At 49.4% G+C, this 70,356-nt stretch overlaps 3 protein-coding genes and 1 long non-coding RNA gene across 4 annotated transcripts; 3 read left to right on the top strand and 1 right to left on the bottom strand.

Annotated features, from left to right (window-relative positions):
• Positions 1-1,345: 1,345 nt before the first annotated feature.
• Positions 1,346-3,917, bottom strand: LOC311204595 (A-kinase anchor protein 1, mitochondrial-like). Its single transcript, XM_084281001.1, has 5 exons — positions 3,887-3,917; positions 2,745-2,895; positions 2,500-2,567; positions 1,709-1,782; positions 1,346-1,403 (listed from the first exon to the last, which is right to left on the bottom strand). Exons 1-5 carry the CDS (start codon positions 3,906-3,908, stop codon positions 1,356-1,358), a joined length of 363 nt encoding a protein of 120 aa, XP_084137127.1. The 5' UTR covers positions 3,909-3,917; the 3' UTR covers positions 1,346-1,355.
• An 11,310-nt stretch (positions 3,918-15,227) lies between these two features.
• LOC311204592 (class I histocompatibility antigen, F10 alpha chain-like) lies at positions 15,228-18,923 on the top strand (the record flags this gene model as incomplete). Its single annotated transcript, XM_084280999.1, has 7 exons — positions 15,228-15,288; positions 15,795-16,058; positions 16,925-17,065; positions 17,142-17,414; positions 17,496-17,603; positions 17,804-17,836; positions 18,739-18,923. The coding sequence occupies 7 exons, from the start codon at positions 15,228-15,230 to the stop codon at positions 18,921-18,923; spliced, it is 1,065 nt and encodes a 354-aa protein (XP_084137125.1).
• A 10,563-nt stretch (positions 18,924-29,486) lies between these two features.
• On the top strand, positions 29,487-33,710 carry LOC311204593 (uncharacterized protein; the record flags this gene model as incomplete). The annotated part of the gene is made up of 6 exons (XM_084281000.1): positions 29,487-29,509; positions 30,765-30,837; positions 31,610-31,878; positions 32,417-32,501; positions 33,121-33,216; positions 33,475-33,710. The coding sequence occupies 6 exons, from the start codon at positions 29,487-29,489 to the stop codon at positions 33,535-33,537; spliced, it is 609 nt and encodes a 202-aa protein (XP_084137126.1). The 3' UTR covers positions 33,538-33,710.
• Positions 33,711-36,238: 2,528 nt separating this feature from the next.
• Positions 36,239-36,893, top strand: LOC311204597. The gene is made up of 3 exons (XR_014618078.1): positions 36,239-36,308; positions 36,614-36,678; positions 36,816-36,893. It is a non-coding gene; the product is annotated as an uncharacterized lncRNA (long non-coding RNA).
• The last annotated feature ends 33,463 nt before the right edge of the window (positions 36,894-70,356 follow it).

Here is a 70,356-nt window from a genome sequence, read left to right on the forward strand (position 1 = left end):
GGAGCCTGTGCACACGGACAAAAGCCCTACAGAGACGGTCCCGAAGCCGCCTGGCCAGAATCTGCCTTGTCAGCCATCGGATCAGGGACCCACTTGGTCTCTACACCCACCGCTCCCATCCACACCTCCCACCCAACCCACCCAGAAATCACTGTCTCCTGATGAATCGGTTTGCAGCATTTGCTCGTATGTGCCACAGGCTCAGGGATGCGTTTATCCACTGAGAGCAAGGCTGGGCACAGAGCAAAAGGAGTTTTGATGGTGACCATAGAAAGTGGGCAGCTTACTTGAAAATTAACCTGGAAAATACAACCCCCCGTTTGGGTCGAGCGATGGCCGCTTACTAAAGAAAAACTTGCCCACTTCCAAGATTGAATAGAGGAGCAACTGACCAAGGGACACATCCAGCCCTCCACAAGTCCGTGGAACTCGCCTATTTTTTACTGGGTCTAACCCCCAGCCAAAGCAGTTTCCCTTGGACAGGTCACACAGGTCGGCGTACAGATGGGGCTGGAATAGCTCCAGAGAAGGAGACTCCAAACTCCCCTGGGCAGCCTGTCCCAGGGCTCCCTCACTCTCACTGAAAAAGTTCTTCCACATGTTGGTGTGGAAATTCCTACGCTCCTACAAGATGCCATTGCCCCTTGTCCTGTCTCCACAGACAAGTGAACCTGGTAGTGGCATTTCTTTACTTGGTGGTTCCCTGAGCAGTGAACCCCCTCATCTACAGCGTGAGGATCCAGGAGCTCAAGGATGCTGTGTGGAAACTGATGACTGGATGTTTCTAAGCAGCAACAAACTGCTGGTCTTCTGTGCATCGCTGGCCACGAATCTCACGTTAGCACCAGGCTGTATTTAGTAGGTTTTTGAGTAGCTGGTTTGGGTTTTTTTACTCCTAGTGTGTCTAAGCCATAATAACATGGTGCACGTTCATCCTCCCATGAAGTATCTCCCGGTCTTGTGTGACCCAGACACCGCGTAAGGACGAGCTGTGCTCCCTACGAAATGTGTTTGAACAGACCAGAAAAACTCCACACACTGGTAAGAGAACGTTTTCTTTTAAGAACTTGCCAAACCAAATTGTAACAGTGCAAAAGAAGATTTCTCTGCAGAAATAAGCGTCAGAGCATCTGGGGCATCTCTAGTGGTCAAGCCGCTGAGCCAGCCCTCTTTCCACTAGAGCTCTGTTCACTGACAGCATCTAAAGGGGGGGGAAAGAAGTAGAAAGGTGAACAAGCCACTGGGAAGAACCATCAGCCAGTTGCTGATCAACACTCTGCATCATCATCATCGTCAACTCTAAGAGTGTTGACAAAACAGGCATGTGGCCAGACACACCTCATCTCCCATCGAGTTCAGAGCTCTACCAGTGGCAGACCTGTTGCACTGTCATAATTTGTGACCTGGAAAAGACAGACCGACATCAGTGTGCAGACAGACACCAGTCCTGGTCGCGAGCGTGAGCGATTCTCAGCAGTGCCCTGCCCTGAGCCACAGAGTTGGCACGGCCAGCGTCAGCCACTGCACTGCCGATGCTGCACCAGGAAGGTCTCAGCACCAAGGTTTCTCCACGAGAGCCCTGCCCAGCAGCCGGGCGTCCAAGCTGGGCCTTTGTTCTGGCCTGGAGCACACACAGGATGCTGGAGGAGAGGGGCCGACAGCAGCACTCAAAGCAGCAGCAAGGCTTTCCCAGACAGCTCCCACTGACCTGCGCCACCAGCACTGCGCCTCTGGTCATCTCCACAACGGCTGCGTCCGCTTGGGATGAGAAGTGATCCTCGTCTGTGGAGAGAGCAGAGCGGGAGACAGCAGATGAGATGGTGCCAGGCTTCACAGGCCAGGAGGGACTAAGCAACCAGCCCTGCCTGACCTCTGACAGCAGCCCGAACAGAGAACCCTCCCCTGCCACCGCTGGAGGCATTTGCTGGACCCAGCCTATCCAGCTGGAGGTCACACAAGTATTATCCCTGCTGTGCTGCCGAAGGGAAAGGACCGAGCGCTTTCTAAAGCCACCTGCATGTGAACTCCAGCAGCTGATGAATTGGGAGGCTTGAAAGGCAGAAGAGCAGACTTTTCATCTGCCATTGCTGTTTTGACTCTGACTAGTAGGAAAATCTCAGGCGTTTGTCTAGCAAATTAAAAGCTAAATTTGCCTTGGTAACTCCTTCGGGACAGTAGGTGGCAGAGTAGCTCCAGCTACTTCACCTATACCCTGAAGGTCCTGCCAACCTGCTCTTCAGTAAAGTCATTCCTTCTCTCCTCCCTCCACACAGGAGAAAGCCTGGCCCTTCCCCATCTCTCCCCTGGAGCCTGACAGGTTGTGCCACACTCACACATTTAGAAGAAAATACGTTTTCTCCAGCCCTCACTCCAGTCCCTTCAGAGGCTGCGCTCGCAAGGGGAGGGAGAAGGCTGAGACAGAATCAAGGCTGGTACACAGCTGGCACCCAGGGAAACCTGCCAGAGCACCACCAGGGTACGTCTCGAGAGCTCCGTTACCTGCCAGCGGGACCACGTTGTCCAGCAAAACTTCTGCTGCTTGGAAAGGCAGCGATAAGAAGTCAGACCTGAAGGAAAAGGGAACAAACCCAAAGAAGATGGATTTAAGTTTCTCCTGTGTCCTTGAAGGTTACGGCAATTAATCAACTGCTTTAGCAGGAATTCAGTTTAAAAGTAAAGACCCTCCAAAGACCCCAGACCACGCTCCCAGCAATCCAAGCAGCAGCAGCAGAGGAGCTACAGACCTGATCTTCCTGAGCTGGTCGATCTTCACTCTGTTGTAGCCTCCATAGTCCACGTAGCGGAGCTCCACTTCACCGGTCTCTTCAAAGTACCTATTGACTTGAGCCCGTAACCACGCCCCATCCAGAGCCGGAGCCGCGCAGATCCTGCCAACTGCAAAGCAGAAGAGCTCAGGGTGAGTGGATGCCCAGAAACGAGCCCTTCGGGCGGATCAGCCGCGCTGCGCAGCGACCTCCTGAGAACCAACAGCATTCCTTCTGCTGCTCCCATCTCCCTTCCACACCCCTGCCCCTCCATCAGACCCGCCTGCAGCTGCGACTCAGCAGAGCTGCCTTGGACTCTCAAGTCTGTCTGCCACTACCGTGCTCAGGGGCATTGGGCTTTTGCATGACCCTACAAGTTTCTCAAGCAAACAGCTTGTGAGCAGTTGAGTTACTTGCCTTCTACTGGAGTTGGCAGAGTGGGAATATCCAGTTGGGAATAGCAGGCATTCATCTGCTGGCCAAGTCTATGCAGGACACAGAAAGTAGGGTGTGTATGCTGCTGTAAAAACATGTGGCCAGCATTGACTTGGAGTTCAGCACGTGGGGGGCCATGCAACTCTTCACACAGAACTGACAGGGTTCAAGGGCACTTGATCTGAAACCAACTGACTCAACCACAGCTCCTCAGAGCACGTCTCTGCCTCGCCCAGCAGCACCTCAGAAACCTGCTGCCATCCATCCATTCAGCAGCAGCCCATAAAGAGAGAAGGACCCCGTGCTTACTGGAGGCTGCCTCAACGGGAGCAGAAACCATTCGTGTGAGCAGGTCTCAAAGCAGCGGGGTGTTCAGCACCCAGACATGGCCCATTTCACTGGGCAGCTCAAGCACACCCTCAGCTTTAGACAGTAAACTCCATGCTGAAAGGGGACCAGCCCATTCACCCCTTTGCAGCAGACCCTGAAATTCACCCAGAGCCAACAGCGATGGGAATTCTGAGAGCAAATGCATACCCACCTGTACAAGGGCCAAATATTCCTCTGCTGAGAGGAATAGATTTAGAGGGAGAGGATAGATTTAGACATGTTCTGAAGCAGAAGGGGTACAGCACATAAAACACTTGGTCCCCATGTGTTTGTAGGAGGATTTGGAAATCCCTTACCTCCTGAGTGACCTTCACCCATTCCTGCTGCCCTGCTACCATCACGATGCATGGCCAGTTCATCCTCTTTATGCACCCCTTTACTGTGGGGCACGATGCTGCCTTCAGGTAGAGCCAGAGTGGGAGGCTTTTCTCTTGGTGCTGAGCTCTGCTCAGCAGGCACATCTTGGCTTGCAGATACCCTCTGTGAATCCAACTGCTGGCCTGATGCACCAGACCACGTTGTCTTCTGCGGCGGGGCCTTCGCACTCGTCCCACCTTCAGATGCACGTGCACAGCCAGAGGACGCAACGCTCGCCATCTCCAGAGGCAGGGAGGCTGAGGCTTCATCCCCTGGGCACTGCTCTTCCTTGGAGGCTGCCTCTCTCGCCCCAACACTCGCTGCTGGTGTTTCCTGCTGCTCTTCAGCGGCTCTTTCTTCTTGATTAAAGGTGGCAGACTTTCTCCTTTGGCAGTACAGCCACCAGCAGCCAACAAGTGCCAGCACTCCAGGTATGGCACACAGGAGGACTCTGTGGAAGCGCCCAGCCATTTTACACAGCCTCAGGGATTACAGCTGGGAAGAGAAACAAGAAAGCACCTTACAATCGTCAGTGGGAAAGTAACACAAAGCCTGAAGCTTCATAAATGCCTGAAGGTGTTTCTATGAGCACCAACAGGGTCGTTTCCCAGTCCTGGAATTCCAGTCCTGAAATTCAGTCCCTGAATTCCAGTCCTGAAATTCTGTCCCTGAATTCCAGTCCTGAAATTCACGTCCCTACCAGAGAGCACACCACAAGTTCCTCACCCAAGACCATATATCAGGACATTTCGCACCAATAGACTTCTGGATTTCACCTGACTTCACCTTTATACTTCAAACAATTTCACCAGGCAGAATCAAGAAGACCAGAAAGCCCTGGGGGTGCCAGTGGAAAACACTGGTGCCCAAGTTGGCTTTTCCTCCTTTTTCTGAACGGGCTGGGAAATCTCACACCTCTCAACTCCTGGCTACACGGCTGGTACTAAGGCCAGGGGGTTGGCTTGGACAACAAGGGGATGTTCTTTGGTGACTCCAACCTCTTGGAGAGGGACAGGATCCACCTGTCTAGAAGGGGCCCTCAGGAATCCCAGACCCAGGAGGTAGGATAAAGTCTGGAGAAAGGGCAGACTGGGTAAATACCGGCTTTACCATCTCTACCATCACCCGGCTGAGCCATCAAAGAGAAGATTTAAGAAATGAAGAAAAGAAGAAAAGGAAATTCCTCCCAGGCTGCCCAGGGAGGCTGGGGAGTCTCCTTCTCTGGAGGGACTCAAAACCTACCTGGACACCGTCGTGTGCGACCTGCTCAAGGTGATCTCCCCAGACAAGACCGGAGGTGATCTCCCCTGACAAGGCTGGAGGTGCTTCCCCTCTGGGAAGTGACCTCCCAGGTGATGCCCCTCTGACAGAGATGTCACTGGTTGGTCACCAGAGGTCCCTGGCAACTGTTGCAATTCTAGACCTCTAGTGGGTTGGCTTGAGACAGGGGGGCAGCAGGCAGAAAACCAGGATGCACATCTTGCAGATGGGGACAAAGCCAGGAGATTCAAGATCCTGTCAAACTAGAGTTTTTTTAGTCCATCTGCAGCAGAGACAGGACTGGGTTTTTTTTTTAATTACTATTTTTTAAGAGAATAGGCATAGCACTAACATCATAGTAATAAAAGAAGTGAGAATGAATAAAACCTGAAGTATCTCTGTTTATCACACTCACAGGCCCCGTTACAAACCTGTAACTTGGCAAGTAAAAGCAGGTGAACAAGTTTGATAAGAAAATAAATACAAATCTAATATCAATAGCAGTTCAATCTAAAATATAAATTATAATTTTGTTAAAGACGTTGCAATTCAACTTCTTAAAGAAGTTGCACATGACAATTTGACATTCAATGAAGCCACAATTTGAGTATGTGAAAGTATTGAGTATGATTATCAAAACTTTCAAAGGGGGAAATGTGACAGTCACCCTAATAAAACAGCTTCACTTCTACGTTATTTTGGTTCTAGTGTAGGATTCGATTTTGATTTTAAAGGAGTTAGAGCAGCTGTGAGAATATAAGGGGGAAAAACAGAAAGAACCCCCAAAAAACCCACTCCAACATGATTGATGACATATTGTTTACAGGGTCAACGCCGCTCCGGTCCCAAACAGCTTCACACCAGCACGGCTTTTTTTTTTATAGAATTTAAATATTTAATGCAATAAAATAAATAAATATTTCTCTTTGCACATTTAACAGACAAAAACAGAACAACAAACCCAACCCCACATTGCAGGGACTTGGTCAAACTTCAGAAGAGAAACTAAAATGAGGGTCAGTCCAAGGGGATCACAGTGTGACTGCAGTGGTGCCCGTCTCACAGCAGCTGCTGGTGGATTATTTCCCACACCATCTTCCTGTGGAAGTGAGGGATGTGACTCTGGAAAGAGGAGAGAGAAAGCCATTAAATAGAAAGTCAGGGTGGCAAGGAGGCACAAACACCCGGTTCGTTAGGGACGGGGAGCGCTGCTCTGCCCTGCTGAGGCCACCCCAAAGTGCCGACCCCAGCAAGCGCGCGCCCAAGGAGAGGTACAAACCCTCAGCCCCTGCCCCAGGCTGCTGCCTGAACTCCCCTCCTCCAGCTCTTGAAAAAATCCAGGGCAAAAAGCTCTGGAGCTGTTGGAAACCTTCGCTCACTTGAGGAAAGGTCATGGGCTCGTCTTGGGAGATGCTGTCTGCGTGTTGGCAGGCGAAACCCCCACAGTCGCTGCTGTTCTGCTGCTGAGGGATTTCCTAGGGAAGGCAGAGGAAGGCAGAGGATGTGCCGTTCCCTCAGAGGACGAGCAGCAGGCGTTACCCACACCAGCCCTGCGCTAACCGCACCCAACTCGGGATGCGCTTCCCACTCCCGCAGGCTCGGCGGGTCCCCCCAGCTCTCGGCACACCCAGCTCTGCACAGCGCCGTGTCTCTGCAATCAAGGCTTGAGGCCTCGCTTTTCCCTCGGAGGGAATGTCCTGAGAAACACTGGCACCAGCCCCTGCTCTGTCACACACCGGGCTCTGTGCTCCAAGCCAGAATCAATCCTCATCCCAGAGCTGGGTTTGGCAGCCTACGGTCTCTGACAAGGGCTCAACAGATCCTTAAAAACTTATGGAATGGGGACAAAGTCAGATTCACATGAATGGGGCAGACTGATGAAACAAACCCCAACCCCAAAACAGCAGAGAGAGCACTGGGCCAGCGAGAAGAGGCTCTGCTTGGAGAGTCCAACCCAGCTTCCCGCTCCGCTCGCAGCCAGAGCTGGTGCCATAAGAACAGGAGAAGCTCCGGGCTGATGACTTGGGCTGAACTCGGACGGGTTCAGACCCTCACCACAAGGAGCCACAGTTCATTTTCCAAACCCAAGCAGCGCTCACTTACGTGGGGCTCTGTGCTGTGAGGAGTCCCCTGGGAACAAGCCAGCTCCACCTTTCTTTTCTCCCGGTTTTCTTCTTGCAGGAATTTGCTGTTTAACCCAAAAGAGAACAAAAGATCCTCTTTATCTCCAGCATTTATTCCCACAAAAAGCCAGCTGCTGAAGGAGACTCCCACAACAGCAGAAGCTCATTTAGGAACCCTCCAGATCACCCCTTGTCAGAGGAGGAACAGGAGAACCAAGCAAGGAACTGCAATGCCCACCCTGTACCCACATACCAGGTGCACCTCCAGGAAGAGGAAATACAAAAGCTTTTGGGCAGAGGAAGTTCCCAGGCCGGATGGACCCAAGGGCTACTGCATGGACTGTCTCCTGTCTGATCTGTTCAAAGGCCTGTCACTGCTCAGGCCCCATTGGAAATCATTCTTCTTCCATGTTACATGGTAGAGAGGGCTGACAATGGGACTGTGGTTTGGGATATGCATTCGCCAGAAACCCACAGTGCCTAGGAAAGCTTGAGTCTCCTTTGTGTTGGCCGGTGGAGACATGGCTGCTATTTTATTGATAACTTCCATGGGGGTCTGAAGATGCCCATCCTGTCATTTCTTTTCTTGCAAGAAAGTGTGGATTGAAAAGAAAGAAGGGGGGGAGAAAGAAGGGGGAAGAGGGGAAAGAAACAAAGGGATGAAGAGAGGAAATAAAAACCGAGAAAGGTAAAAATGGGGGGAGGAGATTTAAAAAAGGTGGAATAGGATAAAACAGGGGATAAGGATATGCGAAAAAGAAAAGGTAAAAAAAAAGGTTAAAATGTAAAAGAAAAAAATATGTTTGAAAGAGGAAAATGGGAGAATTATTTTTACAAAGGAGGAAACATTTTTTTATAAAGTAGGCAAAAAATGGTTATAAAAATGGAATAGGGTTTAAAATGAAAGTGGAAAATGATAAAAAAAAAGAATAAAAATAGAGGGAAGAGGGAAATCTGGAAAAGGCATTTTTCTCCCCAGTGAGTGGGGGCCACCCCATCCTCCCTCACCCTGGGGGCTGGGTGGGTTTGGGTCAGCCCTCCCCACCTACAGTAGGTGCGCAGGTACCGCGGAGCCTCGCTCTGTGCCAGCGCATGTAGGGGGGAGATGAAGGTTGTCGGGCAGGGGGAACCCCTGGACCCTGCGCAGCCGGGGGAAAGGGGAACTGGCGGCAGAGGCGGGGTCCGACCTCAGGGCTTGGGGGCTACTGCAGAGGGAACATCAGGGCAACAAGTTTTTCCTTCTTTTGTCATTTTTTTATGATAATATTTCAAGCTTTGTGTCTGACTTTGGCTTTTTGAAGTTTAGTTCATCACTTTTAATTGTATTTCTCACCTTGTGGTTTGTTGGGTTTTAAAAATTTATTCCTAAGGTTTTATTACTGTGGGATTATATTTTTTTCCTTGGCTTAATTTTATTTTAAAATTTATAATTTGTTTTTTCTTTAAAAATTTATTTCTTAGCATTCAATTTTATTTCTTACTTAGCTTTTTTATTTTCTCTTTTGATTTCCTTTTAAAATTAGTTCTTTGGTTTTTTGGTTTCTTTGATTTTTCTTTCTTATTTTGTAAAAAAATGATTATTTGATTTCATAATATTACATGTGTTTTATTCAGTTATTCAGGGGGTTATTCTAGTTCTTTTCAGGTTTTGTTTTTTGCTTGGATATTTTTAATTTTGCTTCTTTTTTTAAATTTTAGTTCTTTCCTTTGTATGTTGGGTCTCAGTTGTGGGTTTTTCCCCTTCTTTCATTTTGGTTACTTTGGTTTAATGGTTTAACTTTCAAAATGTTGTCACTTTGAGGCCTCTTTACAGCCTCTCTGTGTGCACCCCCCAACCCACACCCCCAGGAGGCAGCTGTCACCAGGAGCTCTCCTTCCAGGAGGTCACCATCACCCCACCACTGAGAAGCCATGGCACTTCTCCAGCCCCTGCCCCGGCCCTTCCGGCAGGTAGGACCCTCTCCCCTGTGCTCCCATTCCATCCCTGGGGCACCTCAGTGTTCTCCCCAGTGGTTTTTGCAGGCCAGGGGGACTCCCCAAGCCCTAACCTGTCTCCTGATGCTGTCATTCCCTGGGAGCTCCTGGCTCTGATCCCCGAAACTCCTTTGAACAGAAATCCAGCGTGTTCTCCACATTTTGGGGGTCCTGCATCCATGTCAGAGGATGGCAGTGGGCTTCAAGGACTCATCCTGGTTGGGGTTGGGATGCCCGAGGGAATGGTTTGAGTTTGGTCTTCCTGCCTCAACCCCGGGTACAAACAGCGTTTTGTTCCCACTCTGATGGGGGTGACACCAGGAAAGGTGAAGCTGCTGCCTGTGCTCATGGGATGCTGAGGGGAGAGGGGAGCCAACCTGAAATCTTATTGGGTTTCCCTTCTCCAGCTCCCTCATGAAGCTTCTGCTGTTCCTCTGGGCACAGTGCTCGATAATGAGGTGGTTCTCATCAGCACCCAACAGCCCTGAGATGCCCATTCAGGTGCTCCAAGCATCCCAGCCTGGGCCGGAGGATGCTCTTCTGGGAGGTGATCTGCTGGTCCCACCTGGGAGCTGGGGCTCAGCAGCTCTTCTGGGCTCACACTGCCCTCTCCTGGCAGTTGGGGGTGGAGACATTCCCACAGCTCCTTCCATCCCTGAGACTGAAGTTGTGGAATCACAGAATGCTCTGGGTTGGAAGGGACCTTTAAAAGCCATCTAGTCCAACCCCCTGCAGTGAGAAGGGGCACCTTTCACTCCATCAGGTTGCTCAGAGCTTCAAGCCTGACCTTGAATGTCTCCAGAGATGGAGCCTCCACCATCTCTCTGGACAACATGTGTCAGGTTCTGGAAAGGGGCTCTGAGTTCTCTGAGCCTTTTCTTTTCCATGATGAACCACACCAGCTCTCTCAGCCAGTCTTCGTAGGAGAGGTGCTCCATCCTTCGATCATCCTTGTGACCTCCTCTAGACAGACTCCAAAAGGTCCATGTCCTTCTTTTGTTGAGGACTCTAGAGCTGGAGTCAGTACTGCACTTGGGGTCTCAGCAGAGCAGAGAGGGAGAATCACCTCTCTCCATGAGCTGGACACACCTCTTGTGGTGCAGCCCAGGATGCACTGGGCCAAGTCCTTTTCTGCAGGGCTGCTCTCTATCACATCATCCCCCAGCCTGTATTGGGAGTGAGGATTGTCCCAACCCAAGTGCAGGACCTTGCACTTGGCCTTCTTGAACTCTATGAGGCTTGCATGGACCCACCTCTCCAGCTTGTTTACGTCCCTCTAGATGACAACTCATCCCTCTGGCATGTCAACCCTCTGCTCAGCTTGGTGTCATCTGCAACTTGCAGAGGATGCACTGGATCCCACTGTTGATGTCATTGATGAAGATATTAAACACCACTGGTCCCAGTATGGGACCCAGTTGTGGGTCCAGGAGGAGAGTGGACAAGGTGGAAAGTTGACTCCCATTCAGTTTCTGGGGTAGCTGGGTGGATGAGGAAGGCTTTGCACTCTGGTTCAAGGGGCTTTAGAGTTACTGGGTCATAAGGTAAGGGACAGGGATGGCTGCAGGGGTGCCTCTCTCCCACTGGGATGGAGGGCTGTGGGGTTTGGGGACCGCTCAGCATGGCTCATGCATTGGAGGGGAACATCAAGGTTCTACCTTAGAGGCTAAAAAGCCTCTTTTTAGCTTCCCACCTTCAAAACCATTTGCCTATTTTAAGAAAAAGCCTGTCCTGAACCCGAGGGGTCTCCGTACCCCCAAGGGATTGATCCATTCACTTCATCTGCTTTTATCGGATGTGGAGTTTCCTTCCATGATTCCCCCCCTCGTGCTCACTGTCTCTCATCACAGTTAAATGATGCAGTTTTCGAGATACACCACAGTGAAGTTTTCTGGGCTGTGACAGCCCTCCATCTCCATCTGGATCTAGCAATGTCCAGAGCAGGTATGATGCTCCTCAACATGAACTTGATTGTTGGGGTGCTGGGGAGTCACCTGCACCCCAACCAGAAGCTGGAAAACTGGTTGGACTGGTGGCTGGGCAGATTGGGGTAACCTGGTCATGTAGCTGGAGGGGACATGCCTGAAGGTGGGCCATCAATGGCAGATTAGGGTTGTAGGTTGGTGGGGATGGGTGCAGAGATATGCTCCAGCCTGAGTGGCTCCTGCATCACTGTGGGGTGCTTCCCTTCTCCAGGATGGCAGGACAACCATGAGCAGATATGTCACATCCCAGGTATTTTACCCATGAGGTGGCATGGGTCCAAAAGGGATCCCAGGGTGAGCACTGCTGGGTGGTGGGGCCGGTGGCTGTGTGAGGGGCAAGGGGGAGTTTGGGGAAGGTGGGATTTGCTGGCTGTGGTGAAAATCACCCGTCCTGGTGCCCTGGAGTTCTGCACCCCACCATTGGCAGAGCTCACAGTGGGGATGCCCTGACGTGCTGTTCCCCAGCACAGGCTGCTGGGAGAGGTGCAGCTCTGGGAAAAGCCATCTCCAGCACCTGCACCCAGGTACTGCAGCTGTATTTTCTGCCTCTGGGCTTTGGTAGGAGGATGCAGAATTTCAGCTTCTTGCCTGGCAGTGGGGCCTCAAATGCTGCCCACAGACGTAAATCTGCACCTCAAAGCCAGCAGAGGATGGGGTTTTAAAGCAGCCTGGTGCATCCAGCAGCTCCTGAGCACCCGGTGAGCAACTTCCCTTTCCACAGGAGATTTGTATTTCCTGCCCTGTAGAGTCAGTAATGGATTTGCAATAACTCCTGGGGAGGGGCAGTGGGGCAGAGCAGGGGCTGCACTGGGGAGCTGTGTGGTCCCATCCTGTCCTCGAGGAATGTTTTTTTCCAGTGTCAGGGTACTCGTGCTGGGGGTTTGGGAGATACTGGAACCTCTTTAGCATGGAGAGCCCTTCTTTGCCATCCCAACTGGGGCACCTGTGACCCCCATTGCCCTTCTCTATCTTCCCCTTCCTCCTCTCCAGCACTATCAGAGCTGTGTCTTTTAAGGAGCCCTGGGGATCCAGGGACACCACATCTGCTGGGGACAGGAGTAGCCAGAGTATCAGGGGCAGAGCTCAGAGCTCAACAGGTTTCACCACCCTGGGGCCAGGATCTGCCCCGCAGGGCAGGAGATGGGACATCTTCCTTCTAGACATCCCATCCTTGGGAAGCACCAGCAGGGCCATGGCCAAGCTCAATCCTATGGAAACAGGGACTGGTGGGGCTGCAGCCCCAGCGCAGAGGGGCAGGATGGGGAGGCAGTGGCTGTGTTCAGGCAGCCCCTGGGGGTTCGTGGGGGAGACATTCTCCTGTCCTTCAGCCAGCTGGTGGTGATGGGCTGTGAGTAGAAGCTGTAAGCACAGCAGTGCAAGGTCAGGATCCTCTCAGCTTTTCTCTCCAGCACAGCCTGCCCGTAGCTCAAGTATTTGCTCAGCCACGTACAGGTGCTCTCCATGTCGAAGGCAATGAAGTCCCTCCCATCATAGGGGATTTGCCAATACCCCCTGGTGCTATTGTGCTCCAGGAGGTCACAGCCGACTCTGCTCTGCAGTGTGTGAGCCCCCTCAGTGAAATGGGGCTGAGGGGCTGCTGCAGCCCTGGGCCTTCAGCGGGGCAAGGACCCCTGGCAGCACCCCCCACTCCAGCCCTGTGTGAGGCCTGGGGAATCGGGCACTGAAACGAGAGCTGCCGCCACCCTGCCCAGGGCCCACAGCACTTGGGGCACCATGTAAAGCTGTGACACAGACACATTGAACCCAGGGTGTGGGAGCCCCTCTGGTTCTGGGGGTCTCGAGGGCCATGGGGACCATGAGGGCTTTGAACATCCAGCCCAGCACCAGCAGTAGTAGTGCCAGGAGCTGTGCTCCCAGCTTATTGACTGCCTCCCCTGTCTCAGAGACAGGGCAGGATGAGAAGCTGAAATGTCCTTGACTGCTTAGCAACAACTAAACCAATAGGGTGGTTCCATCACCCTAAATCCCTAACACAGCCCTACACTCACTGCAAGATTAACATTAACTCTAACCCTGCTGAAAACAGGAGAGCAACTGTCACAGAACCTCACACGACAGGGCAGGAGAGTTAGGAAAAGAAAAAAAAAACCTACAACAAAAACCCCACATGAAACCTCTCTGGCTCTAACAGACATTAATGGCCCACTGGTTCAACGTGTTGCTCAGGATGTCAGTACTACACCATTGACTCAGAGCTCCTAAGAATTATGCTTGATGACTCAAAGCACATAAGCACTCACCGATGGGAGATGAGGTCTGTCAGTTTCTGCAGAAGGTTTTGTGGAGGTCAGTGTTGCTGAGGTGGGTTTGGTGCACGTTGCAGATGTGAGCAACGGTGGGGATGTGCGTAAGGAAGGCTTTGGGGTCTGTTTCTCTAGGTTTCGGTTCCATGAACCCTCAGCACTCCCCGTGTCCCCTCCTCCTTTTCCCTGCTGCCCACTGGGAGCCGCCGCTTTTGACTCCCGGCTTCCCACTGTGTCTCAGTCAGTGGGAGTCGGGAGCCCTTCCGGGCAGCATCCTTTGCCTGGCTGCCCCCAGTCCCCCTGGGGTGAACAGTATCACACCGCACTGACCCGTTTGGAGTTCCCAGCTTTCCCCGTGTCTGGGGCCCTGCTGAGCGCTGCCAGAGCTGTGCCCGCTGAGCCAGCTCTGGGATGGATGGGCAGCAGCCCTGCACTCCTGTCCCCCTGGGCTCTGGGTGATCAGCCCTGGGTACCAGCAAGATCAGACCCGGCCTGGGTACCCCCTACTCAGGTGGGCACTGGGTGTTCTGCTCTGGCTTGGACTCAGATCCTTGATGTGTGTGGGCACAGAGAGCTTCCTCTGTTAAGGACAGTGTGAAGTCCAGTGGAGAGTGGAGAGTGAGAGCAGGCTGTCGTGGGCTGGATGGAGTCACCCTGCTCACCAGTGCCTCTGTGCTGGACATGCTGGAGCTCCAGCAGGAACTGGAGTCAGAGGCAGCGCAGTGGGACACCCCAGTTGATATCACTACTGGATTTTTCTGGATAACTTTGGCAGAAGAGAGTAGGGCACAGTTTGCTGTCCCTGGGAGGGTGCTCAGTCCACCTGGAATCAACTGCCCCAGGGGTGGAAATACAGCCCCACCATCTGCCCTGGGCTGACCCCGACTGCGCTGGAAGGGGTGAAGCCCCAGAGCACCTGCAGTACTCTGATGGCATCATCATATGGGGCAGGAGAGCAGAGGGATTCTCTGAGACAGGGCAGAAGATAGTCCAGATCCTTCTGGAAGGTCTTTTTGCTGGTTTGAACTGGTAAGTTGAAGGACCTGTGCAGGAGATGCAGTACGAGCAGTGCCAGGCAGGAGTGCTTCCAGGCCTGAGGCACGCTGGGTACAGGTGATGGAAGGCACAAGCAACCCAGGGCATGAGGGGCACTGGGCACAAGGGACAGCAGGGTCAAGGGACACCTCCCCCAAGCCCTGGGGTTTGCCCACACTCTCCCCAGGAGGTTTTCACACTTGACCCATCTATTTCACCCACAAACCCCAAGGGTGTCAGAGCCGGGTGGGGAGAGCCATGGGACACCAGGCGCCTTGGTCCCCCCGGGACAGGCAGGTCTGAGGGTCTTGGGGTGCCCCAGGGGAAGGGGAGGAGAGTAGGGCTGGGGTGGAGGGGAGATCTGTGACTTGGGGGGGCAGAGGTGTCCCCAGGCTGGGAGATACAGATGGTATGGGGCCATGGTGGGGTCTGGGGCCCTGAGAAGGTGTTGGGGTAGGGGGGCGTGTGGGGACTGGGCGGTGCTGTGGGGGAGTCACTGGTAAGAAGTGTCTCAGGCTACCATTGGCTGTTGGGTGGTGGCAGAGCCAATCATGGGGTGAGGGGTGGGGCTTGTGGCAAAGTTTGTCCCAGAGCTCCTTATTCTCGTGATATCGGGGACCCAGAGAGGAGTGATGAGCAATGGGGCTGGGCCAGGCGCTGGGGCTGCTGCTGCTGGAGATCCTTGGCTGGGCAGCGTGTAGTGAGTGCGGGCGGGGATCCAGGAACCCCCCTGGATCCTGTTTCTTGACAACAGTTCTCCATTCCCTGTGCACCAGACCACCTCAGGGCACAGGGACCCCTGATCACAATCCCTGAAGAACAGGTGCCCCCTCGGAATAGTCCCCTTCCACCACTTTCCACCCCCTTCCACCCTTTCCATGCCATTACAAGATGGTCCCACAGATCTGTTTCTCTTTGATGCTGGGGACCCCTTGGACCCCTTCCTGGGAACCTTGGGTTTTTCACTGCCATGGCCCCCCTTTCATCATCACCAGGACCCCCCCGGCTTCCCTTCATGGGAAGGAGGACCCCATCCTGAACACATACCCGTCCCCAACAGACACTTCCCCTTGAAGCTGACCCCCACACCCCCAGTCTGCTGCTCTGTGACCCCCACCCAGGCTCACCACCCAATCCTGCACCCCATCACTATGGGAACCCTCACCCTGCACCCCCAACACCTCACTGACCCCTGTGTCCCCACAGAGCTCTACTCCCTGCGCTACCTCCACACCGCAGTGTCAGAGCCCAGCCCAGGAGTACCCCGGTTTGTGTCCATGGGGTACATGGACGGGAACCTCATTGTGCACTACGACAGCGAGAAGGGGAGGGCGGTGCCCCGGGCAGACTGGATGGCGGCCAACCTGGACCAGCAGCACTGGGACCAGCAGACCCAGATTGGACAGCAGAATCAGGAGATTAACCGTGTGGATCTGGACACACTGCAGAGCCGCTACAACCAGAGTGGGGGTGAGTGTGGGCTGGGAAGGGGCTCTGTGGGATGGGAGATCTCCACTCCCTTCTCCCCCATGAAGACACCACCCTTCCTCATGGTACTGGCCCAGCACGTGCCGATCCTTCCCAGCCCAGTGCTGTTGGCAGAGGGCTCCATGCACCCCTGTCCCCCAGTCCCACACTCCATGGCATACTTTGTGCCAGATCCAGGGAGGCTTCTGAGTTCCCCACCAAGCACATTCTGGCCTTCTCCCCACCATGCCTTGCACCCCATCCCAGACCTGGGTGCTACATCACAGCCCTCACCATCCTGTGGCAGTGAGTACTCTCAGAACCTGAGAACTCTCAGAGGGGATCCCACCCTGTGTCCCAGCCCCACACCATTCCTATGGTACTTTGTACACCCCACCTCAGAGCCAGAGGGGCTCCCACTACCCGTGCCATCTCCTATCTGATCCCTCTCCCAGCATTCAGGACCCTGTCCCATTCCCTTGCTGTTACACTGTGCCATGGGGCTGGGTGCCAGCCCAGCCATACCCTTGGCACAAGGGGTCTGTGTCACAGCTGTATGTGATGCCCCAAGTGCTGTGGACCCTGGGCAGGGTGGGGGCAGCTCTTGTATCTGTGCCTGCTTACCTCGAGCCTCACACAGGGCTGGAGTGGGGGGTGCTGCCAGGGGGCCTTGCCCCACTGAAGGCCCAGTGCTGCAGCAGCCCCTCAGCCCCATCTCCCTGGTCATGTTTCAGGGGCTCACACACTGCAGAGCACAGTCATCTGTGACATCCTGGAGGACAATAGCACCAGGGGGTATTGACAAATTGCCTACGACGGGAGGGACTTCATTGCCTTTGACAAGGACAGGATGACATTGACTGCGGCAGATGCAGCAGCACAAATCACCAAGAGGAACTGGGAGGCAGACAGAACTGTCATTAAGCACATGAAGCACTACCTGGAGAACACCTGCCCTGAGTGGCTGAGGAAATACTTGAGCTACAGGCAGACCGTGCTGGAGAGGAAAGGTGAGGGGAGATGGGGACCATGGGGAGCAGCCAGCATGGATGTGTGTGCCAGCCCTCACTGACACTCCCTCCCCAGAGCCCCCCATGGTCCAAGTCTCCAGGAAGGAGACCCAGGGGATCCTGACCTTGCACTGCCGCACTTACGGCTTCTACCCACAGCCCATCAGCATCAGCTGGCTGAAGGACGGTGAGGTCAGGGACCAGGAGACCCAGTGGGGCAGCATCGTGCCCAACAGCGACGGCACTTACTACACCTGGGTGTCCATCAAGGCCCATCCTGGGGAGCAGGACAAGTACCGGTGCCATGTGGAGCATGCCAGCCTGTCCGAGCCAGGGGTTTCTGTGTGGGGTGAGTCTGGTGGCCTTGGGCACATGAAAGAGTGGGCTGGGGGCTTCCCTTTCCCCTCCTGACCACCCTGTTCATCCCCAGAGCCAGAGTCCAACTCATCATCCATCGTGCTGTGGGTGGTTGTTCCCCTTGCCATCCCGGCTGTCATCATTGGCATCACTGGATTCATCATCTGGAGGTACAGACCAGGTAAATCCCCAGGGTGTGGGAGGAAGGCAGAGCCAGGGGGGCTGGTAGGGGCTGTGGGCACAAGATGCAACTCTCTGCAGAGCCCCTGAGCCTGAGGGTAAAGTGCAGTGGATGTTCATTGCCTCTTCCCCTCTTCTCTTACATGCACTGTGCCCACAGCGAGCATGAGGTGGCAGCTCACAGCTGTTTCTCCCCTATAGACATGGATGGGAGCTCTGGCAGCTTGGCCAAAGGTATGACATGGGATTGGGGGGGTGGATGGGGTAGGCCCAGCTCTCTGTGCTCCCCCTTGATACCCATGGTCAGAGCGACACTGGGCTGCCTGCGGCGGATGCTGAGGCAACCATAGCAGAGGGTTGGGGACAGGGTCTTTTCCCAGGGTGACACTGTCTCTTCCTGCCATCCTTGCAGTGATCTCAGTCTTACTGCTCCATGAGCAACCGGGGCAGCTGGATGTGGCCCCTGTGGTCTCACCAGCTGGAGAGGCTGGGAGCTGCCTGCAGAGAGCTGACCACACTGTGCCAGTACATGGTTTATTAGTGACCATGCTTGTGTTCTGGAGCAGCCACTGCGTATACTGAAGCCCGGCTGCCCGGGATGTTGCTGGGCATCTCCTGATGATGGGAAATAGCGAATGATTCTTTTGTTTTTCCTTTGCTTCTCCACATGGCTTTTGCTTTTGCCTTAATGAACTGCCTTAGTCTTGGTCCCCACAGGTCTTTTTTCATCTTCTTTTTCTTCCCTGCAGCTCGGGCACCTGATGCCACTAATCATCACCCTGTGCCCACCTTGTGCAGGCACTTACCTTTTCGGCATGAGAAGGGTGCGTGCACTCACCAACACTTCCTGCCTGTACTGCAGTCTCCTTCCTTACACCTTCTGTCTGTGTGGATGCATCATGAATCTTGGCTTTTGCTCTCAGAAGAGTGCCCACCATTTTGGCAGAGACCCAGAGCACTTCCCTGGGCTGTGGACCTACAAGCAGACCTTGATCTCCCCTCTTTCAGTAGCAAACCATGGCCCTTCACCTGCCACTCCAAGACTTGGTAAAAGTCTCTCTCCATCTTTGTTCCTTCATGGGGAGTTGCAGCAGTCAAAGCCAGGCAGCTGGGCCTGGACATTGCTGCCTGCGCAGACTCCCATTACATGTCGAAGGGCCGTGTCCCTGGAGACCATCAAGACAAGGACCAAGGAGACCAGGTGGCTAAAATTGGAGATGCTCAGGTAGACCTGGAGTGGGAAGGTCGTCGTGAGCTGTTCGTAGTTCCATGGGCCTGTGGGACATGGGGGCTGAGACACCACGGACAGCTGGGCTCATGATGGAGGGTGCACCTGACCTGAGCACTGCAGCCATCGCCCAGGTCATGCATCAAGGTTAACAATGCACTGGAATCGAGGCAGTGAAGCTTCCTGGTACAAAGGACAGTGGACACGAGAATCCATCACCAGGGCCTGAATTAGGGCCACCCTCTGCCACTGTTCCCCGAGATCTGTATCCCCAGCTCGCCCACCTCTATATGAGATGGGGGTGAGGCTGGGGACACAGGGACAGTGAGATTGGGGGTTATCTCCTTCCTGTGATATAGCCCCAGGGCTGGTGGGTGATAAAGGTGTGGGCACCCACCTGGGTGGCTGCTACTGTCACCTGCGCCTGGCTCCAGTTCTCTGGTCCACACACGATGCTGCGTGGAGTGAGTGGGAGAAGAGCAGTGGCTCCTGGGGGATGGCAGCCACATGCAGCAGAGGGGATGGCTGGGGACACGGTGGGGATGCCGGGGGGGACATGGTGAGGATGCGGCAGGTTATGTGATGGGAACAGGGCTGGGAAAGGGCTGGGCTCTCAGCAGGGATGCAGAAGGAGATGTTGGGGATGGGTGTGGCAGTACTGCTTCCCTGACGGAGCAGCAGCATTAAACACCAGCCGAGCGAGCTGGAAGCAAAGTCTTGTGCTGTTTGGTTTTAAATCTGTTGGAAGCAGCAGCACTGAGGGACTGACAGGCTGACTCTTTGTTCTTCCCTCTGCTGTCAGAGTGGATCCAAAGAATGTTTGTCAATAGGTGCTTTATAAATAAATAAACAAACAAACAAGTAACTAACTAAGTAAGTGTCTATATTTCTATCCCCCCTCACTGCAGGGGACATAGCAGGGGACTTGGCAGGGGCATGGAAGGGAAAACTGAGGACATGGCAGGGATGCAGTGGTGACATGGCAGGGACATGATGGGGATGGGAACACAATGGGGATGCAGCTGGGAATGTGGGGGAGACATCTGGGGACACAGCAGGGATGTGTTTGGGACATGGTGGTGACGGCTGGGGACATGTCAGGGACATGGTGGGGATGTCCCATGGGCATGGCAGGGATATCTGGGGATGCTTTGGGGATGGTTGGTGATACAGCATGCTGATGAGCTGTGGTGGGGATGGGTGGTGACAGCAAGTGGCAGTAAGGACACATTGAGGATGGGTGGTGGCAGCAGGTGGCAGTTGGAACCTGTTGGGAACATCGTGTGTGACAGGTGGTGGCAGCACCTGGCCGTGCAGGTAGGAGGGCTGGTAGTCAGGGAGGGGGTGACTGTCCAGGAGCACCCCCTGGCTCTCAGTGTCACAGGCACAGGACCAGGGACACCAGGGGGATCTTCCCTGCCCCCGGGGGGGCACCACCGCCAGCACCTCTCAAAGTTGCAGCTTGAGGGACACACTCTGGGTGACAGAGGTGACACCCTGTGGCCCCTCCCCCAGTGCCCCCAGCCCTCACAATGCAGTTTTACCTTGTTCACACCATGTCCCAACACCCTCCCCACCACATCCATGTCCCCATGCCCTTCCTGCCATGTCCTCACTGTGTCCCCACTGTCCCTGCCATGTCCCCACAGTTTCCCCACCACCTCTCTATCCCCATGCCATGTGCCCATGGCCCCCACCACATCTGTGTCCCCATATGCCCTCTTCACCATGTCCCTATGTCCACCTGCCATATTGCCACCATGTCTGTCCCCCTGCTATGCCTCCAAACTATCCCGGCCAAGTCCATATCCCCATGCCCTCCCCACCATGCCCTCCTGCCCTGTCACTGCAGCCCCCATCCTTCCCCCATGCCCACCTTGAGGACGGGCTTTTACTGCTCAGGGTAGCAGAACCAGACATCCTTGAGTTGGAGGTGGCCCTCCAGGACATCAGGCAGCCTTGTCCCCATGGCTGTCACCAACTCCTCCCTCCACCATATCTCCACATGCTCTCTACCACCTCTGGGTCCCCATGCATTCCCCATGTCTCCCCATCATGTGCCCCACTCAATGTCCCACGCCCTCCACACTGTGTTTCCATGTCCCCCTCTATTTCTGTGCTCAATCCCTGTGGAGACCAGCAGAGAGCAACACCCAATTCGAAATGAATTTTAGGTGAAGTCGTTTATTGGGTGAAATCCCACAGATTAGAGACATTTGTTACTGCGTGGCAAGCTGAAAAACTGCTAATTGCTTACACACACTGTTCACACCCCACTGATTGGTTAGTGATTATAACGAGTTCTGATAACCCATCTTATCGCCAAATATCCTTAGTTTACCTTTGATGCCTAAAAGCATCCGCACACCGGCTGTTTGACCATCTTATTATGGCTGGTTCTTGACATGTTCCATTACTCCCAAGTTCTTCCCATCACAACTTCTTGGTTTAGGGCAGCCTGTACCCCTGTCAGCAAGGCCACTGTGTTTTGAAAGTGTGATTATTAAGATCCTCTCAGCATGAGTAACTTGTCCTGTCTCATGGGCACACGAGGATGTTGTCAGGGCCTATGTTTTGGGTGAAGAGAGCTAGGCCACTGCCAGGCCCGCTGTCTTCCCTGACAATTCCCCCTTTTTGTATTTGTGTTACAAAAACTGCCTGTAGAGATCTCTGCAGGGCCCTTTGCAGAAAGCTCAACAAACATGGCAGGAAGAGTAAGACAACCACTACAACTGCTAAAATCAGCAATCCGGTTCTGGCCAGTGACAATACCCATCCTGACATTCCCCACCCATGAAGCCAATTGTTCAATCCAAAGAATCCATTTTCTTGTAGCTTTTGTGTTTGATCTGTTAATTTCTGAAAGCTGGTGTGAATTGACTGAGAGTGGTCAGACAGGTTCCTGCAGCACATGCCATCAGAATCTTGACAGCCGTGTCCGTGAGCCAGTGATAGGAAATCAGTTGCTGCAGGATTCTGTGAGGTGGCAGGTCTCACAGAATCCACATCCATAGCCTTAGCTACCTTTGCTGTTGTATTTGTTTGCTTTGCCAGTCAGGAGTGTCAGGAGTGTCTGGGTGTAGGTAACAGCAGCTTCTCTTCTGGTACAGGCAGCCATTATTGTCCGTGACCTTAGGCTGTGTGGAAGTCACTATTTCACTAATTTACAGGCATATTTCAAAGACTGTTCAATAGTTCAATATTTCCCATAACAAAACTCAAGTCCAGCGTGGCTGCACTTGGAACACTTGAGTTCAGTTCCTGGGACCAGGATCCCATCCTGGTTCATGCAGACTTGCTTTCTTCTGGATCCACAGCTTCATCCACTTGGCTGGTCCCCACTTGGTTCCCGTATCTGTAATGACACAGGCAGATCTCCTTCCCCCAGTTAGTACCTGTAATTTCATTTTTTTTTTACTAACACCTGACATTGACTTTCTTTGATCCCTTCCAAACCTCCTTTCAAACCTACTCCATGTTTCATCATTGGAGGTACCAAACTGTCCTGTGGCAGACATAATTAGTTCAAAACATACAGAACTTTGTTTAGTTGATCAGCTGGGGAGATGTCCTTCTCTCCCCCTTTTTGTTTGTGACGCAAATGCTTGAGAGTTTGATTCATACATTCCACCATGGCCTGGCCTGTGAGCAAATGTGGTGTCCCTGTGACATGGGGAATGCCCCAGAACTGGAAGAAGGTTTGTGCTGCCTGTGTTATATATCCTGGGTTGTTGTCAGTTTTGATTTCAGGGGGTACCCCAAGTGCTGCTGTGGCAGAGCACACGTGGCGTTGGACATGTTTACTAGATCCCCCCTTTGTGCAGTAGCCCCACACTGCCAGAGAAAAGGGATCTAGACAAACATGGACATACTTTTGCCCTCCAAATTCTGGGATGTGCGTAACATCCATTTGCCAGACTTCTAGTGGGGCTGTGCCACAAGGACTGACGCCAGGGCCAAGGCCACTGGTGAACTGCTGACAGTCCAGGCACGACTGTACAAGCCCTTTAGCCTCAGCAACTGACAGGTGGTGTTGTCGCTGAAGCACCCTGGCAGACTGATGAAAGGATTCATGTGATGTCCGAGCCTGTGCGCAGCGCTCTGCTGAGGGAGCAGCCCACGCTGGTGCTGCCAACCTGTCTGCTCTCTCATCGCCTTCTGCCAGACCTTGAGTTAGTGCAGTGGGGCTGCAAATATGGGTAATAAAGTACTGATGCTGTCGGTTAGACAGGAGGAGCCAGAATTCCTTAAACAATTTATATAATCTCTCATCTGAAACCCCTTTCAATAGTGCCCGTTCCATGCGGGTCACTATTCCCACCACACACAGGGAGTCACAGACCAGATGAACCGGTTCGGCTTTCTGCTTGTCACACACTCTCACAACCGCCTGCAACTCCAACTGCTGATTGAGGCTTGGGCTCCTTTGAATATCAAATCCTGCCATTTCCCACTCTTCTGCCATGTAATTGCAGCCTTCTGAGTCCTTCCCCCTGCATCAGTGAATACTGGAACACCCCGAACCGCACAGCCAGACAACAAGGGCTTTTCTTCTGTTGGACAGTTCTGTGCTGCTGTAGAGATTCTGTGTGGTGGGTAATGCACTTTCACTTCCCCTGCACGGTCTGATAAAGCTATTTGCAGGGCAGTGCTGTTCCTTATTGCCCAAGCTAAATACTCTGCTGCTAATGGAACAACAATAAATGTGGGTTCTGTTCCTGCAGATTCTACTACCTGATTGTGGCCTTTTACACTGACCTGGGCTGTCGCCTCCAAACACAGAGTTACAGTTCCCTTTGGCTGCATGGGCAGGAATACCCATTCTAACAACCTTAAGGGATCTTTGTCATTAGTCCACTGCATTATAATAGCAACCACATGTTCTGTTTGATTATTGACTGTGACTCCTAAGTCCCACTCAGCATCCCATCGATGGGTATATGTATTTTTGATTTTGTAACCTATGACTTGGAGGGCCTTTTTAGCTTCTTCTGACAGGATTCTCAGTGCTCCTGCACCACCTTCTCCCTTTAGCAATGCCACTAAGGGTTCCAATTCCCTATTCGTAATGCCACACAATGGTCTTAAGCAAGTTACTATCTCCAAGCAGCTTTTGAGCATCATTTAACGTGCTGACCTCAGCTGGGATCTCAATCCTTTGAGGTGTTATGGTACTTTTATCAATCTGCCACCCCAGATATTTCCACACTGGCTTCTTTTGAATTTTCTCTGGAGCAATCTGTAACCCCTTGCTTTTCAAATGCCCTGTCAACTCATGAATCAAACTTTCAATGTCCAAGTTTTTCCCACAATCAGTACCTCATCCATGTCATGATAAAGGATTAGATCAGGATGCGCTCTTTGTACTGGAGCAAGTGCCCAGGCTACATAAGCCTGGCACATAGGGGGTGAATTTTTCATGCCTTGTGGGAGCACCACCCAATGATACCTTTCCATGGGTTCATTTTTGTTTACAGTAGGGACTGAAAAGGCAAATTTTTCATAATCATCAGGGTGTAAGGGAATAGTGAAAAAACAATCCAAACGTCCCAATTTCTAGGTCTCACGTTTGGAGGTGGCAGACCGGGCTGCAAAGCTCTCGTGTCTTCCATCACGTCATTGACTTTTCTTAACTCGTGCACCAAGCGCCATCTCCCGTCCTGTTTAGGGATGGTAAAAATAGGCGAGTTCCACGGACTTGTGGAGGGCTGGATGTGTCCCTTGGTCAGTTGCTCCTCTATTCAATCTTGGAAGTGGGCAAGTTTTTCTTTAGTAAGCGGCCATCGCTCGACCCAAACGGGGGGTTGTATTTTCCAGGTTAATTTTCAAGTAAGCTGCCCACTTTCAATGGTCACCATCAAAAATCCTTTTGCTCTGTGCCCAGCCTTGCTCTCAGTGGATAAACGCATCCCTGAGCCTGTGGCACATACGAGCAAATGCTGCAAACCGATTCATCAGGAGACAGTGATTTCTGGGGGAGTTGGGTGGGAGGTGTGGATGGGAGCGGTGGGTGTAGAGACCAAGTGGGTCCCTGATCCGATGGCTGACAAGGCAGATTCTGGCCAGGCGGCTTCGGGACCGTCTCTGTAGGGCTTTTGTCCGTGTGCACAGGCTCCTTGTCAGTGTCCATGGGCTCAGGAGGTGCCGTGGGGACAACACTGACCGGTGCTTTAGTCTGTGTTTCTCTGTATCCATAGCCTTCGGGTGGGGGGGCGGTCGGTCCTGAGACTGGGGGCTCAAACCCTTTCCCAGCAGGCCGTGCCGTTGCCGCCAGAGCTTTAGCAGCCCCCGTGGCATCTGTCTGCTCCGCTTTTATGCTTTCCAGAGTGGACATCCCAAGTTTCCCAGCAGCAGCAACTCTCTTGCCCTTCTTGTCTCCCCTAGAGACTGCATCCCATAATTTATCCCCCACCCCTTGCCAGGTGTTTACACTGAGCACTAAGTGCAGTTGGAGTGAAACTCCATGGTCACAACCCCACCGCAGCAGACGCTCCAGTGCTGTCTCATCCTATTTTATGCCTCTTTGAAAGGGTTGTTGCTCAAATCCTGACTGTGGCCCTTTCCTCACTAGAGAACTCATTCCCCAGAGCTGTAACAGCTGCTCACCTTCTCAGCCGTACTGCTGCAGGGGGTTGTTTTCTCTTCTCTCCACCATCCTTGAGCACTGTCTGGTTGCTGCAGGGATTGTTTCCAGCTGCTCTTTCCCTCTGGAGTTTCGCTGGTTTCTTCACTCATGGTATCAGGAGCTGGTTCAGGTTGTGTCGGTCAATCTCGGGATCACGCCGGGGTCACCATTTGTGGTGACCGGCAACGAGCAACACCCAATTCGATATGAATTTCAGGTGAAGCCGTTTATTGGGTGAAATCCCACAGATTAGAGACATTTGTTACTGCAAAGGTGGCAAGCTGAACAACTGCTACTTGGTTACAGACACTGTTCACACCCCACTGACTGGTTTGTGATTATAACGAGTTCTGATAACCCATCTTATCGCCAAATATCCTTAGTTTACCTTTGATGCCTAAAAGCATCCGCACACCGGCTGTTTGCCCATCTTATTATGGCTGGTTCTGGGAAGGAAGAAGCTGGGTGCTATCTGGGGAGGATACCGGGCAGAGGAGCGGCTGGAGAGGGGCGTGTCTATGCAAATAAAGATCAGAGGTGCGCGCAGGGGCTGCTGGGAGTGCTCGGTGCGGAGCTCTCCGCCGGTTAACGGAGCCGGGAGCAGCGGATCCCGGCGGGAAGAGGGGGATAGGCAGGGGAATGTGAATGCGAGGGGGACCTGAGGGTGTTTCGGGGCGAATGTGTATTAACCGTGTTTTGTGTGAGTGCCGGCTGGGGTGTGTAGAGGTTCTGGTTGGCTGTTAGGCATCGCTTCTGGGCTTCTTGGCTGGGATGAAGCGTAGTATCTGTTCTTATCTGTTTAATATCTGATATGTCTTCAATGAGAGGACTTTATATTAAGCGACTTTTTGGTCCTGCGTGGGCATTCCGATCTCTTCGCCCCGGGAGGGATGGGGGGTGCCTGGAGTCGGATCCTGGTGTGGGGGATAAACCCGGCTTCCCGCTCGTCTCTAAACAGACCGTCTGTCTGCTGACAGGTGGTCCCTGTCTGTCGCGAGTCACAACCTTGCTCTCATTTATTTTGTTCTCCTTAGCACCTTTCCCTCCAAGCATCTTGCAATAGTTAGTCATTGAATTTACTCTTATTTATGTGTAAATTATAAATGCGATTTCTTATGCTCCCTTCTATACGTCCACCCCCCTCAACCATGCCAGTGTCTTGGGAACAGCCTGTGCAGTTTGCTCTGTCCCCAGATCACAAACGTTCCCTTCACACCCTGAGCTCCTGAGCTCCTTTTTTAATTCTTTCTCCCCCTCCCTCCCTTCTGCCAGGATGTTCAGCAAGGAGAGAAGAAGACGGACAAACAGCTCCTCCAACAAGGGAAGGGAGAATGGCCTGGAAGCCCGGCTGACCCGCTGCCCGCCAGCGCCAACAAGTCATGACAGGGAGAATAAGCCCTGCCCTTGTGGTGGGGACTTTGTAGCTGGTGTAAATGGGGCTGGGGGCTTCATCTGCTCTGTGCTGAGAGGCAGCATCTAGTTCTAGTGCTGGCAGCCTGACTTGAAGGCAGGAGATTCCCGGTGCTGGCTGTTCAAAGGGATCGATGCTCCTCCCGTCTGACACGGAGGAGTTTTGCCTCGTTGGGGAATCCTGTTCTCCCCGGGAAGGAGAAACGTGAGGTAAACACAGGGGGGGCCGGGATTCTCGGGGTGGAAACCCGGGGGCACCCCGAGAAGCCTCACCCCGGCTGCCCGCGCAGCTCCCTCCCTCCCTCCCCGCATCCCCGCCCTTCTGGCTCGGGCAGGGCAGGGGGAGCGGGGTGGCTGCGGGACCCAGCCGAACCCAGCGGGACAGGGGAAACCCACCCCGTTCCCGCTCGCAGGGTTCGGCCATTCCCGGCGGGTTCGGCCATTCCCGCTGGGTTCGGCGGCCGGTCGCGCGTCGCCGTTGCCCGGGCAGCCGGTCCGGCCGGTCCCGGGCGGGGCCGTTCAACGCTTCCCAAGTCCCCGCTCCGTGTCCCGGGACACGCGTCCTGCCCACCCGCCGCTCTCGCTCAGTCGAGCCTTCGGCCATGGCTGAGCCGGTCTGTGCTGCGGGAGCGGGAGAGGAGACCGGCCCCGAGCGCGGGGAGAGCGCTGGGGAAAGGGCTCGGTAAGCCCCGGGTCTCCGTCCTCTCCCCCGCTGAGCCGGGGGGAGGAGACCGGAGGGGGAACCTGCCCAGGGGCCTGGCCACTGGCCGCTCCCACCCACCCGCGTCTCTCGGGCCGCAGAACCTGCGGTGGGGGGGCGGAGAGAGAGAGGAGAGGAGAGGAGAGAGCCGCCCCTCTCCTGCCCGGGCTCTGCCTCCCCAGACAGGCGGCGGGAGGAGCCAATGGCGGGGCTGCCCCGCACAGCCCTGGGAGGGGCGGCCGGGCAGGGCCGGGCCGGGCAAGCGGGGGACAGAGCCGGGGAGGGACGGCCCAGCCCGGCCCAGCCCAGCCTGGCGCTGCCCAGGGAGGGGGAGCAGCACCGCGCATGCGTGGCCGGCCCTGGGCCACACACACCCCCACCCCACACACCCCCCCGTTGGCTCCTCCGCGTTCTCCCTGCCCAGACAGGCAGCGGTCGGAGCCAATGGCGGGGCTGCCCCGCACCCTGGTGGGAGGGGCCGGGCCGGGCCGGGCGCGGCGCAGGACGGGCGCGTTCCCGCCGCGGGCTGCCGGTGCTTGTGTCCCGATGGCTGCTGGGGCCCCTCGGCGGCCTCTTCGCCGCCGTCCGCCGCGCCCCCCGAGCTGTCCCCGGCCGCGCCGCCGCTGCAGAGGCCGCCCCCCAGGTCAGCGATCCGCCCCGAGGCCGCACGGCCGCCCGAGGGCCTCGCCCCGTCCCTGAGGCCCCGCGGCCTCCCGGGTGCGGCCTGCGGGACCTCTCCTGGGCGTTGGAGCCCAGGGCGGGAGCGGAGCTGCGGGTCCCCCCGCCCCGAGAAGGCCCCTGGCGAACCCGCCCCCCTTGGCCCCCCGGGGGCTTTTCCGTCTGGGAAGCGGGGAGTTGGGAAAGAAACGGGCCCTGGGAGCGCGCGTGGGGCAGGAGCAGAGGGCTCAGTGTGTGTGTGTGTGAGGGGGAGCAGCGGCTGGGGGCGAGTCCCGGCGTAGGGCGTGTGGAGACACGGGGCTGCCTTCCCGGGGCTGAACCGGTGCCGGCGTCCCGGAGCTCCCAGGCACAGATGGGGGGTGGTTGTGGGGTTGGAAGGGACCTGAGAGACCCATCTTGTTCCGGCCCCTGCTATGGGCAGTGATGGCCGTGCCGTGCCTGTGGCTTCTGTGTCCCAGGGTAGAAAGAGGCAAAACTGCGGGTGTGGGTGGTGAAACCCCTGGGGAGAGTAACTCAGCGTTGTACACAGGGGCATTGCCCTGCTGAAGGGCCGTGTGTGGCTTGGGGGGGTGTTAACCTGTGCAGAGTGAAACAAAGCCCCTTCCACGTTAGCCAAAGCCCTGTGTTTGGTGCTGGGAACAAGCGTAACTCATGAAGAAGCATTAACAGAAGGGAATTACCCCACTGTAGTGGGATAATTAGCGGTGCCTTGGCTGGGAGAGGTGGGGGATGCTCTGCGGTGTCTGTGAGTGTGTCTGAGATGATGCCAGGGGGGCTTGGAAAGGGAACTCCAGCAATTAGCTCTGGGAGTTTTGCTTGTGTGAAGCTGAGCCGTGGTTGTACATCCCTGTTCTGTGTCTTCTCTCCACAGCCCTCATCTGCCTGTGGAACATCCTGATGGGCAGGAACCTCCAAAGCTACAACCAGGTGGCGCCCATGACAAAGGTAGTTCACAGCCCTGGTTCTTCTGGGGTTTGGTGTCCCTTGTAAAACTGAGGGGTGTCTGAAACTGCAGAAGGGTGTGCAGCTTGGAATGAATCCCAGTGCTCTGGGTGGGATCGAGGAGCTGGGCTGCCATGCAAATGGTGATCTGAACCCCCTCTTAAGTCACGCTGTCATGTGGCCTGCTTTTGTTGTTCAGATGCTGCCATCCCTGGGTGTGAAGAGAAGGCTGAAGAAGTTTCTGCTGCTGCGGTGAAGGTACCAGCCAGGGCAGCAAGGAAACGCCGAGCTTCGGGCAGCGATGCCGCTCCAGGAGCAGAGTCTGTGGGAGAGGTTAGCAGAGACTTTCCTGACCCTGTGCAGCCTCAGGCTCTTCTTTGCCCTTGACAGCAGGTGCCTCTTGTGTGCTGGGTTTGCCTCGCCCAGATTTTACCTGCTCTGCTCTGGCATGTGGAGCTGAGGAAGGAGCACCCAAACTACATGACCATGTGAGAACAATCGCCTGCTTCCTCTGGATAAAGCCCTCTCCGCTGGGTTGGGTATCCACCGGCCCGGGAGAGGATTCCCCTAGGACTTTGGCTCTGTAAAAATGAGTCCTGAGCTGCTTGACCCCGTAGTTTGGCTGGGAGGTGCAATGTTCTTTTTCTTACTGCCCCATAGGGTGAGAGGAGTAAGAAACCCTCATGCTCTATTATTTGTCCCTGAGAGCACCATTGACTCTTTGTTTGTACAGAACCCCTTTCTGAGGGGCTCAGCTCTCCCCCAGCCAGAGTCAGGGCTGAACTCTGGAATGCTGAGGAGCTGCCTGAGGGGAACTGGGCAGGAAGCCTGAGGGGGTTTAATCCCTGCACATAAGAGAGCCCCTATTAACAATCAAACCCAAAGGGCAGCGTGCTGGTCAGAGATCCTGCAAAGATTCTTCTGCTGTGCTCTGAGCCAGCAAATCCCAGTCCCTAAATGGGACCAGAGCTGCCTCCCTTTCCAGAAGCTTCCGCTGGCTTGGGCTGGTGTTCAGGTTAAACTCAGGGTGGTGCTTTGTTTGTTTCTGTTGCAGACTCAGGCCCTGTCATCTGAGCCTGCAGTGAAAAGACCCAGAAGTTGTGTGCCAGGAGAAGAACTGGTGCAGACTGGTAAGGCTGACGTCAGGGCGTGAGCTTGTTTCTCCTGCGCTCTTCCTGGCGTGTGGTGCGACTCTCCCCCTCGGCTCACGGACGGGCTGTGGCGGCATCGCCCCTCGGTAGCGTCTGGCAGTGCTGGGGTGGGAACTCAGTCTCTTCCCTGCAGCTCCAGCTGCGATACGGCTGCTGCCAGCTGCCCAGAAGGAAACTGGTCTGGTTTGGGGTGTTAGATCCCCAGAACCCTTTTTGGGTTTGAATCTGGGGTTCAGCCTGTCAATACCTCATGCCCAGTGCAACTTGCTGCAGTTGCCAGTAAGGAAATCTGAGACTGTTCTAAAGGAACAGAACACAGGGAATGTGGGGACGTAGGGGAGAGAGTAAACATTGACCTTTGGGGAAGCTCATCAACCTCCTCAGTTGCCTTTAACAGTGGCTGATTTGCTTATGCTCTCCTCTTGTAGATCAAATGCCTTGCGGGACTCCCTTGGGCAACGGAACACTCTCCCTTTGGGACAAGACAGCTCCTTGTGCCAGGTAAAACCCTTCTGTTTGCTTTGACTTTCTTCTCTGAAAGGTTTGCTTTCCATTTCATTCCTGAAGATCCTCTGTGCTGCCCAACATTTGTCTCTGTGTCCGCACAGGGATGTTCTTCCAAGGTTTCCTGGGCTGCTCTCCTAAGGGAGGTGAACCTTCAGGAGCTTTTTATTTTTCCTTCCTCCCCTTCCAGCTAGAGATGTTTTTGTTGTTTTTTTTTTTTTTTAATCTGGGGCCGTGAAATGTAAGGTAATGACAGGGGATGCCAGGATTTTCTCTCTTCCTTTCCACCTCCCCTGGTCCTTCTCGCACAACTTAGAGGCAGTTTTCTCTTTTGGGTAACCGTGAGGTGACAAATTTGATTCCTGCCCCTCTGGTCTGCCCGAGTTCAGAGTCACCCAGCTGAGTGTGAAGAGCCTCTGCACAGAAATGCCCACTGTGTTTTGTCATGACACCAGTGCAGGATGTTTGACAGTCTCGTTGTACTTTAGGTATTTGTTTTCCTTTAGCTGTGGCTCCCCACTCACATGTAGACAGTTGTGTAGGAATAAATTGTCTCCTTTCTGGTGCTCTGACACGTATCAATGCCAAATGCCGTGCTTATAAACACTGTGGTTCCTTTCTGTTGTTTTTTCCTGCCCCACAGTGCTCCAGCCTCCTCAACTGCTGAGGCCCCCTTGACTGCTCCAGCCTTCTCCCCTGCTCCAGTCTTGTACAGTGCTCCAATCTACACCGTTGCTCGAATCTACTCTGGAGTTAAATCACACCCCAGTCTTCCATCCTACTGCTGTGTTCCATCCTACTCCGGTGTGCCATCCTACTACTGCTGTGTGCCATCCTACTACTCCAGCTTGCCATCCTACTTCCATTTTCCATCCTACTACTGCCACATGCCATTCTACTCTGCTGTTCCACCCTTGCTCCGTCTTCCATCCTTGTCCGGTTTTCCAACCTTCTCCAGTCAACCAGTGACAACTCTGTATCAGCTGGACCAACAGAAATATGGAGGAGATCCCTTTCCATCTGGGACTCCAAAGACCTGTGAGTATCCCCATGATTTGTACCTGTCCCACTTGGTGGGTAGACTGTAGCTGCACCACACAGCAGGAGGACGTAGTATCTGGTTGTCGGGACTTGTGGAGGGTGACACATTACTGCACCCCCTTAGGTACCCGCTACTTAACTCAGGCTTGTGGTTACATGGTGCTCTTCAGTCCTTTTTTCATGCTGTTGGTGACTCTCTCTGTGGCAGCAGAGCTTTGAATCCCCGTAAGCTGGTGGTTGTAACACCATGTGTTGGAGGGCAGACAGCAGGTATTGTCCCAGCCCCCGGCCTGGGAACTTCCTCTGCTCAAAAGCTTTTGTATTTCCTCTTCCTGGAGGTGCACCTGGTATGTGGGTACAGGGTGGGCATTGCAGTTCCTTGCTTGGTTCTCCTGTTCCTCCTCTGACAAGGGGTGATCTGGAGGGTTCCTAAATGAGCTTCTGCTGTTGTGGGAGTCTCCTTCAGCAGCTGGCTTTTTGTGGGAATAAATGCTGGAGATAAAGAGGATCTTTTGTTCTCTTTTGGGTTAAACAGCAAATTCCTGCAAGAAGAAAACCGGGAGAAAAGAAAGGTGGAGCTGGCTTGTTCCCAGGGGACTCCTCACAGCACAGAGCCCCACGTAAGTGAGCGCTGCTTGGGTTTGGAAAATGAACTGTGGCTCCTTGTGGTGAGGGTCTGAACCCATCCGAGTTCAGCCCAAGTCATCAGCCCGGAGCTTCTCCTGTTCTTATGGCACCACCTCTGGCTGCGAGCGGAGCGGGAAGCTGGGTTGGACTCTCCAAGCAGAGCCTCTTCTCGCTGGCCCAACGCTCTCTTTGCTGTTTTGGGGTTGGGGTTTGTTTAATCAGTCTGCCCCATTCAGGTGAATCTGACTTTGTCCCCATTCCATAAGTTTTTAAGGATCTGTTGAGCCCTTGTCAGAGACCGTAGGCTGCCAAACCCAGCTCTGGGATGAGGATTGATTCTGGCTTGGAGCACAGAGCCCGGTGTGTGACAGAGCAGGGGCTGGTGCCAGTGTTTCTCAGGACATTCCCTCCGAGGGAAAAGCGAGGCCTCAAGCGGAGACACGGCGCTGTGCAGAGCTGGGTGTGCCGAGAGCTGGGGGGACCCGCCGAGCCTGCGGGAGTGGGAAGCGCATCCCGAGTTGGGTGCGGTTAGCGCAGGGCTGGTGTGGGTAACGCCTGCTGCTCGTCCTCTGAGGGAAGGGCACATCCTCTGCCTTCCTCTGCCTTCCCTAGGAAATCCCTCAGCAGCAGAACAGCAGCGACTGTGGGGGTTTCGCCTGCCAACACGCAGACAGCATCTCCCAAGACGAGCCCATGACCTTTCCTCAGGTGAGCGAAGGTTTCCAACAGCTCCAGAGCTTTTTTGCCCTGGGTTTTTTCAAGAGCTGGGGGAGGGGAGTTCAGGCAGCAGCCTGGGGCAGGGGCTGAGGGTTTGTACCTCTCCTTGGGCACGCGCTTGCTGGGGTCGGCACTTTGGGGTGGCCTCAGCAGGGCAGAGCTGCGCTCCCCGTCCCTAACGTACCGGCTGTTTGTGCCTCCTTTCTGCCCTGACTTTCTATTTAATGGCTTTCTCTCTCCTCTTTCCAGAGTCACATCCCTCACTTCCACAGGAAGATGGTGTGGGACATAATCCACCAGCAGCTGCTGTGAGACGGGCACCACTGCAGTCACACTGTGATCCCCTTGGACTGACCCTCATTTTAGTTTCTCTTCTGAAGTTTGACCAAGTCCCTGCAATGTGGGGTTGGGTTTGTTGTTCTGTTTTTGTCTGTTAAATGTGCAAAGAGAAATATTTATTTATTTTATTGCATTAAATATTTAAATTCTATAAAAAAAAAGCCGTGCTGGTGTGAAGCTGTTTGGGACCGGAGCGGCGTTGACCCTATAAACAATATGTCATCAATCATGTTGGAGTGGGTTTTTTGGGGGTTCTTTCTGTTTTTCCCCCTTATATTCTCACAGCTGCTCTAACTCCTTTAAAATCAAAATCGACGAGTGCGAAGGCCCCGCCACAGAAGACAACGTGGTCTGGTGCATCAGGCCAGCAGTTGGATTCACAGAGGGTATCTGCAAGCCAAGATGTGCCTGCTGAGCAGAGCTCAGCACCAAGAGAAAAGCCTCCCACTCTGGCTCTACCTGAAGGCAGCATCGTGCCCCACAGTAAAGGGGTGCATAAAGAGGATGCTCTGGCCATGCATCGTGATGGTAGCAGGGCAGCAGGAATGGGTGAAGGTCACTCAGGAGGTAAGGGATTTCCAAATCCTCCTACAAATACATGGGGACCAAGTGTTTTATGTGCTGTACCCCTTCTGCTTCAGAACATGTCTAAATCTATCCTCTCCCTCTAAATCTATTCCTCTCAGCAGAGGAATATTTGGCCCTTGTACAGGTGGGTATGCATTTGCTCTCAGAATTCCCATCGCTGTTGGCTCTGGGTGAATTTCAGGGTCTGCTGCAAAGGGGTGAATGGGCTGGTCCCCTTTCAGCATGGAGTTTACTGTCTAAAGCTGAGGGTGTGCTTGAGCAGCCCAGTGAAATGGGCCGTGTCTGGGTGCTGAACACCCCGCTGCTTTGAGACCTGCTCACACGAATGGTTTCTGCTCCCGTTGAGGCAGCCTCCAGTAAGCACGGGGTCCTTCTCTCTTTATGGGCTGCTGCTGAATGGATGGATGGCAGCAGGTTTCTGAGGTGCTGCTGGGCGAGGCAGAGACGTGCTCTGAGGAGCTGTGGTTGAGTCAGTTGGTTTCAGATCAAGTGCCCTTGAACCCTGTCAGTTCTGTGTGAAGAGTTGCATGGCCCCCATGTGCTGAACTCCAAGTCAATGCTGGCCACATGTTTTTACAGCAGCATACACACCCTACTTTCTGTGTCCAGCATAGACTTGGCCAGCAGATGAATGCCTGCTATTCCCAACTGGATATTCCCACCCTGCCAACTCCAGTAGAAGGCAAGTAACTCAACTGCTCACAAGCTGTTTGCTTGAGAAACTTGTAGGGTCATGCAAAAGCCCAATGCCCCTGAGCACGGTGGTGGCAGACAGACTTGAGAGTCCAAGGCAGCTCTGCTGAGTCGCAGCTGCAGGCGGGTCTGATGGAGGGGCAGGGGTGTGGAAGGGAGATGGGAGCAGCAGAAGGAATGCTGTTGGTTCTCAGGAGGTCGCTGTGCAGCGCGGCTGATCCGCCCGAAGGGCTCATTTCTGGGCATCCACTCACCCTGAGCTCTTCTGTTTTGCAGTTGGCAGGATCTGCGTGGCTCCGGCTCTGGATGGGGCGTGGTTACGGGCTCAAGTCAATAGGTACTTTGAAGAGACCGGTGAAGTGGAGCTCCGCTACGTGGACTATGGAGGCTACAACAGAGTGAAGATCGACCAGCTCAGGAAGATCAGGTCTGTAGCTCCTCTGCTGCTGCTGCTTGGATTGCTGGGAGCGTGGTCTGGGGTCTTTGGAGGGTCGTTACTTTTAAACTGAATTCCTGCTAAAGCAGTTGATTAATTGCCGTAACCTTCAAGGACACAGGAGAAACTTAAATCCATCTTCTTTGGGTTTGTTCCCTTTTCCTTCAGGTCTGACTTCTTATCGCTGCCTTTCCAAGCAGCAGAAGTTTTGCTGGACAACGTGGTCCCGCTGGCAGGTAACGGAGCTCTCGAGACGTACCCTGGTGGTGCTCTGGCAGGTTTCCCTGGGTGCCAGCTGTGTACCAGCCATGATTCTGTCTCAGCCTTCTCCCTCCCCTTGCGAGCGCAGCCTCTGAAGGGACTGGAGTGAGGGCTGGAGAAAACGTATTTTCTTCTAAATGTGTGAGTGTGGCACAACCTGTCAGGCTCCAGGGGAGAGATGGGGAAGGGCCAGGCTTTCTCCTGTGTGGAGGGAGGAGAGAAGGAATGACTTTACTGAAGAGCAGGTTGGCAGGACCTTCAGGGTATAGGTGAAGTAGCTGGAGCTACTCTGCCACCTACTGTCCCGAAGGAGTTACCAAGGCAAACTTAGCTTTTAATTTGCTAGACAAACGCCTGAGATTTTCCTACTAGTCAGAGTCAAAACAGCAATGGCAGATGAAAAGTCTGCTCTTCTGCCTTTCAAGCCTCCCAATTCATCAGCTGCTGGCGTTCACATGCAGGTGGCTTTAGAAAGCGCTCGGTCCTTTCCCTTCGGCAGCACAGCAGGGATAATACTTGTGTGACCTCCAGCTGGATAGGCTGGGTCCAGCAAATGCCTCCAGCGGTGGCAGGGGAGGGTTCTCTGTTCGGGCTGCTGTCAGAGGTCAGGCAGGGCTGGTTGCTTAGTCCCTCCTGGCCTTTGAAGCCTGGCACCATCTCATCTGCTGTCTCCCACTCTGCTCTCTCCACAGACGAGGATCACTTCTCATCCCAAGCGGACGCCGCCATGGTGGAGATGACCAGAGGTGCAGTCCTGGTGGCGCAGGTCAGTGGGAGCTGTCTGGGAAAGCCTTGCTGCTGCTTTGAGTGCTGCTGTTGGCCCCTCTCCTCCAGCATCCTGTGTGTGCTCCAGGCCAGAACAAAGGCCCAGCTTGGACGCCTGGCTGCTGGGCAGGGCTCTCGTGGAGAAACCTTGGTGCTGAGACCTTCCTGGTGCAGCATCGGCAGTGCAGTGGCTGACGCTGGCCGTGCCAACTCTGTGGCTCAGGGCAGGGCACTGCTGAGAATCGCTCACACTCGCGACTAGGACTGGTGTCTGTCTGCACACTGATGTCGGTCTGTCTTTTCCAGGTCACAAATTATGACAGTGCAACAGGTCTGCCACTGGTAGAGCTCTGAACTCGATGGGAGATGAGGTGTGTCTGGCCACATGCCTGTTTTGTCAACACTCTTAGAGTTGACGATGATGATGATGCAGAGTGTTGATCAGCAACTGGCTGATGGTTCTTTCCAGTGGCTTGTTCACCTTTCTACTTCTTTTCCCCCCCTTTAGATGCTGTCAGTGAACAGAGCTCTAGTGGAAAGAGGGCTGGCTCAGCGGCTTGACCACTAGAGATGCCCCAGATGCTCTGACGCTTGTTTCTGCAGAGAAATCTTCTTTTGCACTGTTACAATTTGGTTTGGCAAGTTCTTAAAAGAAAACGTTCTCTTACCAGTGTGTGGAGTTTTTCTGGTCTGTTCAAACACGTTTCGTAGGGAGCACAGCTCGTCCTTACGCGGTGTCTGGGTCACACGAGACCGGGAGATACTTCATGGGAGGATGAACGTGCACCATGTTATTATGGCTTAGACACACTAGGAGTAAAAAAACCCAAACCAACTACTCAAAAACCTACTAAATACAGCCTGGTGCTAACGTGAGTTTCGTGGCCAGCGATGCACAGAAGACCAGCAGTTTGTTGCTGCTTAGAAACATCCAGTCATCAGTTTCCACACAGCATCCTTGAGCTCCTGGATCCTCACGCTGTAGATGAGGGGGTTCACTGCTCAGGGAACCACCAAGTAAAGAAATGCCACTACCAGGTTCACTTGTCTGTGGAGACAGGACAAGGGGCAATGGCATCTTGTAGGAGCGTAGGAATTTCCACACCAACATGTGGAAGAACTTTTTCAGTGAGAGTGAGGGAGCCCTGGGACAGGCTGCCCAGGGGAGTTTGGAGTCTCCTTCTCTGGAGCTATTCCAGCCCCATCTGTACGCCGACCTGTGTGACCTGTCCAAGGGAAACTGCTTTGGCTGGGGGTTAGACCCAATAAAAAATAGGTGAGTTCCACGGACTTGTGGAGGGCTGGATGTGTCCCTTGGTCAGTTGCTCCTCTATTCAATCTTGGAAGTGGGCAAGTTTTTCTTTAGTAAGCGGCCATCGCTCGACCCAAACGGGGGGTTGTGTTTTCCAGGTTAATTTTCAAGTAAGCTGCCCACTTTCAATGGTCACCATCAAAAATCCTTTTGCTCTGTGCCCAGCCTTGCTCTCAGTGGATAAACGCATCCCTGAGCCTGTGGCACATACGAGCAAATGCTGCAAACCGATTCATCAGGAGACAGTGATTTCTGGGTGGGTTGGGTGGGAGGTGTGGATGGGAGCGGTGGGTGTAGAGACCAAGTGGGTCCCTGATCCGATGGCTGACAAGGCAGATTCTGGCCAGGCGGCTTCGGGACCGTCTCTGTAGGGCTTTTGTCCGTGTGCACAGGCTCCTTGTCAGTGTCCATGGGCTCAGGAGGTGCCGTGGGGACAACACTGACCGGTGCTTTAGTCTGTGTTTCTCTGTATCTGTAGCCTTCGGGTGGGGGGGCGGTCGGTCCTGGGACTGGGGGCTCAAACCCTTTCCCAGCAGGCCATGCCGTTGCCGCCAGAGCTTTAGCAGCCCCCGTGGCATCTGTCTGCTCCGCTTTTATGCTTTCCAGAGTGGACATCCCAAGTTTCCCAGCAGCAGCAACTCTCTTGCCCTTCTTGTCTCCCCTAGAGACTGCATCCCATAATTTATCCCCCACCCCTTGCCAGGTGTTTACACTGAGCACTAAGTGCAGTTGGAGTGAAACTCCATGGTCACAACCCCACCGCAGCAGACGCTCCAGTGCTGGCTCATCCTATTTTATGCCTCTTTGAAAGGGTTGTTGCTCAAATCCTGACTGTGGCCCTTTCCTCACTAGAGAACTCATTCCCCAGAGCTGTAACAGCTGCTCACCTTCTCAGCCATACTGCTGCAGGGTGTTGTTTTCTCTTCTCTCCACCATCCTTGAGCACTGTCTGGTTGCTGCAGGGATTGTTTCCAGCTGCTCTTTCCCTCTGGAGTTTCGCTGGTTTCTTCACTCATGGTATCAGGAGCTGGTCGGTCGCAGGTTCAGGTTGTGTCGGTCAATCTCGGGATCACGTCAGGGTCACCATTTGTGGTGACCGGCAACGAGCAACACCCAATTCGAAATGAATTTCAGGTGAAGCCGTTTATTGGGTGAAATCCCACAGATTAGAGACATTTGTTACTGCAAAGGTGGCAAGCTGAACAACTGCTACTTGGTTACACACACTGTTCACACCCCACTGACTGGTTTGTGATTATAACGAGTTCTGATAACCCATCTTATCGCCAAATATCCTTAGTTTACCTTTGATGCCTAAAAGCATCCGCACACCGGCTGTTTGACCATCTTATTATGGCTGGTTCTGGGAAGGAAGAAGCTGGGTGCTATCTGGGGAGGATACCGGGCAGAGGAGCGGCTGGAGAGGGGCGTGTCTATGCAAATAAAGATCAGAGGTGCGCGCAGGGGCTGCTGGGAGTGCTCGGTGCGGAGCTCTCCGCCGGTTAATGGAGCCGGGAGCAGCGGATCCCGGCGGGAAGAGGGGGATAGGCAGGGGAATATGAATGCGAGGGGGACCTGAGGGTGTTTCGGGGCAAATGTGTATTAACCGTGTTTTGTGTGAGTGCCGGCGGGGGTGTGTAGAGGTTCTGGTTGGCTGTTGGGCATCGCTTCTGGGGTTCTTGGCTGAGATCAAGTATAGTATCTGCTCTTATTAGTTTAATATCTGATATGTCTTCAATTAGAGGACTTTATATTAAGCGATTTCTTGGTCCTGCGTGGGCACTCCGATCTCTTCGCCCCCGGAGGGATGGGGGTGCCTGGAGTCGGGTCCCGGTGTGGGGGATAAACCCGGCTTCCCGCCTGTCTCTAAACAGACCGTCTGTCTGCTGACAGGTGGTCCCTGTCTGTCGCGAGTCACAACCTTGCTCTCATTTATTTTGTTCTCCTTAGCACCTTTCCCTCCAAGCATCTTGCAATAGTTAGTCATTGAATTTACTCTTATTTATGTGTAAATTATAAATGCGACTTCTTATGCTCCCTTCTATACGTCCACCCCCCTCAACCATGCCACTGTCTTGGGAACAGCCTGTGCAGTTTGCTCTGTCCCGAGATCACAAACGTTCCCTTCACACCCTGAGCTCCTGAGCTCCTTTTTTAATTCTTTCTCCCCCTCCCTCCCTTCTGCCAGGATGTTCAGCAAGGAGAGAAGAAGACGGACAAACAGCTCCTCCAACAAGGGAAGGGAGAATGGCCTGGAAGCCCGGCTGACCCGCTGCCCGCCAGCGCCAAGAAGTCATGACAGGGAGAATAAGCCCTGCCCTTGTGGTGGGGACTTTGTAGCTGGTGTAAATGGGGCTGGGGGCTTCATCTGCTCTGTGCTGAGAGAGGCAGCATCTAGTTCTAGTGCTGGCAGCCTGACTTGAAGGCAGGAGATTCCCGGTGCTGGCTGTTCAAAGGGATCGATGCTCCTCCCGTCTGACACGGAGGAGTTTTGCCTCGGTGGGGAATCCTGTTCTCCCCGGGAAGGAGAAACGTGAGGTAAACACAGGGGGTGCCGGGATTCTCGGGGTGGAAACCCGGGGGCACCCCGAGAAGCCTCACCCCGGCTGCCCGCGCAGCTCCCTCCCTCCCCGCATCCCCGCCCTTCTGGCTCGGGCAGGGCAGGGGGAGCGGGGTGGCTGCGGGACCCAGCCGAACCCAGCGGGACAGGGGAAACCCACCCCGTTCCCGCTCGCAGGGTTCGGCCATTCCCGGCGGGTTCGGCCATTCCCGCTGGGTTCGGCGGCCGGTCGCTCGTCGCCGTTGCCCGGGCAGCCGGTCCGGCCGGTCCCGGGCGGGGCCGTTAAACGCTTCCCAAGTCCCCGCTCCGTGTCCCGGGACACGCGTCCTGCCCACCCGCCGCTCTCGCTCAGTCGAGCCTTCGGCCATGGCTGAGCCGGTCTGTGCTGCGGGAGCGGAGACCGGCACCGAGCGCCGGGAGAGCGCTGGGGAAAGGGCTCGGTAAGCCCCGGGAGCCTCCGTCCTCTCCCCCGCTGAGCCGGGGGGAGGAGACCGGAGGGGGAACCTGCCCAGGGGCCGGGCCGCCGGCCGCTCCCACCCACCCGCGTCCCTCGGGCCGCAGAACCTGCGGTGGGGGGGCGGAGAGAGAGAGAGGAGAGGAGAGAGCCGCCCCTCTCCTGCCCGGGCTCTGCCTCCCCAGACAGGCGGCGGGAGGAGCCAATGGCGGGGCTGCCCCGCACAGCCCTGGGAGGGGCGGCCGGGCAGGGCCGGGCCGGGCAAGCGGGGGCAGAGCCGGGGAGGGACGGCCCAGCCCGGCCCAGCCCAGCCTGGCGCTGCCCAGGGAGGGGGAGCAGCACCGCGCATGCGTGGCCGGCCCTGGGCCACACACCCCCCCGTTGGCTCCTCCGCGTTCTCCCTGCCCAGACAGGCAGCGGTCGGAGCCAATGGCGGGGCTGCTCCGCACCCTGGTGGGAGGGGCCGGGCCGTGCCGGGCGCGGCGCAGGACGGGCGCGTTCCCGCCGCGGGCTGCCGGTGCCTCTGTGCCGATGGCTGCTGGGGCCCCTCGGCGGCCTCTTCGCCGCCGTCCGCCGCGTCCCCCGCGCCGTCCCCGGTCTCGCCGCCGCTGCAGAGGCCGCCCCCCAGGTCAGCGATCCGCCCCGAGGCCGCACGGCCGCCCGAGGGCCTCGCCCCGTCCCTGAGGCCCCGCGGCCTCCCGGGTGCGGCCTGCGGGACCTCTCCTGGGCGTTGGAGCCCAGGGCGGGAGCGGAGCTGCGGGTCCCCCCGCCCCGAGAAGGCCCCTGGCGAACCCGCCCCCCTTGGCCCCCCGGGGGCTTTTCCGTCTGGGAAGCGGGGAGTTGGGAAAGAAACGGGCCCTGGGAGCGCGCGTGGGGCAGGAGCAGAGGGGTGGGGGGGGGGGGGGGGGGGGGGGGTGAGCAGCGGCTGGGGGCGAGTCCCGGCGTAGGGCGTGTGGAGACACGGGGCTGCCTTCCCGGGGCTGAACCGGTGCCGGCGTCCCGGAGCTCCCAGGCACAGATGGTGGGTGGTTGTGGGGTTGGAAGGGACCTGAGAGACCCATCTTGTTCCGGCCCCCCTGCTATGGGCAGTGATGGCCGTGCTGTGCCTGTGGCTTCTGTGTCCCAGGGTAGAAAGAGGCAAAACTGCGGGTGTGGGTGGTGAAACCCCCGGGGAGAGTAACTCAGCGTTGTACACAGGGGCATTGCCCTGCTGAAGGGCAGTGTGTGGCTTGGGGGGGGGGTTAACCTGTGCAGAGTGAAACAAAGCCCCTTCCACGTTAGCCAAAGCCCTGTGTTTGGTGCTGGGAACAAGCGTAACTCATGAAGAAGCATTAACAGAAAGGAATTACCCCACTGTAGTGGGATAATTAGCAGAGCCTTGGCTGGGAGAGGTGGGGGATGCTCTGCGGTGTCTGTGAGTGTGTCTGAGATGATCCCAGGGGGGCTTGGAAAGGGAACTCCAGCAATTAGCTCTGGGAGTTTTGCTTGTGTGAAGCTGAGCCGTGGTTGTACATCCCTGTTCTGTGTCTTCTCTCCACAGCCCTCATCTGCCTGTGGAACATCCTGATGGGCAGGAACCTCCAAAGCTACAACCAGGTGGCGCCCATGACAAAGGTAGTTCACAGCCCTGGTTCTGGGGTTTGGTGTCCCTTGTAAAACTGAGGGGTGTCTGAAACTGCAGAAGGGTGTGCAGCTTGGAATGAATCCCAGTGCTCTGGGTGGGATCGAGGAGCTGGGCTGCCATGCAAATGGCGATCTGAACCCCTCTTAAGTCACGCTGTCATGTGTCCTGCTTTTGTTGTTCAGATGATGCCATCCCTGGGTGTGAAGAGAAGGCTGAAGAAGTTTCTGCTGCTGCGGTGAAGGTACCAGCCAGGGCAGCAAGGAAACGCCGAGCTTCGGGCAGCGATGCCGCTCCAGGAGCAGAGTCTGTGGGAGAGGTTAGCAGAGACTTTCTTGAACCTGTGCAGCCTCAGGCTCTTCTTTGCCCTTGACAGCAGGTGCCTCTTGTGTGCTGGGTTTGCCTCGCCCAGATTTTACCTGCTCTGCTCTGGCATGTGGAGCTGAGGAAGGAGCACCCAAACTACATGACCATGTGAGAACAATCGCCTGCTTCCTCTGGATAAAGCCCTCTCTGCTGGGTTGGGTATCCACCGGCCCGGGAGAGGATTCCCCTAGGACTCTGGCTCTGTAAAAACGAGTCCTGAGCTGCTTGACCCCTTAGTTTGGTTGGGAGGTGCCGTGTTCTTTTTCTTACTGCCCCGTAGGGTGAGAGGAGTAAGAAACCCTCATGCTCTATTATTTGTCCCTGAGAGCACCATTGACTCTTTGTTTGTACAAAACCCCTTTCTGAGGGGCTCAGCTCTCCCCGAGCCAGAGTCAGGGCTGAACTCTGGAATGCTGAGGAGCTGCCTGAGGGGAACTGGGCAGGAAGCCTGAGGGGGTTTAATCCCTGCACATAAGAGAGCCCCTATTAACAATCAAACCCAAAGGGCAGCGTGCTGGTCAGAGATCCTGCAAAGATCCTTCTGCTGTGCTCTGAGCCAGCAAATCCCAGTCCCTAAATGGGACCAGAGCTGCCTCCCTTTCCAGAAGCTTCCGCTGGCTTGGGCTGGTGTTCAGGTTAAACTCAGGGTGGTGCTTTGTTTGTTTCTGTTCCAGACTCAGGCCCTGTCATCTGAGCCTGCAGTGAAAAGACCCAGAAGTTCTGTGCTGGAGGAAGAACTGGTGCAGACTGGTAAGGCTGACGTCAGGGCGTGAGCTTGTTTCTCCTGCGCTCTTCCTGGCGTGTGGTGCGACTCTCCCCCTCGGCTCACGGACGGGCTGTGGCGGCATCGCCCCTCGGTAGCGTCTGGCAGTGCTGGGGTGGGAACTCAGTCTCTTCCCTGCAGCTCCAGCTGCGATACGGCTGCTGCCAGCTGGCCAGAAGGAAACTGGTCTGGTTTGGGGTGTTAGATCCCCAGAACCCTTTTTGGGTTTGAATCTGGGGTTCAGCCTGGCGATACCTCATGCCCAGTGCAACTTGCTGCAGTTGCCAGTAAGGAAATCTGAGACTGTTCTAAAGGAACAGAACACAGGGAATGTGGGGATGTAGGGGAGAGAGTAAACATTGACCTTTGGGGAAGCTCATCAACCTCCTCAGTTGCCTTTAACAGTGGCTGATTTGCTTATGCTCTCCTCTTGTAGATCAAATGCCTTGCGGGACTCCCTTGGGCAACGGAACACTCTCCCTTTGGGACAAGACAGCTCCTTGTGCCAGGTAAAACCCTTCTGTTTGCTTTGACTTTCTTCTCTGAAAGGTTTGCTTTCCATTTCATTCCTGAAGATCCTCTGTGCTGCCCAACATTTGTCTCTGTGTCCGCACAGGGATGTTCTTCCAAGGTTTCCTGGGCTGCTCTCCTAAGGGAGGTGAACCTTCAGTAGCTTTTTATTTTTCCTTACTCCCCTACCAGCTAGAGATGTTTTTGTTGTTTTTTTTTTTTTTTAATCTGGGGCCGTGAAATGTAAGGTAATGACAGGGGATGCCAGGATTTTCTCTCTTCCTTTCCACCTCCCCTGGTCCTTCTCGCACAACTTAGAGGCAGTTTTCTCTTTTGGGTAACCGTGAGGTGACAAATTTGATTCCTGCCCCTCTGGTCTGCCCGAGTTCAGAGTCACCCAGCTGAGTGTGAAGAGCCTCTGCACAGAAATGCCCACTGTGTTTTGTCATGACACCAGTGCAGGATGTTTGACAGTCTCTGTGATAAATGAGCCTTTGTTCAGTAAACCACATGTACCTTGAAACAGGTTGTAACGTTCTGATTTTGTAAGAATGATTGTGTAACGTATATTGTTAGTTGCTAACGAAGCATAGAACTGAGTTATAGGTAACTTAGAAGTGGAAACCATAGAAATTAAGTAGCCAATGAATGAGCTTGCTGTTAAAGATGACCAAATATGGGAGAGGGGTCAACTAAGGGACAAGTGAGGAAGAGGAGCAACTTCATCCCATCGACCACTAGAAGGTAGAAGACGACCCCCTAACAACAACTGGCGCATGTGCAGAAGAAGCCTCAGTGAAACAATCGGGACCCGGAACTAAAGGACTATAAAAACCTGAATTCGGAGAGGGACGGTGCGTGCCGTTGGTAGAGCTGAGACTCTCCGGCCGCCCAGCGCTGTTTGCTTAATTGCCGCCTGCTAAATTAATAAAATTAACTTTGTAACTGAATTAACTGGTTTCCGACTGGTGACTGGGAAACCCACGATAACAATTTGGTGCCGTGACTCGGATGGAGAACAACCGGACGTGAGCCTCTGAGCAGGGAGGCGCCCCGCTGTATCAGCGGCCCTGCCAGAGTATCCGCTCGGCTCTCCACCGACGAACCGAAATTCTCGGCAATAAGCAAAGAAAAGCCGGCAAAGCCCCTTAATCTTTGTGCACGAAGCCCCGGACGAAGACGCAGGACGCGTGAGTACAGGCCAGTTTACCGTTCGGTTGGGGCCAGGATTCCCGGGGTGGGAGAGGTACGAACCCCGAGAGGTGGGTAAGAGTACAGACCCCGGATGATGGGACAGAGGAAAAGCAGGCCCACTGTCACCATGGGTGGGGGAGATCCTGTGAATCTTTCCCCAGTACCCCCGAGTAGTCCATTGGGACTGATGATTAAGTACTGGGATGCTCACCCTTCTAGGCGGGGTAAGAGTAAAGTAAAGATGATACATTAATGTATGGAAGTCTGGGCAGGACAACCCATAAGGGGTGAATCTGTTCGCTGGCCCAGGTTTGGTTCCTTTGAGGATTGGGTATGTCAAGCTCTAAATTTGTGTGTAAACGAAAAGGAACCCTTTGGTTTAGAAGAAAGTGAATATGCAGCCCTTTGGATAATTTCTGAAACAAGGGCAAATTTATACACTTTAAGTGAAAGAGAACCCCTTACGAGAAGTGGCAATGGGGGGATGAGAAAATGTTTAAAGAAGACTAGGAGTGTCAAGAACTTTATTTGCTGGGGATAAGGAGTAAGACAGAGCCCCTGGTAAAACTGAAAGTATGTCCCCAGCAGTAAGAAATTGAGTTCCTTGTGGACTCAGGGACGGAAAGATCCACCATCCAAAGTTTACCCCCGGGGATGTAAAATTTCCTCGGAGACAGTACAGGTAATTGGCGCAAAAGGGGAACCCTTTGCGGTACCCATGGTCAAGGAAATACTATTTGAAAGCAACTCCAAAATTGGCTTAGAATCATTGTTGCTGGTGCCTGAAGCTGACTATAATTTACTGAGACGAGACTTAATGGTTAAACTAGGAATTTCTTTGGAAATAAATAAAAAAAACCAATTACGAGTTAAATTACGCTCCCTTAAAGTCGAAGACGAAAAGCAAATTAACCCTGAGGTATGGTATACCCCAGAGACCACGGGGAGATTAAATGTTAAACCTTTTGTGATTGTGATTAAGGACCCTGAGGTCCCGGTACAAATTAAACAATGCCCACTACCTGAGGAGGGTAGGAAGGGATTGAAACCAGAAATTAAAAGACTAACAACTTTTACGGGAATAGGAGCCGGGCCAAGGAGTAACCCTTGTCCAGTATGTGGACGACTTGTTGTTGGTCAGAGAAGATAAAGAAACAATTAGACGGGAGAGTATTAAACTTTTAAACTTTTTAGGCTTACAGGGTTTAAAGGTGTTTAAACAAAAATTACAGTCTGTAGAAGAAGTAGTAAAGTACCTAGGACACAGACTCAGTAAAGGAACTAAGAAATTGGATCGTGAAAGGGTTAATGGAATACTCTCTATGCCTCTGCCCAGAAATAAACGACAAGTGTAACAATTATTGGGACTTTTTGGGTATTGTAGGCAATGGGTTGAGAATTTTAGTGGAAAAGCAAAATTTTTATATGCTAAATTAGCTGACGATGGGTTGCTAAAGTGGACTCCAGAGGATGGAGAAAAATTGGAAACACTTAAGAGGGAATTGACAAATGCCCCCATGCTCAGTTTACCTGACTTGCGGAGACCCTTTTTCTTATTTGTTAATACAGAGGGAGGTGTCGCATACGGGGTATTGGCTCAGGAGTGGGCAGGAAGCAAAAACCTATAGCCTATCAAACTATTAGACCTGACTAGCAGGGGATGGCCCATTTGTCTGCAAATAATAGCAGCCACGGCACTATTGGTGGAGGAAGCTCTCAAAATTACCTTTGGAGGAGAGTTGAAAGTAATCAGGGGAATATTACAACAAAAAAGTGGACAAATGGATATTAATTGCTTCTCCAAAGTTGTCTCTAGAAACTACCTCTCTGCAGAATCCGGCCCAACTTTTATATCTTGAACCTTATTCACAGACTCAAAATATGCTTTTGGAATAGCTTATACATTTAGAAGGTTTGGGAATAGAGAGGGTTAACAAATTTACAAGGAAAAGACTAATCCATCAAGAGCTTACAAGCCATAAGGGGCCTTAAGAAAATTGCAGTGGTACGCTTGAGGGGACACCAGAAAGGGTTAACCCCGCAAATAAGAGCAAATAATTTAGCTGACCAAGAAGCTAAAAGAGCTGCTTTACTAATTCTGGAGACTAGGGACACAGATATATCGGATAAGAGGCAGAAAGAACTAAATCAACAGGTACCGAAATTCACACCACAGGAGTAAGAAAAACTAATAAAGATGGGAATACAAAAGAATAGTTCAGGAACCTGAGAATTACCTGACAGCCAAGAGGTTTTTCCTAAAACAATGGCCTCAGAATTTTACAAAGAATACACAGCAGTACACACTGGGGCACTCAAGCCTTAATTGACCAATTTGTAATTAAGTATATGTGTGTGCATTGGTTTATATGATCTGGCCAAGCAAATTTTAAGGGGATGTATAACGTGTCAAAGGGTCAATAGACAATATCTAAGAAAAATAAAGCAGCTGAATCCTGTAGTTTCACAAAATGTTTTTAACTAGTATTTTTAACAGTACTGCTGCCTACAACAATAGTTTTCCTCCTGCCAGGCACTGTACCCCTCCCCTGTGCTGGCATCTTGCTGGTGCCAGTGTATCTGCGGGGTGGACTTGGCCAGGGAGATCACAGAGTTACAGCTGCGTGGTGGTGTGCTGACTTAGTATGCAGCTCAGCTGCTTCCCCTGGCTGGTTCACCAAGCAAGCATGGAAGCTGCTTGCACTGGCTGGAGGGAAGCACAAGATGCACATGGAAAAAGCAGGAGGAAGAATCCTGGCCCATAGACCCTTTTTTTTTAATATACAAATTGATTTTAATGATTTGACAACACAAACCACGGCCTGGGTAGAGGTTAAAATATTATTAAAAAAAAAAAAAAAAAAATTAATTACTCCCTGATGTGGGATTGTTGAAACTGTAGATTTGGAATTGAGTGACAACACCACACACCATGGCACCCACAAAGTTCTGGCAGAGTTGAAAGAATGAATGGAGAAATTAAAAAACAATTAACAAAATTAAAATTGGAAACAGGGATGTCCTGGATTAGGTGTTTACCATTGGCTCTATTAAATATCTAAACACAGCTGAGAACTGATGTGGGTGTTTCTCCCTTTGAAATGTTATATGGGATGTCATATGACATGAGTAACCTGGGGAATCATCCGCGATTGGAGGATTCCCTAGTAGAGGCTTACAAAACACAACTAATGGCAAGAAGAAAGGAGTTAATAAGAAAAGGAACGCCCCCCCCTTGCATATGGCAATACACAAGATACAACCGGGTGACAAAGTCCTGATAAAGACTTGGAAAGAAACTTCTTTAACACCTCAAAGGGAGGGACCTTTTCTTGTCTTACTTACAACAGATACAGCCATTAGGACTGCTGAGTGTGGATGGACACATGCCAGTCGAGTGAAGGGACCTATTTCGGATTCAACATTGCAAGAGCCATCCTGGAAGGTCACCAATTCTCCTGGAAGTCTCAGAATGACCCTAAAGAGATCTTAAACACTGATGTTCTTATACAGATAAGTGATGAAGGAGAAACTTGTAACTCTAAGTGTGTAAAAACTTTACAGTTAAGTGTGGAGTCAAACGTTGTAATTGTTATACTTTTATGTGTTTTATTTGTAAAATCTGCCAAGGACGGTGGTGGTCTCATTGTTATGAAGGAACCCGTCCTAGGGGAATTTATGGGAATAATTACACACAAAAATTGAAATTGACACAAGAAATATTTGAGTATAAAACAGCTGAAGGGGAAATTGAAAAATGGTCACCACAGTGGTGGAATATATATAGGTTACCAGAATATTAATGTTTCCACCCAAACGAGCCTGTTCCTCTTTCAATAACTCTTGTCCAGGTGTGTTGCCGGAGAGACCTAAGTGGAGTATGGTGCAGCTCCCCAGAGTAAAACGAATAACTGGGAGAAATTGAAACAAAGGTGCGCTAAGAGAAAAATCTCGGAGCCTCCTGAAGAATACCCCTGCTGCCGGGAAGATGGAACACCCCGTGACTCGAAGCAACCGAGCCGACGGGCGAGGCAGAGGTGTAAAAACTGTGGAGGACGGAACCCCGAGATCAGAGTAATGCACAAGCCTCGGAGGAGCTGCCCTAGTGCAAATCCCGGCTTAACACTGCCTCAGGAACACACCCACCTAGGAAAAGAAAAAGGGGGGCTAGAGGGCAATAAATGGGATCAAGAAAAACCTTGTAGGAAATCAGAATACCACCACCCATCCTGGCTGATTGTTTTAATTATTGTATGTATCTGGGAGCAATTAATTAGACCATGTCAAGGACCCTTGTTAGGTGGGAGGATTCAAAGGTCCTTAAAGTTAATGTTAACGGAAAAATCCCTAAGATCACGATCTGAGGTGGTGTTACAGAACAGAGAGGTTTAGATCTCCTATTTTTAAAACAAGGGGGACTTTGTGTAGCCTTAGGAGAAGAATGCTGTATTTATGCAGATCATACCGGCATTGTTAGAGATACTGTGGCTAAACTTAGGGAAGGATTGGAAAAGAGATGACGAGAAAGAGACTCTCAACAAGGCTGGTATGAATCATGGTTTAACTCTTCCCCCGGTTGACTAAACTCTTATACTAAGCCACCGAGAATTACAATGGTTTACTGAACAAAATGGTGATAAAAAGAAAAAGGGGGGATTGTGATAGATGAGCCTTTGTTCAGTAAACCACATGTACCTTGAAACAGGTTGTAACGTTCTGATTTTGTAAGAATGATTGTGTAACGTATATTGTTAGTTGCTAACGAAGCATAGAACTGAGTTATAGGTAACTTAGAAGTGGAAACCATAGAAATTAAGTAGCCAATGAATGAGCTTGCTGTTAAAGATGACCAAATATGGGAGAGGGGTCAACTAAGGGACAAGTGAGGAAGAGGAGCAACTTCATCCCATCGACCACTAGAAGGTAGAAGACGACCCCCTAACAACAACTGGCGCATGTGCAGAAGAAGCCTCAGTGAAACAATCGGGACCCGGAACTAAAGGACTATAAAAACCTGAATTCGGAGAGGGACGGTGCGTGCCGTTGGTAGAGCTGAGACGCTCCGGCCGCCCAGCGCTGTTTGCTTAATTGCCGCCTGCTAAATTAATAAAATTAAGTTTGTAACTGAATTAACTGGTTTCCGACTGATGACTGGGAAACCCACGATAACAGTCTTCTTTTCTACTCTTTGTATAAACAGGTGTAATTTTTCCTTTATTCCTGTCACTGGGGACTTCACCTGACTTCTATGACTTTTCAAATATTATGGAGAGTGGCTTGGAAACTACATCAGCCAATTCCCTGAGGACTCTGGGATGCACCTCATCAGGTTCCATGGGCTTGAGCAGTCAGTTTCCTAAGATGGTCATGAACTTCATGTTCACTAACAGCAGAAGCGATATAGTGATCCCAGGTCCCCCATTACAGAATCATATAATGTGTTAAGTTGGTAGGGACCTTTAAAGGTCACCTAGTCCAAATCCTCAGCAGTACACATGGACATCTTTAATAGATCAGATTGCTCAGACCCTCATCAAACTTGACCTTGAATATCTCCAAGGATGGGGCCTCTGCTATCTCTCTGGGGAACCTGTTCCAATGATCTACCATCTTCATATTGAAGAATCTTTTCCTAATATCTAACCCAAATTTACCTTTTTCTAGTTTAAATCCATTTCCTCTTGTCATATCACTACACGTCCTTATAAACAGTCCTTCCCCAGCTTTCCAGTAAGTCCCCTTCAGGTACTTGAAGGCTGTTATAAGGTTTCCTCAGAGCCTTCTCTTCTCCAGGCTGAACAAATCCAACTCTCTCAGCCTGTCTGCATCAGAGAGGTGCTCCAGTCCTTTGATCATTTTGTGGCCCTCCTCTGGACACGCTCCAACAGGTCCATGTCCTTCTTGTGTTGAGGGCTCCAAAGCTGGACACAGTTTTCCATGTGAGGTCTCGCCAGAGCAGAGCAGAGGGGCAGAATCACCTCTCCCGCTCTGCTGGCCACACTTCTTTTGATGCAGCCCAGGATGCTGTTGGCCTTCTGGGCTGCAGATGCACATTGATGGCTCATGTACAGCTTTTCATCCATGAGTACCACAAAGCCTTTTTCCACAGGGCTGCTCTTCATCTCATCATCCTGCAGCCTGTATTCATAATGAGGATTGTCCCAACCTCTGTGCAGGACCATGCATTTAGGTTGCCAAGTTTGCATGGGCCCATGTCTCTAGCTGGTCCAACTCCCTGTGTGTGGCATCCTGTCCCTCTGGCGTACTGACTGCACTACCCTGCTTGATACCATCAGCAAACTTGCTGAGGGTGCACTCAATCACATCTTATTAGTTATCATTAATAAAGATATTGAACAAGCACAGAAGTGAGGCTGACAGGTTGGTAGTTCCTGGGGTCCTCTTTCCTACCCTTTTTGAAAATGAATGTAATATTTCCTCTCTTCCAGTCACTAGGGACTTCACCTGACTGCCATAACTTTTCAAATATCATGGAGAATGGCTTGGAAACTACATGAGCCAATTCCTTCAGGACTCTGGGATGCATGTCATCATTATGTATATTCAGGCTCCTCAGGTGGCCATGAACCTTATCTTCAATTACAGTGGGAGGAACTCTGTCTCCCTGGTCCCTGTCTTGTGGGCCATCAACTTGAGACCAGTGAGGAGAGGGGTAACCAGTGAAGACTGAGGCAAAAAAAAAATTGAAAACCTCAGTCTCTTCCTCCTCTGATGTTACCAGTTCACTATTGTAGCTCAATGTGGAGGGTATGTGTTCTTTATCCTTCTTTTTCTTATTTACCTGTAGAAGCCCTTCTTCTGTTCTTGGCATCCTGTGTCAAGTTCAGCTCCAGCCATGCTTTGGCTTTCCTAAACTCGTCCCTACAGAACCTGGCAACATCCCTGTACTTCCCCCAGGATACCTGTCCCACTTTCACTGCCTGTGTAGTTCCATCCTGCTCATGACTATTCTTTATGGACATCTCTTCACACTCTATTCATTTCTTAACATAAAAGGCAACACCTCCACCCCTCCTTCTCCTGTCCCTTCTGAACAGCTTGTAGCCATCGATAGCCACACTCTAGTCATTGGATTCATCACAGCAAGTTTCGTTAGTGGCCACTACGTTGTAGCTTTCCAGTAGCATGGTAGGTTCCAGTTCCTCCTGTTAGTTGTCCATGCTGTGTGCATTGGTGTAGAGGCACTTCAGCTGGCTAGTGGCTGTGTCACCTTCTTAGATGGACATCCCTTTATTCCTTCAAGGCATTCCATGGAAGTTGCTCTGTCATCTCCTATTACGTCAGGAGCCTCTGGGTTGTGCTGCAGTGCCCTTTCTTAACCCTCCTTTTCTGGTTGATATATCTGTACAAGTCCTTCTTGTTATTCTTGGCATCCCTTGCCGAGTTTAGATCCACCCATGTGATCTGATAAAAGGCCTTGTGTATAGACAATACATATCAACCTGAGGGCAGATCACAGGAAGGATAACTACTGTGTTTATGACATTCAGAAACAAAACATGAGAATTCGTGAATTTCAGAAGATCAGGTGAATTTTACCATTTAAATAATTTGAGTGAAATAGATCTCTCTGCATCATAGCTTTCTCATCTGTGAACATGAAATTGTACAGTGCATATTTGACATATACAATTTTTAAATAACAACACAAGGAATGCATAGAAGATTACAGACTTTTATTTCAGTAGATATGAAGATGAAATCTGGATATTTTATCAGCAACATTACAAGTGTCATCCACTGGTTATCAGCATTAATTTGAACATAAAGACGCATTTGGTGCCTAACAGCACCCAGACCATTATGAAGACAGATGTTGGGCTGAGGGCACATTTAATTAGATTAGCTAGCTACATTACTGAGTGAGTTACTATTTCTGTTTGCTCTGACTAACAAATGGTTTCAGAATGTTGTTAACCACCCATTCTTTTGCACGTTGCTTTTAGCAAATGCTGCATTCATTTGTAATCCCCCGGAACACACATATTCTTCAGCTTCTTAGGCACAAGAATCTAGTCTCTAAATAGGACTGGCGGTAGCAATTATAAAACAATGTGGAAAGATAATTTCCTGTGAGAAAATTGTGAGCAAACAGTGCTTTGTTCATTATAAATTTTTGCACAAAGGCTACTTTTAACAATTATCTTCAGGAAAAACAGTGGTGAATTCTAGCTAGAATCTTCCACTTACTTTCCTGCTGCTTTCCATCTAGTTACTTATCTACCTTCCATGCCTATCTTCATTTAGACATTTGTTAGATCTTTGATCTAACCCAGTCCACACTGTATTAGACCACAGATCCACTAATAATCCTGCTTTCTGCAGTATACAGTTGCATATATTATGCAAAAATGGATACTACATTAGGGGCATGTCAGACAGTCATCCTTGCCTTGACATCTCCTGTCTGTTTCTGTCAGCTGACATTTTTGTCATAGAGGGAAATCTTCAGCTACTATAGGCACTATTCCATTAGCATAAAAAGTCAGTGTGGACATATCAGAAACCGAGACAGAGTTGTAGAATTTTTGAACTGTTACCTTGACACTTGAAATCTATTCTAAATAACATCATTTTGGGTAGTCATCAGGGTAGCAGCTTTTATGACACTTTTTCTACGAGTAAACACACCCAAAGTAAAACAGAAAACAGGCAGAAAAACACTGCTTTGTACCACAGAACTGTGCTCACCTATAGCACTCCTTTGGGCTTCAAGCAAGCCTTTTCATCCCCATGTCAGGAAAGCAGGTAAGGTTAATGGATGATGTATTTTCCTAAGCATGTTTCTCAGTTTGCTATATTGCCCTTTAAAATATGAAGCAGACTCTCTGAAGCCATATAAATAATAGTTTACCAGAGACCTTCAAAAAGGTGGTTGATGCCCTTGCCTTTGGCTGTATTTTCCTGACTCTGTCAGATAGGAACAAGAAGAATTGCTCTGTAAAACAGGTGATTAAAACAAAAAACAAAAAAACCCTATCTACCACCACCACCACAAAGCTTCTTCCATTAATACAAATTAAACTGATGGAAACTAAAACCAATGGGCAAGGATGATAAACCATTCAAGTAGTGCACTACAAATAACGCAGTTATCACTGCACATACTTTTGTAGGGAAGATGTGCACTGTTCTGTCAGATGAAGGCAGGATTACTTCTTGAATTTTCCTCTTGGCATTTGTAGACTGCTAAATTAATTATTGCTATTCAACCTTGTTTTGAACCTTGGGCGGGGTAATGTAGCTTTTATTTCTATCAGGAAATGCTGATAACCCTCATTCTATTTTTGAGCTTTATTTCTTGCATTTAGTGTTACAGATGCCAGCTTTATCAGTCCCTTTCTCTGAGGGAAGCTTTTAAATCTTTTTTTAGTATTATGATTCAGTAACTTATTTCTGCCAACAAGCTTTTCAGGTATGTGTACCAATAGATTTTTTCCAGATTCCCATGTAAGTAGAAATCAGTTGGAGAGTAAGTCTGAGTGACGAAAACATTGCAGAGATCCAGCTCTACATGCTTATTCATTTTTACCACATGCCAGCCCTCATACTTGCCTAGTTCCTTCCCTCACAGTCTCCTATCAAACCAATTTAAATCCACAGCAACAGAATCCTCAGAACTACAGGATGGCATCCCTGACACAGCCTCAGACCCTTCTAGTCAGATGAGAAAAATTTTCTTCTCATTTATGTTTGGTTTATACTACTGACCAGAATGGTGTGATCCTAGTATATTCCACAGTACAGCAAAACAGGATCCAACCTTCGTGCAAGTACCCTGATGCCACCAGCAGGGTCTGCACCTCTGCAGTCTCTGGAAGGGGAAACTGGGGCTGCCCTAGGCCAGATCTTGCCGGTTCCAACTGATTCCAGCAGACCCACCATAGGGCACAACTGAGCCCCTCAGCCATGGGTGGGCACCTCAGGGAATGTGCTGCTAAAGGAGGGCAAGATGCTGCCTGGTGATGAGGAAAATAGAGCTGGGGTGGAGGGGAAGGTGGTTTAGCTTTTTTGCATTTGTTTTTCACCACCTAACTCTATTTTAATTGGCAAAAATTGACATTTACCACAAGTTGCATCTCTTTTGCCTGTGACAATAACTGGTAAGTGATCTCTATCTGTTGGGTGGGCGTCTGGCAGTTGGCCAAGGTCAACCCACTGTAGGCGTTAACACCAACAGATTTTGCTTATGACACCAACAAGAAGTTTCAGCTCAACAAATAGTAAACACAGGACAGTAAAGCTTTGTTTGTCGTTTAATGAAGCTAATATGAAGCTTCTGAAAAGGTTTCAAACACATCAATTTCATTCATGAGTGAGAATCATTAATAAACAAAATTAAAATATCACTAGTGTCCAGAGACTAGTTATTTCACCCTTGCAAAACCTTAACTTGCTCACGTAGACTGTGCATTTAAAGAGAGATGTAATTTTTGTTCCATTATACTTGTAGAATTCTATTTTTAAAAGATAATTAAAATACTTGAGGACTTGACTGAGACATACAGAAGATGTATGGTTATCCTCAACTTCAACTGGGGTTACAGAAGTTTAGTGGCTTGAAAAAGGCAGCCCTCACCATTATACTATTTAAAATATTGGAGACATCTTGCCCACTGCTAAAATGTATTACTATTTGGTGTCAGATTAATCCATTTTGCTTATGTCCAGCAAAGTAGAAAAATTGCCTTAAACAGAAAGATCTCATAATCATAACACAGTTGAGTAGCAAGGGATTGAATCGGGTCAAAAACATTACTTAAAAGCTAAAAGTCAGTTGCAGAAGCAGCGATGTTCCATCCCTTTAGAATACAACTAAGGTTCTACCTCAGAAGACTTTGGATCGTAACTGAATACTACCATAATTCTATTGCCAAGGCAATGAGTGAATACCTTCATCTAGCCATATCAAAAGACAGCTCAACTCAGAGCTGCTGCCTTTTACATCACACACACATTCCACAAACTCCGTGGGCATCAAAAGTGATGGTAGAAAAAGAGTATCTCCATGCTAATACCATCTGTAACAATTAAAGGTAAGAAAGTATGTTATCTTTATAGCTTAAATTGAGAAATTTTGCTGTTACTGGAACAAGCAGCTTGCTAGGCTTCCGGCCTTCGATCTAAATAAAGTAATAATTCATGCCACTGATAACACCAGAATTGTTACACATGGTTGAATACCAAGACAGATTCAATTGCAAGGTACTATTATTTTCATAAGTTTTGCTTTTATTCCCTAGATGACTATAAGTAAGGAAATGTATTACCACTTCATTCAAAAAATACAAATACAGTAACTTACATGTTTAATAGTTTTTAGTGTTCTGAGGTTATGTCAAGCACAGATGATCATCCAGTGATTTAACTCACATGGATAAATCCCGTTGTTCATTTCTTTTCCCTTCTGTTTCAGCAGAGTTCTATGGATATTACAGTTGTCATTATCTACCCACAGGCATCTTGCTTAGCTGCAGCTTGAGGTTTTGGACAAAAGTAGTGTCATATAGAGCTGCAAAACTTAAAATATGTATATATAAAAAAATATCTGTCATTTTGTGGTATTTCAACCTGTAAGACATATGCTGGAGGTCTAAAGCTGCCACTGGTAAAACAGCCTCAATGTTCCTACGAATTCTACACGAGAACTCTATCAGAAAAACATTGCTTAAGGCAGTCCTATACAAGACAGAAGTTTGAAAGATAAATGGTTCCCTAAGCTGAAACCGATGTGTTTTTTTCTAAGTACAAGTGATTATAGCATAATTTCATGAGCTGCTAGCAAAGATTTTACAGTCCCAACTGGTAATATAAGTAGACACTGTGACTTAATAAGATATTTTCCAAAATGTGAAGTATGAACACATCTTGAAAAAAGTATGAAAAGCGTGTTTTGGCAGCATTTTCTAGAGTAAGTGGCAAGGGAGAGTCTGTACCTCGCATAACAGATCACCCTCAAGAAATGCAGAAAAATGGTGCTGGGAAGTCTCAGGAAGCTTGCAAAATTGGTGGAAGACAAAACAGGCTACATTTTGATGTGCTCATGCTTCCCATTTTTCCTGCATTAAGATGAAAATAATGGCATCAATTAAAACCAAAACAAACTATCCTTAACAAAGTTAGGAAGATATATTGAGGTAAATAAAACCTTAATGATATTGAAACTCTGACACTAGATCAGAACATTAAAACTGAAAAATATGAATTATTGAATTTACATTATTCTTCAGTATTTACACAGAAGCAGAATCATTCACGCTGCAAGAATAGCAAAATATTTTCTATTGATTAAAAGCTGTGAAGTAGTAATTATAGTAATCTTTCAGATTTTTTTGACTGCGTAAAATCTTATCTGAGAATATTGAAAGATTTAGCTGAGAAGTTTATCAAATTTTTAGAGAAATACTAAAACATCAGTGGAGATCTGGAGGCCTGAAAAGAATCCAGTATTATGTCAATTCCTGAAAATTATGCAAAATTATGAGATGTGAGAAACTAGAGGCAGCATAGCATGATATAAATACTGTTAAAAGAACAATAACCAGGACAGGAGTTACAACTAGAGTAGAACAAAAATGATAATACTCTTGTGATACAAGTCTTGTGGAATCACAAATCTAGTTAATGGAAGCAATGGCATCATCATAATAGTGAGCAAAGGGCTCAGCTTAGTTACACAAGACACTCTTTAAACACAATGTAAAAATGAGAAAAAAGAGATAACTAGTCAAATGGTCCTGTGAGAGACCTGGATAGAACTGTTACCTATGCAATATCCTGACATCATTATCAAACTCCCTAATCCATACTACTATGTTAGTAAACTTTCTGTTAGGGGGTCATAACTGAAATTGATCTTTAATAAAACAAATATGTAAACTAACAAGTGATTAAAGAGCTCATGGAATGGAATTTTGTTTTCTCAATCAGTTTGATGTCACCTGATGCAACAGGAAAGGATACCATGAAAATTTAACCAGATTTCTTGGTAAAATGAGCTCATCTGAACAATTTACGTTCTAATATGTGCTCTAATACAAGGTTTTTGAATAAAAGCTGTACTTAAAAGGACAGAAGTGTGGAATCCTGCAATGGAGAAGTCTAGATTTCTTCAGAAAAAAAAAACCAACCCTGAAAAGTGAAGTTTCATTTAAGGAAGGGAATAAGGGAATATGACACCCACAGGTATTTCATGAAAGGACTGTAAAAAGAAGACAATGTGTTTAATCATACAGGATTAACCAGACCTTTACTTAAAGTCCTGTTCCTAGTTCTGTCTGCTACAGTTAAAATCATTATGAGCGAGAACGAGCACCTTTCAAATGGAAGTAAGAATTTTTTGTCAGTTCAGTAATTCAAACTGGTACAGAAAATTTCCATGAATAACCAAGTTAAATTCGTTATACAAGCCTTCCCGCTACCCATTCTTCTTCCTGAAAATTATGCTTACCTTCCCCCTGTCTATCTAGGTTGTCTGGCTGACATTTCAGTTCTTCTGAAGAACAGGGGTAGGAGGTGGGAAGAGATAGCTATGATAAGGTCCTGGGAGGATTCTGCTGTTTATGGTGGCAGGGCTCCATCATCAATGTTGGGGCCCTTTGGGGCTACTTTTATAGATTTTCAGCCATAGTCTTCCTCTTTTTCCAAGCTAAAGGCTACTCCTACCTGTAGCTCACCCACACACAGGGTTACTGTTTGCTACATGGAGACTTCAGGATTTGTGAGCCCTTCGCTGCCTGTGGGACTCAACATCCAGGTCACGCACCAGTCAGGTGGCCGCTGGCAGCTATTAACCGAGCTTCAACCAGCAGCTCATGCCAAAGCAAATCCAGGTATGTCCTGACAACCTGAACAGTCAGAAAAGCAGAAAGCCTGTGTCCATTCACTAGTAATGCAAAATTTTTATGTCTGGGCTACAGTTTACTTTTCTTCTTAAAAACACGGAAAAATGAAAAGAGGCTAGAAATACAAAAGTTAGAGCAATCACATCTATTTGCCAGAGTCTATAGAACTTTGCTTTAGGTACAAAAGTGGCAATGAGATCTGAAATCTCCAAGTTGAAGCTAGATGAATTTAGGCTTGAAATAAGACACGTACTATTAACTGTGAAAAAAATTAACCACTAGGGTTAATTAAATGAATAGACAGAAGGTTTTCTATGTCTTAATTATATGAAGATCATCTTTAAAAAATAGAAAAGGAAAATAGAGGAAGGTATTATTAATGGAAGTATTGAAGGTTCCGACCGTAATCTACGGCAATCTTTTCTGTTTAGTTCCCACAGAGTGGCTTAATTTGCCTGTAATTCTACAGAGATATGTCTTGCAAAATTTAGCAAAACCCAAGTCCTCAGTTAATAGTATCCCTGCTATCATTCTGAGGGCAAAACCATAACCTTTTAAAAAAGTATTTCATAGTGTTTCTGGCTTTTCCATCTGCTCTCTGTTCAAAGGCCTTGCCTTCTAAAACCTTACTGGCCCAAGACCACAATTTAGGAACCACAGAATAAATGTAGTTAAGAGTTCATTCCTACCGGTGCTGAAAACTGATAACACGCTATGATCACTTTTCACATAATTAAACTAGCAGTTAGAAGCACATTCATCACCACAGAGAAAGAAATTTGTAGCCCCTGCCAACAATCATCTAGTCTCAAGGGCAACAGTAGAGGAGTTAATCTAAAGGGTCTCTAAAAAAACAGCACCAGCGCTCCTAAGGGCTTTCTTCCTTGATACAAACCTCACAATTTTTCCATGTGTTCTGTCCAATAAAAACTAACAGGAACAACATGGACTTGCAGAGTAGGCTAGTTCAGACATGCACCAAATTACAATACATTTTATATAAAACAATTTTTTCCCTACTTTATGGCTTAACAGTGGAGCAGAAAACCAGGACCAAGATTTGGCTTTGTTTTTTCTTGGTTCTGTTTTGCTTGCATTTTCCCCCCCTCAAACATAGTTATAAATCATATAGGATTCACTGAGGCAGAAAGCCCTTTTACTTTCCAAGTTACAACCCTCTACCTTCTGCCCCAAGGATTTAGCTTGTACTTAAATAGCTATGTGCCTTGCATGTCTGTCCAGTTTAAAAATCTAGTTTTTTCTTTTCAATTTACTGATCAACCTGACCTGAGATTTCTATAGCTACAATCCACTGTTGCTTTCTACAGCAAAACTCCTAATACAAGTAGCAATACTGCCTAGACAAGATATAACACAACTCAAGCCTGTCAAACCGTTTGGCAAGTATTGCTTACTGGTTTTAATTCTGCCTTTTTATGCCTGCTTCACTTTACTCTTTAAAGCACTATACGTTCCTCAAATCCATCACTCCTCTTTTTTCTTTTTTTTCCCTTTCTCTCATATTTTAGGATAACAGATTACTTCAACAGGGACACAGACTTTTTAAAAAAATATTTCAAGTTACAGTGATTAGTAACTGTATTTTCCTTTACTGCTTGTACTGGGGTAGAATAAAATAAATGAGCCCATAGGTATACATCTGTTAGGTTTAAATAATACCTGAAGGTAAAAAAGGAGAAAGTATATTTTTCAAGGACAAAATTCTGCGTGTTCAAATGTATTTCTAACATCAAACAGTAGCATTATACACTTATATCAAACCAGAAACTTCTTTCAAAACATAATTATACTGTTCAAAGACAACTACTGTGTACTTTTCTGAGACAATACAATGCAACTACACTATGCAGAGCACATTTCATACAAACTGCATTATGAAATGTACCACTGAGATAAATAATAGTTACACAGTCAAACAACAATAGCAAAGAGAGAAAAACATTAAGTCATAAGAAATAGAGACTATATTCCATATAATTTGAAAAGAGGACAGAGTCAGTAAGACAGGTATAAAGGCATTTCTAGGAGTTAAGAATAATAAAGGTTTTCAGAACAGCTAAAGTAAGACTGTATAAGATACATGAGTTTGCCACTATGTTAGCAAATGGAGAGAGTTACTGTCAAAGAGAAAAGGTCATCATTTATTTTCTGCGATTTTCTAAGTAATTGTAATATTGCCAGTGAAGCATTAATCGCTTGAAACATGCTGACAACCACCAATGAAATACTAAGTATGAAAAATTAGGATGGCAAGTCCAAATAAATTCTGTCAATACTAAACAAAGAAAACAAATGTGCCAGAGGGGCTTATGTGACCAAACACTAGAGTAAGTTAGCCTTTGATATTATGACTGATCTTGAGTTAAAATAAGCCACCTGAAGAAAGTGACTATGCTTGAAGACCTGTTACTGCTCTCAGAGGCTTTGAATCAAACAAAAGATCAGAAACAATGCCTGATGGTCCCTTGAACAATGCTTCAGATGAGTAAATTTAATACAAAGGCCAGAATATTATCTAGCAGAAGCTATACAATAAGAGAGCGTGAGAGAAGGAAACATTAGTAAATTCTACAATGAATTCTGTTGGATATGAGTCAGAGCAAGAAGTAATTTTGATTACTGAGTTAATGATTTTGAGGTCAGCTTGCATTCTAGTTAGTCTGTCACTTGAGTTTAGTGGGCAACTGTAAGGCAACAGTCAGGTAGAACTAAGGTCTATAACACTGCAAGAACTGCAGGAATTCTGGCATTGGAAAGGCAAATCAATTGCTCCAGATACAAAAAAAACCCCAAGCAGGTATTTCCTTTCACCATTAAAGTGGAAATATTTTAGGAGTTGGATTTCTTCTTTCCTCTAGAATTCTCTGTAGCTTGCAATTTTTCCTTACGTAGAAAAGTGAAAAAACAGGTGAGAGCTACCTTAAATGAAAGTGAAAATTTCCACCTTTGATTTGCATTAGAGGAAGTTAATAGATTGGGTCTATCAAAGACTGCCCTTTGTATGTGTACAAATTGACTAGGACCATTAGCTATAAAATGTCTAGACAACTTTTCAACCCCATAAATTTTAGGAATTTGACTTGAAAGGTATTCGGAATTAAATAGAAATCCAGGTCAGCAACATTCCTACATAGAAAATAAACATTTCAAGTGAAAAATTAAGCCCTTAAAAACTGTGAAGCTGAGTGAAATGAGAATCTACAGTGCTATCTAGTACTGAAGGCTAGACAGCACTGAACATCCTTCCTTAAAATTGTTTGATGTTACTTGACTTACATAATATCTGAGTTAATCTCATTATCTATGACTAATTTCTCGTTTGCCTGTTCATTATCTGAAAATGAACAAAGAAAATTCTGCATATTTCAACATGGGAGGTAAATCTTCCTTTAGATGAGAGCTATTTAATGATTTAAACTTTGAAAACTTAAAATACTTCCTATAATGCAAAAACTCAAAATCACAGTTGAGTCAATTTCTGGCATTTCACAATGTTGCCTTAGAAATGACTAATGTATAAAGCTGTAAGGGAATATGGACTGATATAAACCAATTAAATCCTCCTAGCAACTTGTTTCAATTGACCTTTGAATCGTGATCTACAACATATCTAAACATTATATGAAATCCATAGTGTCATACAGATTAATCACAACAATCACAATGTTGTGATATGAGAAATTACACGGACCGATGAAAACTGTTGTATCCTTTTCCCCAGATCTAATCAATTCCGATTGACAGAGCAACTATTAGGTGCCAAGATAAAAAGTTGAAGTCAAATTAACTGCTGCCCTCTAACAAGTCTGTCTTAACAATGAAACATACCATACTGAAATAAAAAGTTATCAGCTGAATGCATGGCAGCAGATAAATGCAACAAACATACAAGCAACAATTATCTTTTCAATAAGATTCAGATGCTTTTTTTCTAGGCACAAAAAATTATAGGTCTAAAGTCTGTAACACCTTAGAAGAAATGTGTGTTTCTGCTATACCATGTCAGTTCAGTTTAAATTCTTGATTCTTAGGGCCTCGGCAAGCATTTGTAAAGGCTTTCAAATCCTAGGCACAATTAGAAAAGCATGTTTTTCATGTGTAGGCATGGGTTTGAAATCTCTTTTGTCCCCACCCCCCCACCCCGAGTGGAAAGATGTTCTATTTAATTGGAACTAGAACACTGAGTTTCCTATTCACCAGCATTGTTTCTAAACCAGGAATGTATAAATTCAATATTCTGAAATACACACCAAAATTGCTGCCAATTTAAAGTCCATAGGCATCATATGTATGCTCTTCCTAGGAATCAGTAAGTAGTCTCGATGATTTTCTCTCTCCCTTGTACTAAATCTAACAAACCATCTACCTAAGTTTCTTTGGCTTCCCTTCTGCTTTGATTAGTTTGCACTGTTTAGAGTGTTTTTAACAGTTATGCCAAATACAGTATGCAATACAGTTGTAATGCCTACAGTTAGTGCAGGGTAGCTACACCCTACACTACAAATTGAATATACATTCAACAAGCTGCAACTTACAGTCTGTGGGCAGAAGCTGGCCTGTAACAAGAGATAACCACATAGGCAAGTAATAGAGCCTGAACATGCACACACTTCTGCCTCAATACACAAAGACAGAATTGGAACATGTTGCTCCCACCACAACCAACTCAGAGAGAAAGGAGGTGCTGAGCAGCCTTGCATGCTATGCTGTTTGCTCTGCTGCCAGTCTAAACTTATCACCAAACTGGTTCCTACCACAAGTGTGGCTTAAACCAACCCTCACTTAAGCAGTAAGCACAAGGGAGGAATTTCAGAGGTACTATACCATCATACTGCCCTTGGCTTCACTGAGAATCTTTTAATATATCTATTGCTTAGAGCTCTCATTATGTACATAATTTAATATAGATTTATTACAAGTCTAAATTAGCATCTCATAACGTGCCATTTTGCTGTTCTTCAAGATGTTGTCCTAACTGACTGAATTTGAGAGATCTATTTCAAAAGCAGTAACCATAATTCTATTAAGCATATTTTCACCATTTTTTCATTATTGTGATGTTTTATAAGTAGCTTTTTCATCAAAACGATAAGTTTTATGTAATAAATTGCAAGAAATAAATGATAGTGAAAATTTTGTTGCCAACATTGAAGTGTAAGACATAAAACCTCTGTTTTTCCCTCTAGGAGAAAAAAGAAAGTTATGGCTATGGCTTTTCTTTGGTCAGAATTATACTTCGCAGCCTAAAAAGTCTTAGGCTAAATCATTTATTCTACAGTTATATGTGAGCCATTGTTGGACTAAACATTCCTCTGAATGAACAGGTCTTGTAAAAATACTTATTTGGGGATCACTCAGGTAAGAAAAGGATATGTACTTTTTTCTTGATGAAAAGGACGTATTTACCGCACAGATTAAATATCTTCCTTCTGGAGAAATCCAACCCTATTCATCTCTCTCCTAATCTAGATCTTTATTCAATATTAATTTCCTTTCTGTACCCTCCTCTTTTGAAACAGCTAATCTAATCTACTGGTGACATTCACAGGGAATGAATGAAGACCTGTTTACTGAAACCTACAGGATTGTATTAGTTAGTTCATTTAAACTATCCTTCCAGGAATGCATCAAGGATTAAGCAAGTAGCATCTGACATACATTCCTCCAAGGAGTTTTCTCATTTCCAATTCCTCGCAAGAAATCTGCTTATGTTTTAACTCAATTTCTCATCGGGAATTGCCACCTGCCTCTAATTTGATGCACAACAGAAATCTGCAGACTCACAAATACTAAAGTGCATAATTATAATCACAAAATTTTTGTGCAATAGCTTTAAATCTATTCAATATAATGTTGAAAGTTGACTATACTGGAAAACAAGTTTCCTCTGGAACTGGAGAGAATCCAAATCCTTGTTCAACCTGGAAGGTTTGTGTCATCTTGGTCAACCACCAGATGACCCCAAAGCTGTTTATGTGTCTACAGTGAAAGTTACACAAAAAAACACCATCTGGCTGCTTCAACACCTAAAGTTTACCAAAGCAGCAATGGCAAAACTGACCCTCTCTTTACTTAGCCTGCTGTAAAACCCTTCTGGGGATAAAACACATAAGCACTGTTTGAAGCAGAGACTGTATAGTAAGATCTCCTCTCATACAGGTGTATGTTCTCATTTGAAATATTTCTAGGCCATAAATTTCTGCCCACAATCTTCTCAATACTTGCTCAGTGTTTTGGCTGTAGTTAATCCTGCTCCTTGATGCCTATACCTACCTACTTATGCTCCACAGAACTCATCCCCTTCCCACTGGCAGAGCCACAAAGGTTGACCTTACATGTAAATCCTCTAAAGAATCTACACCTTATTCTCTCGCTGCATTTCCCTTAAAGGAAAATGTCACCATAAACACAATAGAAATGCCAGGATCCTCAGGAATGTTAATATTCCTGGCTACAGTAAAGCATAAAAGGTAAATCTGTTCCGTTCAATGTGCTAGTAGCAAAAATGAATTTGATTACATATGTTCTGTTAGGTGGTTCTTCAAAACGTCTGTGAAATCAGTATCTGGGAGAAATTTGAGACTGTCACATGAAATAATACCTTCCTCAATGGATGGACTCCTTCAAATTGCTTCCAAAGACTCACTACCAGCAAAAATTCAGAAACATAACAACCACTTTTTTTGAGAAAAAGAAGCAGGAGAGATATGAAGACAGTATTAAGCCTAAAGCACACATCTATGCATTATTATATTATTATTACTGTTATCATAATTACCAGTGATTTCATAACTATGTTATTTCCCCAAGATTTAAAGAGCAACTTATTACAAGACTACTTATACTCTGTTAGACTTGTAGCTTACTTTACATTCTAACCAATATGAACATACTGCATTCAAAATGCTAGTTTTAAGTTATGATTCCTGAAAAAGAGGAAGAATATAAATCCAGCAGGAACTCCACAACGAGACATTTTCTTCTACAAAAAACCACAAATAGCTAACAGTCCTTATTAGTAACAGTTTTTTATGCAAGACAAACTACTTATTCTGGAGATTTTATTGTTTGCCTGTATGAAAAAAAGATGAACCTAACATTTTACTAAGACAGGTATTTTGTCAAAATTACTACTATAGAAAGCTATTGCCAGATTATGAAATGGTTGTTCTATGGTTTTACAACCACCTGTAACAAATCCAGTGGAAATTCCAATAATCAAACATGATTGGCTATCTCCCAGGTTTGGATGCAGCTCACAGCTTAATATCTGATTACAAACTCAGAGCTGCATTCATAATCAAAACTCAGCTGAGTAACCAGGAAGTTAGTGTTTCAAAAATATTATGGGATCACGTCAATATTTAGGTCTTGCAATGGTATACATTTCATGTCCAAGAGAGAGTTTGTGAATATTTCCTCAGTGCTCATAGCTTCCCCACAGGAGGATAAAAATAAGCAAAATACAACCTGCACATTCAATTATCCTGAGTATAGTAACACGTTTAAAAGAAAACAATTTCCACAGAAAGCTTTTGGTTAAGAATTCCATATAGATTACCGCCTTTGATTAAGCTGTTCCTGTATCAATGATAGCAAAAAAGCAGAGGTTCTGTAAAAAAAGCTTGTAACATTAAGATTTTAAAAGTTTGACACAGTTTGTTTTCTCAAAATGGATGTCCTACTAATCCTACCAGATTAGTAAATGTAGGTTGGTGCCTCTGTGACAGTACCCCTCTTCTCTCAGGTACTGAACATAAAAATCTGTTACATGGAGTTACCAAGAGCCTGGGGCAAGCCACTGACTCACACCCACGCTGCCTGAATCAGGTCATCAGATTTGACTTTGTTTTGTGAATCCATTTTAGAACTGATGCTCACAAGCATTAGCAGAATGGTAAGGAGCAGGCTGTATCACTCCTCAGCAGAGCTTTGAAAACATCCCTTACAGTCTGGCAAAAGAAAGACACAGAGCCACCACAAGGAGCATTAGGGATTCAGGCCAAGCAGTCTGTTTCCTGAATAGACCTGAGATAAATTGGCAACAACACAAAAAAGAAAAAATACCTCACAGAACTATGGTGTGGTACTGTGAGGTATTTTCCAAAGGATGACACGTAGCCATGACAAGCATACTTCTGCCCTTCCAAAACTTGCTCTGTTCCTGTGCTGCTCAGCCAGTGCTGCAGGAAAAGAGCTCTTGTGGCTGCCCCGTGTGGGTGCAGCGAGCCGGGAGCCCTTCTCAGCAGGGGCTGTTTTGCCCAAGCAAGATCCCCTGGGGAAAGCAAGCCCTGTCAAGGGGCTGTGCTCAGTGCTACCGAGGAAAAGAGGACAGTCCTGGGGGGGCCTCCCTTGGGGCCCGCCCGGGGGTCCAGAAAGCTTCCTCCCCCGGCACGTGGGGCACGAGTGCACCTTCGTGGGGCCCGAGCAGTGGGCCCCGAGCCAAAACGGCCCTAAGGAGCCCTGGCAAGGGACCAGCGCACTCAGTGCCACAGAGGCAGGCAAAAAACCCCGGGGCACAGCTACTAGCCCACCGTGGGGGAAAAAAAGCCCTCCTCTCCCCAGCTGCAGGGCACGAGAGGCCACCTTCGTGGGGCACCAGCAGCAGGCAGTGACCCAGCCCAGATGGTCGGGAGGGGCCCTGGCAAGGGGTCCTGCTCAGTGCTGCAGAGGAAGGCAAAAAACCCCCGGGGACCAGTGCCAATCCGCCCCGGGGGAAAATTCCTTCCTGACCCCAGCCGCAGAGCTGGCGATCGGCTATTCCCTGAGCAGGTGAGCAAGACCGGCTCCCTCCTCCCACCGGCTGGTCACGCCTCCCAGGAGAGGCCCGAGCCCTGTTCTCCCTCAGCCCGGAGCCTGATCTCCTCCCCGGCCCCATCAACTTGGGGGCAAGGATGCTTCCCGCGCCTGGCAGGGTGCCGGCATGGGCTCCAAAGCTCTGGGACGCCTTCAGAATTGCTGCACCCTGGTTGCTTACGGCTGCTGCCCCTGGCTCCGCGGGGGATGAGGGTGGTGAGCTCTGCAGGCTTCTCAAGAAGGCATCCCCTTGCTCTTGGCATGGCCTTCCAGCTGGAAAGGTCCATCAAATGATCTTCAAAGGCAGCTCTGCTGTGAGCTGGTATTGCATTAGAAGACCTCCAGCAGCCCTGTCCTGCCCTTGGAGTGTCATCCTCCCTCAGCCCCCTTTTCACCAGCTCCTCTAGGAGCTCATCCTCCTACATATGCCTGGGGCTGTCCCCGGGACAGCTCTGGCAGGGGCCTGGCAGGACACCCCCTTTTACACTGCCCCGGGGCATTGTGACTTCACTGTTTCCTGGCGACCGGGTGTGACGGGCAGGCCTCCCCCCCCCCCCCCCCCCCCCCCCCCCCCGCCGGCCATGCACAGCCCCGCCAGCTGCAGCCCCGCCCAGCACCCTTAGAGGAAGGCCTTTGGGGTGCTGGGCCCCAGGCAGTCGCTGTGCCCAGGAGGCACAGGGGCTGTCCCGGCCTTTGGTGGCCATGCAGCGGGCACAGCTGCTCAGGTGTCCCTGACATGTCCTCTGCCCCTGAGCTCCCAAGGACAAAGCCAGTGGCCTTAGTCTTCTCTCACAAACCAAGCATGACACAAACCAATCCTGTGGCACAGAGACCATCCCTATAACCCATCAGGTAGTTCAGAACTCTGCTTCACATACTCCTCAGAAATATACCTAAATTTTTACTACACTAGATTTTGGTTTAAGAAGAACAAGTATTCATCATGAACAAATAATCCACTAGCTCCAGAAAATTATTTCAGTAACATACATTTCCATAATAGAACGACAGACTGATACTCAAGTTAAAATAAAGGATTTCCCCCCTCCCCCCCCGCCTGCTGTTTATCTTAGGTTCTTTAATTTTAGGATTAAATACAAAACAAAGAACATTTGAGGATTTGGGTATTTCGAAATGTTTAGGCATCCAGCTACAAGATTATGTATAACCCACAGAGTTACATGAAAGAGTCTCGTAAAAATATTATTGACTATTGTAACCTGTATTGTATAAGTTAAAGTGAATAAAGAAAAAGAAAATGGCAAATGTATAAGCATAAAATAGTGTTCAAAGCATCTGCTTTCCAAACCTCCCTAAATTGCTATTGAATGCACTATTAAGTTATTTAACAGTCTGGGTCATTAGTCATACTGTTCCACACAGGGAACCTCACATGCTTTCCCCCTTCTGTCCATGTAATCCTACTCCATCCCTTGGTGCTGCTTTTTTTTTTTTTTTTGGTGGCAGCTTCAACCATCTAATCAGGATCATTTTCACTTTTTGAAGTTTTTAAGCTCCATAATCCAAGCTCTAAAGTGATTATAGTTCTTGCTGAAAAGTACAGAAAAGAAACCAACTATCTTCTTTCTCACCCCCTCCATGAAAGAACACTTACATCCACTTCACATGTTGGTTCCCTGCACATACTTTGGTTTCAAATTCCATAAATTACACCTCTTAGCATTTAAGCAAGTAATACTTTAACATATTCCACTCATCTCTCTTGAGATGAAGTGCGATGGTGATGAACCCTAAACATCTAAAACCCCTTTTTTCCTCCTCAAGGTATATCCTAGCTTTATGAACACGTTTAATACATTCCGTAAAATGACCACCTTGCTTAGAACAGAAACTGTGCCCTTCCTTTTATCTGTCATTTCAGACTTAACTTGATTAACTTGATATCTGAATCATAATGAATGTCAGTATTTCCATGTGCAGTTTACATTAAATTGTTTTAGAATGTTTGTGAACATTTGGAAAAAACAATTAATTCAATTTGTTTGTGTTTCTCATGGGTTTTTTTTTTTTGCAGTTTTAACAATGTCGTGTGTGTGTCCCCTTTTTTTTTAATGTGAGATAATGGAGGGGTTTTTTTCACAGTAAAAAAAATATTCTTGCAGAAAACTAAAATACACTTTGAAGAGAAAGGTAAATAAACCATCCCTATTTTCTGGCCAGCTCTGTAGAGTTGGTAATTTCCAGCTGTCTTGATTTGTTAAGTAATATGGCTGTTGTGACACACTTGTACATAGAGGACAGTATTAAAAGTACCATCACTGTCACCTATCACTGTCACCTGAGCTACAATCTATGTCTATAAAGTCACCTTTCTGGATTGAATTGCATTATGAAGTAAATGCATTTGAATCTCTTGTTGAAAGGCAGCTTTCACCTCCATTTCTACATGTGGTTCATATGGTTCACAAGAGAAGTGGGAAGAGGGAGAGCAGAGGAAGAAGATGCATGTAGGAAGTGGCTTCCACCCACATGGCCATGAACATCTTCAGATGAAGTAATGATACAGATTCAGTTCTTCCCCAGTGCTATTTTGCTTGTTTTTTTTCTTGGGACTACCTCAGCTGTA

Source organism: Gallinula chloropus (assembly GCF_964237585.1).
Source record: "Gallinula chloropus genome assembly, contig: HAP1_SCAFFOLD_110, whole genome shotgun sequence".
Lineage (NCBI taxonomy): Eukaryota > Metazoa > Chordata > Aves > Gruiformes > Rallidae > Gallinula > Gallinula chloropus.

Coding starts and splice junctions, on each gene's coding strand:
- LOC311204595 (XM_084281001.1), bottom strand. CDS start 3,908: ATGGGTGAAGGTCACTCAGGAG. Junction 2,896..3,886: donor GGGTGAAGGTCACTCAGGAG/GTAAGGGATTTC, acceptor TCTGCTTTGCAG/TTGGCAGGATCTGCGCGGCT. Junction 2,568..2,744: donor GACCAGCTCAGGAAGATCAG/GTCTGTAGCTCC, acceptor CTTTTCCTTCAG/GTCTGACTTCTTATCGCTGC.